The sequence below is a fragment of the Candoia aspera genome, chromosome 2, assembly GCF_035149785.1.
Source record: "Candoia aspera isolate rCanAsp1 chromosome 2, rCanAsp1.hap2, whole genome shotgun sequence".
Lineage (NCBI taxonomy): Eukaryota > Metazoa > Chordata > Lepidosauria > Squamata > Boidae > Candoia > Candoia aspera.
The window spans coordinates 205,907,783-205,979,871 of NC_086154.1; the positions used below are offsets into that span (position 1 = coordinate 205,907,783).

The 72,089-nt window shown below is 40.2% G+C and overlaps 1 protein-coding gene across 3 annotated transcripts; it reads left to right on the forward strand.

The window, feature by feature from the left end:
- The first annotated feature begins 3,401 nt into the window (after window positions 1-3,401).
- LOC134491460 (kelch domain-containing protein 3-like) lies at window positions 3,402-60,109 on the forward strand. Of its 3 annotated transcripts, none has more exons than XM_063295232.1 (17): window positions 3,402-3,764; window positions 4,122-4,164; window positions 5,257-5,335; window positions 8,439-8,527; window positions 14,432-14,578; window positions 15,090-15,141; window positions 27,848-27,948; window positions 29,985-30,070; window positions 32,257-32,338; window positions 34,989-35,074; window positions 36,330-36,414; window positions 45,266-45,311; window positions 48,240-48,330; window positions 50,969-51,069; window positions 52,500-52,584; window positions 54,119-54,265; window positions 59,839-60,109. In XM_063295232.1, the coding sequence occupies exons 1-17, from the start codon at window positions 3,711-3,713 to the stop codon at window positions 59,863-59,865; spliced, it is 1,401 nt and encodes a 466-aa protein (XP_063151302.1). In that variant the 5' UTR covers window positions 3,402-3,710; the 3' UTR covers window positions 59,866-60,109. The 3 variants fall into 3 exon arrangements, with proteins under 3 accessions (XP_063151302.1, XP_063151301.1, XP_063151303.1); XM_063295231.1 differs by having other exon boundaries at window positions 3,415-3,764; window positions 54,119-54,223; window positions 59,835-60,109; XM_063295233.1 differs by lacking the exons at window positions 8,439-8,527; window positions 14,432-14,578; window positions 15,090-15,141 and having other exon boundaries at window positions 3,424-3,764; window positions 54,119-54,223; window positions 59,835-60,109.
- Window positions 60,110-72,089: the final 11,980 nt, after the last annotated feature.

The window sequence follows — 72,089 nt, forward strand, 5'->3', positions numbered from 1 at the left end:
AAGCTGGCCTTGAGGAATCCAAGGCTGGAGTTAAAATCTCTGGAAGAAACATTAACAATCTCAGATATGCAGATGATACCACTTTGATGGCTGAAAGTGAAGAGGAACTGAGGAGCCTTATGATGAAGGTGAAAGAAGAAAGTGCAAAAGCTGGTTTGCAGCTAAACCTCAAAAAAACCAAGATTATGGCAACCAGCTTGATTGATAACTGGCAAATAGAGGGAGAAAATGTAGAAGCAGTGAAAGACTTTGTATTCCTAGGTGCGAAGATTACTGCAGATGCTGACTGCAGTCAGGAAATCAGAAGACGCTTAATCCTTGGAAGAAGAGCAATGAAAAATCTCGATAAAATAGTTAAGAGCAGAGACATCACACTGACAACAAAGGTCCGCATAGTTAAAGCAATGGTGTTCCCCGTAGTAACATATGGCTGCGAGAGCTGGACCATAAGGAAGGCTGAGCGAAGGAAGATAGATGCTTTTGAACTGTGGTGTTGGAGGAAAATTCTGAGAGTCCCTTGGACTGCCAGAAGATCAAACCAGTCCATCCTCCAGGAAATAAAGCCAGACTGCTCACTTGAGGGAATGATATTAAAGGCAAAACTGAAATACTTTGGCCACATAATGAGAAGACAGGACACCCTGGAGAAGATGCTGATGCTAGGGAGAGTGGAAGGCAAAAGGAAGAGGGGCCGACCAAGGGCAAGGTGGATGGATGATATTCTAGAGGTGACGGAATCGTCCCTGAGGGAGCTGGGGGTGTTGACGACCGACAGGAAGCTCTGGCGTGGACTGGTCCATGAAGTCACGAAGAGTCGGAAGCGACTAAACGAATAAACAACAAAAACAACAAAGGAGCACTAGAACTGCCATTACAAAAATGAATTTTTTCTGCCTTGGTTGATTTAAACCAAGAATGAGAGCCAGATTCTGCCAGTTGTTTGTTGCTGATCCTATGCAAGTGCATTCCAGATTTTCTGCTGCATTTTCCACAAGGGGTTTGCACAGTCATACTTTCTAGTGATCTTTTTTTTACAGTATTACTGGGAGCACCATTTTCCATACTCCTGTGCCATTTTATAAATTCCACCAGCTACTTATGGCTGTTACAGCATTGACATACCCTTGCAGTAGGTACCAATTTAGAATATATGGAAGTTAGAGAGAAATTGACAAGCGATCTTCCCAGTTCCCCTTTGAAACTGAGTGATAGGTCACAGGTGCAGCCAAGTGGAACAGGCTGAATTGGGAGCTGCCGACCACAGCTGCTTGCTACCATTCCTTTGCAGCAATATTGATAGTTTCTTTCCACTTCTCTCTGCACCTAACTGATACATTGCACACACAGCGGAGAGGTACAAGGTGAAGCAAGAAAAAACTCCCTTCCGCTTCAGTGCTCATCCCTTTGCTGTGTGTGAAACTTGCACCTGAGCTATTTTTCTGGATATAGGTTTAGTGCTTTTCCAGAAAAGCACTAGACCTGTGTTTAAACCAACAAGTCCAGCACCTTTTCAGAAGAGTGCTAAATCTGTGTTCAGAAATAGCCCAACTAACAGGTCAGCAATACAGAGACTTCTGTGCCCACAATCTGTTACTCAGGCTTGAAAAGTAGCTAAAGCATTTGTCTGAAGCACTTTTCCAAAGTTGCCCAAACCCACCCCATCACATATTAAGGACAGCAATTGTGGTAGTGTTTCTGACTGACAGGTGACACTGGCTGGGACAAGAATGCAGCCAGAGGCTCTGCCAATTGCTGCCCTTAAATTGCCCCTTGAAACCATGAGATTAGAACCAGCCCCCAGCCTCATCACTGACACAGATTAGAGCTCTACCATCAGAGTGGTGCAAAGTCTGACAGCACACTTCCTGCCAGCTCCCTCTAGGAGAGAGGAATGCATATTAATGGCTGAAAGATCTGATGCGAGGTCATTTAAATTTGGCTGCTTGCCTGAGTAATTAATGCAGTGTTTCTGGTATCCCTAACTTGTGCATTTGTAAATGAATACAGTACTTAAAAGACTGCCAGATTCCACAAGAATCCACCCAGCCTGTAAAGAAAACTGTAGAGGCTTCCAAGTTCTTTCTTTCCCCTATGAAGCCAGACTGATGTCTACACTGATGGGTTCCTTCCTAGTGATCTGGTCCTAACTTTCTCGCTCTGGCTCTGTCCTATTGTAATGATTACCTATTCAAAATCACTATCAGACTCACACAAGGCTTTCATGGATATCTGATTTAATAATGAATAGTATGCAGGATCACAAGCAAAGCTGAGAATAGTAAAAGCGCGGGATGTCTCCCAATTAAAACCCAAACGGCTTCCAGTCCCTCCCCCCAAAGTCAACACAATTCCATGCCCTGAAGGTGCCCCTAACGGTTCCTGCTGGTCTGCGGGAAACGTCCTCGACAAGGCAAGATAACCCAAACATGCATTCCTCATTCTTCACTCCTCGCATCGCAGCCTGGTACAAGGAGCAGGAGCAGCCCCCTCCCGTACAGCAACTCATGTCAGCACCATGGCATGGGAACCCGTTACGATGTTTTCCAGGGACCATGACACCCATGGCTTCTCCTGATGTTGGTTAATTTTCTGACTGGTTCTCACCCTTCTAGGTTGGTATTTTAATATATCCATTGTACTTTTAGATTTTGGTTTCAATCTTGTTTTTGCAGTTTCATAAGTCTCTTGCTCTAGAGTAGCAAACGGGAATTCTGAGTCCTAATTTAACTATTGTTAAATAAAAAATTAACATTAGTTTAAAAATAAAAGTTAATGAATAAATATTACAGAACTCCATATAGTCCCAGTGACCACATTCCAGAAAACCCTAGAAACTAGGTAAGAACTGCAGCTTAGAAACTGATTGGATTATTGTTGTGATTGTTGACACGTGAACAGCATCTTTGTCCCAATTTCCGTAATTTCTGTCCATGCTATATAACTAACCAAGTCCATCTTTTTTAAATGACAAGAACATGGAATTATACTCATTTGATTTGGTAGAGGAAGGTTTTCACATGATGGAGACAAATAAAGAAGAGATGATGATCATGATGATCATGATCAAAAGCAGTATCAATGATGATCTCACTCAAGTATGGAAATGCCATGAATTTGTATCAATAAAATGGCAAACAAAAAATGATTCCACATATCTGCAAAGTTGCTTTCTTTCTTTTTTTAAAGGGTTCTATGAAATGTTCACCTTACCGTGTAGCTCATATCACCTAATTTAGAACATGCTCATTCAAAAGAAAGTCCCACCATATTTACAGGACTTTATTGCCAGGGAAGGGCCCACTGAATTGTGATCATTGCCAATTTCTTTTTCTACTTTGGTTAACAAAAATGGCCAGCAAAAGCATGCTTCTCCGTTGAAGGAAGCTTACTTCCAGCACCCTCAGCTACACATTGTCCTGCTGGTACCCAATAGCACTTTGAGGGAGATGAGAGATGATGGCACTCAAGAAAGAAGTGGGGAAGAAATGTTTGTAGTTATGGCTTTTGTGAATAAGCTTAGACTGTGGCAGTTTGGGGCCATGAGAAACTGAATGCCTTGTTCAGCCCTGTGGGAGGATCTGTACTAGATCAGCGTAACAGTATGGCTGGTCTCTCTTTTCAGTGAAAGTTAGTAGTGTCAATGTTATGAAAGTGTCCCAAAATATTTACTATTGTTTGATTTACTATTTAGACATGGACATGCATTGGTAATGACTGGAAATATAGCATTTATATTTGGGGGCTGCTCCTTTTATAATACTTCTGTAAGTACCAGTTTCCTTTGTTATCTCTTATTAATTTGATCACCATTTGGCATCAGCTCTAATGCTATGAAAAATTGCATGCCTCATCCACTTTTTGCTGTTTGATTAAATCTTCTCTCTTCTTCCACTGGGCATTAATATTTGCTTAAGAATCACAACATTCTGGTCATTGTCTATTAATGGCATCTCATACACATGCCTGCTTCTATCTGGAAAATTGTTTGACTATTATTTCTAACACAACTCACTTGAGAGAGCTAAACTACACTTTAATTTTAAAATCTTTCCTTATCTAGATGACAATATTGATGCCCTTTGAATAAAATAACAACTTTAGTCTCTCTCTTTCTTTCTCAGGATGATCAGCCAACATATTTCAATGACTTCTACATGTTGACAAGTGAGATACTATTAATCTTTTCTAGCAGACAGTATGTTCAGGAGTTTATCTGTCCCTTTGGAGTTGCACATCTTTCACTGTAATAGAGCAGTTATTTGTAATGCAGAAAAAGGGTTATCATTATGAAATAGTGGAGTTTTATTGTAAACAATAAAATAAGGAATGGTTTGAGAGTAGTGTGTTTGTTTCTCCTGTACACGTTCCTAGTATAAAAAGTTGTACAAAAACAAATACATCATTTTGCAGAGTGTATCTTCTGCAGGTTTTCTGGGGAAGGGGGGCTTGATTTGGCACACTAACTTGGTTCATGACTCACATTGTTTTAACCAAGATTTGTTAAATTAGCTTCCAATGCATGGATTAATACATCATGCTCTACCATGAACCATGTTTTATAAATATAATGGCTAGATTCATGCAACATGCTGGGAATCAAGTGATGTACAAATTAAACAAACAAATAAATGCTAAGCTTAAACCAATCAAAATGCATTATGGCTTAGAGCAACTGGATACGTACATTGCGCCAGAGCTGTCTGCAGGAAAGTGAAGAAATCAACGTCACACTGTCATGATAATGTGATGCTGCTTTTATCATTTTGATGAAACGTGGAGTCTGTATTGTGCTAAATATAACTGTGATTTTGTTATTATGAACTGTTTTCTAACCACATTGTCTGGGTTATTATGACACTGTAAACCAAAACCAAAGAAACCACATTCTGACTTAGCTTGATGTGTGAAACTAGCCAGTCATTCTCCAAATATATAGTGAAAATGCTTCCTCTTCTCCCTCTCCCATCTTTTCATGAAGCAGCCATCAGTTTCTTCAAAAATAAGATATTCTCTCTTGTAAACAAGAATATCAGTTTTTATATACCACAGTATAATAATCAAAATGTAGATCTTACAAAGAGACATAGAGACTTGCTTTTCTTGGAGGGAAATAATTGTGTGAACTCACATCACAATAATTTAACTTTGGAAATCTTATTTAGATACCAAGGCTTTATGTTTTTGTGTACACATCACATATACATATAATGATTTATATAATGATAGTGGTAATATCAAATATTTCCTAATTTTCAGTTACTCCTACTGATTTGACTTGGGAAAGACTACCACAGGATGGACACATCCCCTGTCCAAGACAAGGGCACTCACTCTGGTAAGCAAGCAATTCAGAAAAAGAAAACATAACCATCATTTATTGGTTCAGAGATATAAAATGAAACTGAATTATCTCACAAGCCTCGCCCACCCAAAAGAAAGGGAGATTGGCAATGTGTGCCCTTTTTAGGAAGTAAACTGAGTTTCACACATTCTGCATATTTAACTTGTATTATATTCTAATGGCTCAAAAAATCTGAAATCTTTTTTTAAGTTGCTTCTGATTCAATACTTTCCATTTAGATACTGTCCATATGGAGACCATCTTAGCCACACCTGGTTTAAAACACACAGAGCTAGAAAGAAGAAAGTGGCCATTAGCCAGGCTATAGGAGTTGTTCTCCAGCACACTGAGGACACGGAATTGCAGAAGGCTGTTGGGCAGCATTGAGTTCAAGCCATTGAATTCAATCTAAAGAAAGGAAACTTTCTCCAGAAATAATGCTGAAGCTAAGATGTACTTGATTATAGTCCTTATCCTAGCTAAGAATAAATGAATTCCAAAATGTTTCATTGTATTGTCCCATTAATTGGTAGTGCACCAAATAGCTTATCTCAGCCGGGTAGTTCTTGGTAAGGAAGCCATATTTATGATTGTGCATGGATGTCCATTCTTCACTGTCATCCATAAAACCACCATTTTAATATAATTTCCCATATAGGAAAACACTTGTGGATTTCAGCAATGGAAATTGCACCATCTCTGTGCTATAGCTTTGCTCAGCTGGCAAAAACAAAACTGGATTCCAACAGTACCCCTTAGAAGTCCAGAGAGTATCAGATTCCTTCAGCCAAGGAAGCAGCTGCATCAGATCAAATTTGGTGCCAGACTGACTTTAAGTCTCATTATCTTCATGCAGGGGCCACAGTGGCTCAGTGGTTAAGACGCTGAGTCAGAGGACCATTACGGTCGGCAGCTCGGCAGTTTGAAAGCCGAGAGCACGAGCCGTGTGACAGAGTGAGCTCCCGTCAACTTGCTCCAGCTCCTGCTAACCTAGCAGTTCGAAAGCATGTAAATGCAAGTAGATAAATAGGTACCACGTTGGTGGGAAAATAACAGGGACATGAAAGGAGCTGCCTCCAGTGTCCCCTGGGCAACAGTGATGTCACCAGCAAATCCTTTCAATACAGAAGCACCTTGGTAGGTGCTTCTGACACAAAACAACAACAACAACAAATCTTCAGGTAGCATGAAGACTGCTGAAATCTGAAGGCCATTAATCTGATGTTGTCTGCCTCCTTATTTTTTTTCAGCAGTTCAAATATGTAAAAACAAAACCAAAAGACACCAGTTACTGAACTGTCAGAAAACCCACAATCAATTTTGTTCTAAATTATCTTCAGTTGCATTTTGGTGCAGGGAGTCGAAATGGAGTCTATCTGGGCTTTCTCCAGAATAATGCCATTATGATCAATGGGGCTTGTTCTTTTACCAAAGTGTTTTAGATTACAACATAAATAACACTGTGACTAGTTTGCTCTAATTGATTCATGTTACACTGAATATATCACTATTGGCAATGTAGTGAAAATGAACTATTTCTTTTCTCCATGGGAGACTCATGAAGGTTTTTCCTCTTCAGAAGCCCATTATGGGTGAAATGGCTCCACTATATATTATTTTATGTGAGTGTTTGAAAACATATCTTCTTGGCTTAGGAAATGTTTAATGTCTGGATGCTGGCGTCATTATTCTTCACTTTCAAATTTATTAGGGGATATAGATATAGAGTTCCAAACATCAAATGCATTTCTTCGCCAACTCTAGCATGGCAGTAGCAAGAATGTGCAAAGTTCTACAAACTTGTATGAAACGGCTACAAAAGTGATAGGGTGAACTTCATGTCCCACTTCCTCCCCAAATGTGCTCAAAACAGCAGTGGATGTAGATTTGTATTTCTTGATAGAGAAATTTAAAAATACCTAGGAAGGAATTCTTACAAATAATATCCAGGTGCCTTTGGGGCATGTTTCCCTTACTACTTATGGCTGCACAGACTTCTACAAGGAGATCCACATGACAAGTGCCACAAACTGTTCATGTTCAGACGGTTTCTAAGGTGTCCACATCACTACAAGCCTTTCTTGAGCAGATGATTGCAGTGTGGCATAGAGCAAATTGCCTAGAACTGCTACTGCTGAACACAAACTTTCCTGTTAGTGAGGTGCTACACACCAAATGCTTCAACCCACCACAAAAGACCAGAAAGTGATTTTCACATGTAAATCATCCCTGCTCATTGCCTCTAAGTTTATAATTTTGCTTCTATTTGGACCTGTTTCTTTCCATGCACAAGTGTGGCTTTTCAGGGTGAGGGTGAGATAGGATAGAGGTTAATAAATTCATCCACTTTCTCAAGTGATTAATGTTTTACTCCATCTGCAATAACACTACATCAGTTTTCCCACTGCCTTCTTCATGCCATGTGACTCCTTATGGAATCAACCACCTTTTTTCCCTTTAGTTTTTAGCAAAGCATTCCCTTTAGGAACCCATTTCCTGATCTAATTGTGAAAAAAAAATTCTGTTACTCAGTTTGTTTATTTATTGAGTTAGTCACTATTATTGATATGTCCTCATTCTTCTGGAAGTCATCAAGCCAAGGACGGGTGCGTATACACATGAACTATAAAAACACTAGTTGTAGAAATATAAGCTGCACCAAAGTAAAAACCAGTCAGAATGTAGATCACATATGGGCAGCCTATGACCTGCAGATGACCCGTGGCCCTCAGCTGACTTCCATATGGCCTTTGTTCCCTCCCTGCTTCACACCTGATTCTACTGCCCAGCTGATGAACGCTAGAAACAGTGGGGAAGCACACCCACATTGTCATAATCCTCAGCTCTTCCCAACATTCATCAGCTGGCAGTTGTCAGAGTCACATCATGGAATCCTGCCAGCACTTCTGGCTGTTGAGGACTACAAACTTGCCCACTCCCAAATTAGATTATTGATACATTTGTGTGATGAAGAATATTATGGGTCAGTAATACTCTTTGAGGAATCAAGGGTATATTTTTCTACAGAAAATTCTAACCATGGGGTGGAGGGGAGAAGTTTTATTGATGACTTTAACATTTCAACTTTGCTTTATAGTGTGGTAAAAGGCAAGATATATTTATTTGGAGGGTGTTCAAGCAAGAATGCTGAGTATTGCCTTCCAGGAGTCTACATCTTTGATCTTGGTGAGTAAAAACATAAATTTCCCAGGATTTATTGTTCATTTAGTTAATGGCAAGTCAGAAGCATTCTTGCTCATGTTTTGCAAAAAACATTTCTTATTCTAATTCATTATTATTTAGGGTCAGCAATGACAACTCACCATGGTGGCTTCTGATGATCCCATCAATTTTATAAAGTGGCAAGCTAGTATTTGCTACCTATCTATAGCAAGGTGGGGATTCTACTAGCTTTGTTCAATGACCTGAACCTTTTAAAATTAAAACATAAGTTTTAAGCAAAAATCTGATTAAGTATTGGGACCTGGCTCAAAACTTATGGTGTCCCTCTAGTAAGATTATTTATTATTTCTATTCATGGAAAATTGGAGTTCATTCTGCACAGATATATTGGTTGAACAAATGAAAGATGAATGCCCTTTGATTAGATCTATGTCACAAAGCATTGGAGCTTATTTTCCCATGGCACCTAAAGAGCTGAAAGGAATGTATCTCATTTAAAAACAACTCCCTTTTAGATATATCTTTGCTCACTGAAGGTGATTTGGCTCTAAGGTTAGATTCCCTACTGAGAACATTTCAAATCAAATGTTCACTCAGTGCTAAATGTAAGTTCATAATCCACCGTATCTTAGATCCCACTTTAGACTGATTTGTTCCAGAAGAGCAAATGCTTTAATCTTCTATGGGCCTCATACAGGGCAGCATGCCAGCCCTAACTTGGCAATGGTTGTAAGACTTTGCAATGCAAATAAATACTGACTACCTTCTGAGAAGCAAATGTAGATTCTCTCCAATCTATTGCACAATATTATACATGTGGAGGTTTTGAGAGGGCTTTTAGAGTAGCCTCCCCCATCCTAGTGATATTAAGATGTTTTGGAGCTCAACAAATGGATAAATTTCAGTAATAAGGGGCTATGTTTTCAACATCCCTGATTAGCAGCAGTTCTTGATCAGTTAGTAGATGCAGAACAAACATAACCTGGCAAAGTATATTTTTCATCTGTATTCCCAGGATGTTGTCTTCATCTCATCCCAGCCCATGAGTAACACTCATCATAGCTATACCACAGTTAGTGTTTCCCTACTTAAACTGGCAACATCCAGTTGCAGTTGAAAGATGTATAAAATCTGTTATTCTTTACCACTCATTATATGAGAGATGAATCAGATGATCGATAGCAGATAGGAGCAAAGTGACATTGGTCCATTCAAGCTGATGTGGGTATGTCTTCTCCCATCTGATCCCTGATCAGTTTCATCTGCCATCATTCTGCTGTTGTCTCTAAAGTTCAAGACACAGTAATGGGGCTTTAAATATCCTAATAGTGAAATAATGTAACAGTATAATACCATAACAAGCTGAAAGAGCATAATACTGAAATGACAGGACTAATTCTTTTCCACTGTTTCCTCCCAAACAAAATATGGAAGAATCTGGAGGTCATAATATATTGTCTATATTATAAAGGCTAAAGCTGGTTAGGCAAAGACCAGACAAGACAGAATCATTTGTAAACATGGAACAAATGTACTCTACAGTAGACTGATCTTTTGCACATATGTAACTCTTTTCATACCTACAATAAAAGTTACTTGCCAAGTGGTGTCCTTGAAGCTTCTGCAATTAGCTATTGAGTAGAGGTCTAGATTTCTGGACAGAGGAGATTTATTGACAAGTCTGATGCAAACATTAACGTAAGTAAAGAAAGGGGAGAGAAATTGTGTGCTAGTGACTCATCTTACTTCAAAATTCCGATCTATTTTTTAAAAAATTAAACTTGGTTACAACTGAATGGGGTATAACAAGGGGCAGAAGAAGGAGCCTAAAGATGGTGGACATAGTCCCACAGCCATTTCTGCTGCAGTGCTGTAACTGGTGGATGCTTTTTTCCCATAGGCTGGCAATATATGGAAGAGATAGGGAAAGAAAACCAGAGAAATCATCCAACTGCTTTAGTAATCATGTGCTGTGCAAATATAATCAGGGTAGTACCTTTAAGCAAGGAGTCAGAGGCAATAGAGGCAGAATAGGCTTCCACAATGGAGTCAACAGACCTCATGCTGGCAAAGGAGGGGTGGAGAACACTTTCACTCAGCAGTGGGGAGAGGCCCTTTAAAGGGAACAGGTGGATCATGACTTCTACCCTGGAGAGCTCCATCTCCGGAGAGATGGTATGACTCCGCAGTGTCAAAGAAAAGGACAGATGCATGGATGATAGTCCCTGCAGTGAATAGTCCCTGGGAACTACCACAGACTCATTATGAATCATAATGTTGATGAGTGTAGAACCCCAGATTTCCTCCACTGCCTTGTGATAGTTTTCATATTTTGTCTGGTAGGACTGCTTAACGGTACAGCAGATTCTATATTCTATAACAAAGACACTTTTATCATTGCTGCTAATCCATGGTCTACCCTGTACAGTTTTATATTATTGCCCAGAGACTAGCATAATCCTGCAAGAAAAATCCTCAACTAGCCATGACTGGGGAAGCAAACATTTCAAGCAATCCTTACAATTTACTAGGAAGGAAGGAAGATGTTCTAGTGATATAGTACCACCTTTCTTTAAAGGATTGGTACTACTACTGTTCTTGGGCTTCATTTGTAAGTCCAGTGTTTCTGAATTATGCACAGTGGTTTATAAATGATTAACACTGGCTTTTGCACTAAAGAATTTATTGATCCACTTCAGATGCTACACTAAATAATGATTTAGCATTACATCCATGAGCTGTGGCTATGCACACTCTCTTTGCCTTTTTCTCTGGCATAGCTTTGAGGAAAAAATTGGAAGTTTTGCTTCTGCTTTTAATTAAATGTGTTTTTTCATCTTGTCCAAATTCACAGGGGTTGTTAATTTTAAAGTAAAATTAGAGCAGCCTTTCCCAGTCTTGTGGCCTAGTCTACACCACCTTTAATTCCAAGTCAGCCTGATCATTACCCAGTCTGGCTGAGGTTCAGACATAATAATAAGCCCCCGTTAAAAAGGGAAGACAATGTTTCCAAACTTTTTACTGCCCAAAGTTTATCTACATTACAATAGTATTGTATTACATGTGAATGAGGCTGTTTTTGTGCGGGGACAATGACTGAACATAGGTATTAGACACTGTTTTCTCTATATAGTTAGGATCACAATATACATATGCACGGGTGTATATTGTACAATATTGAAAAGCTCATATATAACTTGGGGGATATTATTTTAAAACATGAATGAGAGTCGCAATATAAGAAATCAGGTGAAGATGCTTTTATGAAATGCTCAGTGGTCCCCCCACCCCCAGTTTGTTTTTGCATTGTGCATGATGAATCAAATGCATTGCTTTTACTTAACTTCCATCCCGTGTTACAGTTCAAGAAAACTATAGTCATAGTATGTATATATGTGTATATGTATTTGTATATTTCATTCTAGTATTTTTTTTTCTGGGACATATCCCAAGAATTGTTGTGATTTTCTCCCAGGGAAAGTCACTGATTTAGAGATTATGCCCACTGAATAGTAAAGTCCAGTCCTTAAATGAAGAAAATGGATGTTGCCTAAAGTCTCAGGAATGGATCTGTTGGGTGTGATGAACTTAGTCTATGGCTGGAAATATTGGCTGGGATGGAACTGCTTGTCATTAAAGGTCTAACAAGAAGGAACAACTCTTTCACTAAGCAGTTCAGCAGATAGTGGCAGAATTCACCCTCTTATTTTTAAGCTGCAGGGTGGAATACTGTCCCCCCACCTGGGTCAGGAAGGTGGGGTTCTAGAAGTCTGAGTTCACCCAACACACTAGGCTAAACTGTAGTTGGCTAGTTTGTGACTACTTGGCTGTGATCAAGACACTTACCCATGGATAAATTACCCATTGCTTTCTCAATTAATCCAGTTTTCTGAGTTTGTGCAACACAGTGAACCATAGGTTAGGTAACCACAACATCCCAGAATAAAATGTGGTTGGTGAGTTGGCTCAGTTTGTTGTGGGAATATGTTATGCAAATCCAACCAGTATAATTAATGTAAGGTTTACTGTGTCATACAAACCTAGGCGACTGAACTATGGTTCAGTTAATCACAGGTTAGCATGCTGTATGAACCCAGACCCTGTATTTCGCAGCAAAAATTTCAAGGCAGACTTGTGCTTATTTACAAATAATTCCTGCACTGCTCATATATTGCAGCTCTAAAACACAAGGAAACTTGAAAACAAAAGCAAACTGCAATTTCTTTCTCCCCTCTGTAAGGAAATAGATGGCCACGAAACCCCTAGATGAAACATGATAGATACCTGCTGCTACTGAGGGATAGGCCATTTATGGCCACCAGCTGCATATGTCTGTCAGCTTCTTCTTTTGCAGCCCCTAGAGCCATTTTCAATTATAGTGCCAAATTTCAACAGGATGGTTTTCAGCTGATAATTGGTGGAAAACTGGCATTTAAAATGTGAAAGGCTTGTGTGAATGTTATTTAAGTGATTTTTAAAAATTATAGAGCTAGTTGCTTAGGGTTTTTTTTTCCGGATGATGTAATGATGTGTAGGAATGACCTTGAGAGGCAAGGGGAAGAGATGCTGCCTAGGGAACAATCAGATTAAAGGTGAAGGAGCCTTCAGTTGCATAACAAGCACAGAAAGAAATTTAGAAAGGATCTGCCCTAATTTATCAGGCTGTAAAAAGAGATGGTGGGAGATTTGTACTTTCAGACTTGAAAGCTTCTGTTAATGTAGTGTTACAACAAAGTAGAATTAGCTCATCTGGTCATGTTTCCTGTCTGGTCTACCTGGGTACACTGACAGATGATGACGATGGTGGTGGCTTAAGGCAGGGCTCCCCCCCACCCCCCCGGTTTTGTTCACTAGGCACATTTTGAGAGTGTGTTATGCTATGAATTTCATGGTGGTACCGGGGTGAGCTCCTGTTGCTAGTCCCAGCTCCTGCCAACCTAGCAGTTCGAAAACATACAAATGTGAGTAGATTAATAGGTACCGCTTTGGTGGGCAGATAACGGCATTCCTTTTTAGTCATGCTGGCCACATGACCACGGAAGTGTCTACGGACAAACGCCTGCTCTTCGGCTTAGAGTCAGACACGACTGGACTTAATATCAAAGGAAACCTTTACCTTTACCTTTTACCATAGGTGGTAGAGAGTTTCAGCTTGTCAGTGCACATAGTGACATATTCCATCACAAAACAACACAGTCAAACAGCATGAAATCCCAAAGTTGCTGTGGAGAAGTCCATAGATATAGTGGTGTCCATGAACATTATTTTGAGGATCTGGTCTTTCAGGAATTCCCTCTCTGGCCCACCTATTTGGTTCACTATTCCACATTCAGCAATCCTGACTTCCGTGGCACTTAGCAAAAAAATAATATATAATGTGCCTATCCATAACTTAGACACTCCCCAGACCTCCTCATTTGCACAGCTCACATAATAAATGAAACGACCCTAATTTGCCTTGAAACTCAGAGGAAATGCTATTCAGTCTTACCATTTTTGTCATTCTCACTGACCCCTTGGTACCTTCAAAAGCTGGAAAAGGCTTCAGCACATGCATTTAGGAAGGGGTAAGCACATTCCTTTACAAAGCAGCTTCAAAGGGGTAGCTCAGTCAAAGCATTGTTGAAGTGAAGCAGCTCTTCAACATTTGGCACAGCCCTAATTGGAAGTGCTGAATTAAACAGCAGCTGTTTGCCTAAAAAATACATTGTCAGTGAAAAGGCAGAAAGATCCCGCTTTTAAAACAGTAATTTGCAGAAGACCAATGGAGATCTGAAGAACAGTCTGCTTTGTAGCACATATTTCAGTGATTGTATTCTGTGAAAGAAACAGAATGAGAAAATGGCTTCTGCCCAAGCCAACTTCAAAATAAGAGAGTAATTTATTTATTTTTCCCCTTACCTTAAGATTCTTTAACCTGGCAGAAAATCACAACCAGTGGTCTTGCTCCTCAGACTCTTGAACATAGTTCAGCTGTTGTAGGTGAAAACATCTTTGTGTATGGTGGCATGGAAGATGGTAAAGCAGTGGATGTTCTCTATATGTTCAACACAGGTGGGTACAACCCAATCCTCACAAGACGATTTAGTTTGCTATATGTCATTCACTCCAGAATTATTTAAAAATGCAGCATATGTTCATAAAATGAATGCAAATGTATTAAAACGTTCCCACTTGTTTTCTTATTTCTGTCAACCTGCAATATAGTTTTGTGCAGACTCTGTTATTACTTGTAATTCTTTATAAATTGGCGTGAGGGCTATTCCTACTTAGAGCAAATGCACTGACCAACTGAATTAAGCTCTACTGTAAGCATGCCTAAATGTAGGCCTAGCCATATATACCTGTATATGTCATCAGCGAACCATGTTAAAAGTGTTCTACAACTATTTATAGAAAAATACCAGGGAAATCTCTGTGAGAAGTAGCTTTGTATGGCTCTTGCTCCCTGTGTCATGTTTTCAAATGTTTTCAAATGTTTTATTTACTATATCCCAGCACTCCTGTACATTCTTGCTCATATCAAAGTATTCTTACTGTTCTAATATTTCACATTGGCATTCAGTGTCTCACTGTTGGACCCCAGTGAAAACCTCTGGTTCAAACCCTGGTGCCAGGTCAGTGACTGATTATCTTTATTCTTCTTTTAGCCTTTTTGTGTTAAACAAAAGAGAGCTTTTGTGTTTCTTTTCCTTTGTTGTCAGAGAAATTGTAAATGAACATTTAAGTCTCTAAAGCAGAGGTGGGCAATGTTCTATGGCCATGGACCACACTTAATGTTTGGAGGTTACTATGAGCAGGGATCTGATTCAAAGAGAGAGGGCAGCCCATGGGTACATCCATGGGCAGCAGCATAGTTTTCTTTTTTTTCTTTTCCCTGGGTTTGCAGTGTGTAATTGTGATTTGTATCTGTCTTTAAGACTGTGTTAAATCTGTTTAAGGTTTACACTAAAGGTTTAAAGCTCTCATACAATTTTGGCAATTACACAATTTTAAAAAAGGGTCTAAAGCCTCATTCATGGATCAAATCACACACCACAAGGCAACTACTTATTTATCCACTAAATCATTATTTTTTTTTTATTTAAATGATTTATATGGCCACCCATCTTAAGCAACTCTGGGTGGTTCACAACCTATTAACAAATAAAGTGGGGCATCTGGGGTATCTTAGGGCAGATGCACACTGCACAGTTACTCCATGACCAGAATGGGCCAGCAACACATTTCTGGAGGGCAGGAACTGGTGACTTCACTCTCTACTCACTCCCTTCCCACAACAAATGCAACCTCCAGGTGTGATTTCCTGGTGTGGTTTTTAAGTACTCTTTTCTCTCTCACATCTTCTTGAGCATTCCTATCCATTTGGGCTTTACTTTATTACAAGTTAACTTCAGCAGTTTACTGATTACTTCACAGGAGGAGGAATACCCCCTCAACTGAATCAATGGGTACCATTGTCTTGAATGCCTTCTAGAGCTGTCTTTTCCAATAATGCTACAATAGCACAATGGTTATAACACTTGTCTTGTAAATAGAAGGTTGCTGGCTTGAAACCCAGCAGAAGCATGCTTATTTTTTAAATTATTATTTTTCCCAAAGGTATCTAGTTGTCCCCAGCCTTTTAAAAAAACAAAAAGTCCAATGGTGCACCATTTCATTATTTCTCAGGTCACTTGAATCTCCAGTCACTTGAGATATAAGGATTTCATCTCCTCTGTGTTTTACCCCTCTGTAAACTATTAATTTAATCCTCTTTCCTTCCAGCCCACATCTAAATCTAACAGCCAAAACTCAACAGGATTTTCCCCACAATAAAAGCCTACCTTGAAAGAAGTGACAAATTTCACAGTTGGCAATCAGTTGCTTGACTGATTCCTTGAAGTTAGTCCTCTGATGCATCACAATCTAGCATATGTAGTTGTCCAAGTCTGAGCTGTTCTCAATTTAAACAAAAGGTGGAGTACCCATTTTATAGCTCCCTATATCATTAGGCTAATTACAATTTGTATGCATGTTTTGTTGGTGGGGAAGTTGTCTGGTTTCGGGGAAATAAATAGTTTACATTGAGCAAGGAGGCAGTTCAATCATTTGGATTCCAACATATTTGTCAAGCAAAGAGGATGCAGTAACTGTAGCCACTTTGCCTGGCAAATATGATGGGAATTAAAATGATTGTATTGCCTCCTTGCTCAGTGTGAACTATTTATTTCCAACAACACTTGCAGCTTCTTTCGCCAAAACTAGTATAGGAACCATTGCTGTAGGTATTTTCGGTCCTACCTGCCAGTCCATTGTTTGGACTAATTGGTCCATCAGGGTCACAATTTGGTTCTGATACTGGAGCAAGACATTCACAACTTCATTGTTGGTTAGCAGAGTTGGAAGAGTGTTTATACCTATTGTTTAATCCTTAGTCTTTAGGCACAATCTTCTCCAGTAGTGATGGTTGTAGGCAAATCTAGCTGTTCAGATTTCACACCAGCATGGCTATAACCTTAAATCTTAGCTCTCCAGACACTTTAACCCCTGGTCAGTTTTAGACCTGGTTTACTCAGCAAAAGACTCACAGACATGATTTGGTAAGATTTGTCTCTTTACCACAGATAAGAGTAAAGCCATATACACACAAAAGATTTGTAGATTGCAGTACACAGAAATCAAAGCCTATATATAGGTCAGGCTCCAGGTTCAAATTTTAGTCTATTTTTTCCAACTTTCTAAGAAAATAGATACCTGACCATTTCTTTGATGGTCTTGGAATACACCTGATCTATGTTAACGTAATGGTTCTCTCAAGTCTGGGAAATGCTAGTTTATGCCTCACCCACTTCAGTCCTTATGAAAGGGTTTTTGTTGTTTATTCGTTTAGTCGCTTCCGACTCCTCGTGACTTCATGAACCAGCCCACGCCAGAGCTTCCTGTCGGTCGTCAACACCCCCAGCTCCTCCAAGGATGAGTCCATCACCTCTAGAATATAATCTATCCATCTTGCCCTTGGTCAGCCCCTCTTCCCTTTGCCTTCCACTTTCTCTAGCATCAGCATCTTCTCCAGGGTGTCCTGTCTTCTCATTATGTGGCCAAAGTATTTCAGTTTTGCCTTTAATATCATTCCCTCAAGTGAGCAGTCTGGCTTTATTTCCTGGAGGATGGACTGGTTTGATCTTCTTGCAGTCCAAGGGACACTCAGAATTTTCCTCCAGCACCACAGTTCCAAAGCATCTATCTTCCTTCTCTCAGCCTTCATTATGGTCCAGCTCTCGCAGCCATATGTTACTATGGGGAACACCATTGCTTTAACTATGCGGACCTTTGTTGTCAGTGTGATGTCTCTGCTCTTAACTATTTTATCAAGATTTGTCATTGCTCTTCTCCCAAGGATTAAGCGTCTTCTGATTTCCTGACTGCAGTCAGCATCTGCAGTAATCTTCGCACCTAGAAATACAAAGTCTTTCATTGCCTCTACGTTTTCTCCCTCTATTTGCCAGTTATCAATCAAGCTGGTTGCCATAATCTTGGTTTTTTTGAGGTTTAGCTGCAAACCAGCTTTTGCACTTTCTTCTTTCACCTTCATCATAAGGCTCCTCAGTTCCTCTTCACTTTCAGCCATCAAAGTGGTATCATCTGCATATCTAAGATTCTTAATGTTTCTTCCAGCGATTCTAACCCCAGCCTTGGATTCCTCAAGCCCAGCACGTTGCATGATGTGTTCTGCGTACAAGTTGAATAGGTAGGGTGAGAGTATACAGCCCTGCCATACTCCTTTCCCAATCTTAAACCAGTCCGCTGTTCCGTGGTCTGTTCTTACTGTTGCTACTTGGTTGTTATACAGATTCTTCAGGAGGCATACAAGATGACTTGGTATCCCCATACCACTAAGAACTTGCCATAGTTTGTTATGGTCCACACAGTCAAAGGCTTTAGAATAGTCAATAAAACAGAAATAGATGTTTTTCTGAAACTCCCTGGCTTTTTCCATTATCCAGCGGATATTGGCAATTTGGTCCCTAGTTCCTCTGCCTTTTCTAAATCTATTCTTCACCTCCACTGCATATTCCTTAGGAATATTAGTGAGCTCATATCTAGCTGATCTGTGGGTCTTCCCTAATCTCTTTAGTCTGATCCTAAATTGTTCAATAAGAAGTTCATGATCTGAACTACAGTCGGCTCCAGGTCTTGTTTTTACCGACTGTATAGATGTCTGCCACCTTTGGCTGCAAAGGATGTAGTCAATCTGGTTTCGGTGTTGTCCATCTGGTGAAGTCCATGTATAAAGCCGTCTGTTAGGTTGTTGGAAGAGAGTGTTTGTTATACACATTGAGTTGTCTTGGCAAAATTCTATCAGCCTATGTCCTGCTTCGTTTTGTTCTCCCAAGCCATGCTTACCTGTAATTCCAGGTGTCATTTGACTGCCCACCTTAGCATTCCAGTCTCCTGTGATGAAAATAACATCTCTCTTAGGTGTATTGTCCAGTAGGTGCTGCAGATCCTCATAGAACTGCTCTACTTCAGCTTCTTCAGCATCTGTGGTTGGGGCATATATTTGGATCACTGTGATGTTAGATGGCTTGCCCTGAATTCAAACTGAGATCATTCTATCATTTTTTGGATTGTACCCAAGCACTGCTTTAGCCACTTTACTATTAATTATGAAGGCTACTCCATTTCTTCTGTGGTCCTCTTGTCCACAGTAGTAGATCTGGTGGTCATTTGATGTGAAGTGGCCCATTCCAGTCCATTTCAATTCACTGACGCCCAAAATGTCTATCTTTAATCTTGACATCTTACCAATAACCACATCCAATTTGCCCTGGCTCATACATCCAGGTTCCAATGGTGCGTTGATCCTTAGATCATCGAATTCGCTGTTCACCACCAGCACCGTCAGCCGCTAGCCATCCTTTTGGCTTTGAGCTAGCTGCGTCATCACATCTGGGACTAGTTGAACTCATCCTCTGTTCCTCCCCGGTAACATTTTGACCATCTTCTGACCTGGGAGTCTCATCTTCTGATGGTATACCGACATATCTCTGGTTGTACTGATCCATTTAATTTTCACGGCAAGAGTACTGGGGTGGGTTGCCATTACCTTCCCCAGGGATCACATTTAGTCTGACCTCTCTGTCATGACCTTCCCATCTTGGGTGGCCCTTCACAGTTTAGCTCATGGCATCATTGAGGTGCTCAAGCTCCAGAACCACAACAAGGTAATGACCCTTTGCTGAAGTATGAAAGGGTAGAAATAGGATATTTGGCCCCCTGATGTATTCAATTATTTCTTTTTGGGCCATTTTTATTACAGGCAGTGCTGAAAAAGTCATTTGAAATTATCAGCTGTGTTGTCATAGGAGATTTTTCATTTTATTATTTTTTTTTAAATTCAATATTTATTTCATTTACAGCTTGCCCTTCCTCTAGCAGGTCAACACAGGGTCCATAACACTCCTCCAATTTTATCCTCACAAATATTCTGTGACTCAAGATAACCTGAGACATAATGATTGGCCAAAAGTTACCTAATGAACTTGGTATCAGTATGAGGATTTGAATCTGAGTCTCCACAATCCTAGTTTGACATTCTAATTCCTAGGCAAATAATCATGATCAAGATGATGGGGATGATATAGTAGTATGTCCTAACATGTCAAGCACTAAGCTGATTACTGGTACAAGTAAGCATCTCGTGCCCAGCAGGGTATGTAGAGAGTAAGGAGGATGAGCTTAGCAGAGATATGTAGGTTCTGTTGCCTGGGCAAAAGGGCTGAAGTATTTCTTAAGTCCAGAACAAGATAAAATTCAGAAGCGGCTCTGGCAGACACCTCCCTAATTCATTGAATTCATTGTGCAGCACAATGAGACTAACAAGATTTTATTATTATAGCCAATCTCAATAAAAATGGTTATAACCTTCCTGTAGAGTTAATTTCATGGTCTGGCCTACATAGTGGGTCTGACAGGTGGTAGCATTTAGCCAGACTAAGGGGAAACACTATCTCAGTGTTCAGGTACATGAAACGTAACCATAGTCAGGAACTATTTTCTAGTCCATAGAAACAGGTTGAGAAATAACAGGTGTAAGTTGCAGTAACCGAGATTTTGTTTCAATAAAACTTCCCTGACAGTAAGTTCTGTATAACAGTGGAACAGTCTACCTATAGAAGTTGTGGGTTCTCCTCTGAAGGTTTCTGAGAAGGGGCTGCACAGCCACCTCTCATAGATAGTTTAATTGGTTTTCCTGCACATTGCAGAGGGTTGGACTACTGTAGATGATTCTTGTGATCCCTTCCAACTCCATAATTCTGTGATTCTATTAACTTATTCAAATAGCTAAGGAGGGTCAGATTTGATTAGTACTTGGATGGAAGACCACCAGAAAATGCCAGGGTTGCTGGTTAAACTGGGAAGTTGACCACACATTCCAGAAGAATGCAATGGTAAACCACATTATTGACAAAAAAACTTCCTACATGGAAGTGTCCAAGAAGTTACATGAATAAGCCTTGACTTTTCTTACAGTATCTAGCAGCTATGCCTGCACTAAGACAGTTTTTGATAAGAATATAAACTGCACTTTTAAAATTCAACTTTATTTTATAAAAAGTTTCTCTGCTTTTTATTTTATAAAAAGTTTCTCTGCTTTCTTCTGCAATAAAACCATAAAATGTTACCAACGTTTCCCACAACTAGGATGTTATCAGCCAGGCCCCTATTCCCAAAAATTTTATTTCATTAGGTGTTATCCATAAATCAAGATACTACCCAAGAAACATAAATGAATTCGATTTCATTATTAAGCTCTATGTGCCATTGCCACAGCCCTGCATTAGTTTGGTGCTCAAGTGTTCACCCAGGAACAATTATCATGTACCTCAGGGACTTAACAGAACCATGTAAAAAGGTTCCTATGTATAATTTAAATAATTTTTCATCTGACCCATTGCTTTCAACAATGCTGCTATAGCTGAGATAGCTAAGATCAGCTTATAACCATTTCCAGAAACATTCCATGTACTTTCCAAGTATGAAGAGGAACACGGTTTATTAATATTTTGGCATATGCACAAAAACCACAACATGACAAATGGCAGCCAGCCTAAAATCATTAGAGAATACAATGCACCAGTGCAAAACTGCAAGCATGACAAATTAGGAGCAATTTTCTTCATCCTCAAAGAAAGTGGAAGCACAAGCCCAGACAAGTAAAGGAGACTTTTAGCAGGGTGACATGTTCAGGATATGCCACCCCTGTAAGCACTAGAAAGGTAACAGTGGGCATTTGGCCAACAACCTCTGTGCATGTTGCTTGGTAAACAAATGTTTTAAAATAATCCATCAGGAATCCATTAGGTACAGTAAAAGGCATCTTAAGATTGATTCACTAGCTCATCACATGAAATGTCTGTCTGCATTTCATTAACCCTTTTTGATGGTCATGGCATGGAGCTGACAAGGTTCTTCTTGTTACGTCTGACATTTCTCTTAGCTGAACTGAATGCAGTTTAACTTAAATTTAGGGCTACAAATACAGATATGACCCATGCTAGATTTCAGCATAATGAAAGTGCTCAACCGCTTCATAAATCTGGAGCACGATCTGAGCCACAACCAATTACAAAATTAGAGTATCAACACCTGAAAGGAAATGTGGGCCGTATGAATCATTCTAGCACTGAAATGTTTGTTACTGGAATGCTTCACAGCAGAAATCTTTGGGCTATGTTTATAAATTGCAGTTAAGTAGCTTGGAATGAAATTTTGCATTGGCATAAGTACGCATACAAAATCATTATTATGCCTTGCATTTGCCAAGATTGATATTGAACTTTTTAGGACTATAAACTAGTGTAATAAACATAGCAGGTTTTAAGAACTGACAAATGTCATTCTCAGGGGGGTGGGGGTTAAGCTGTATATCTGAACATATTACAAGGAAGAGAATAATTTGATCATTTAAAAATTACTTGCATCCTAGTGTATCTTCTATTCATGCAAAATATCCCACTCAGTTCTATGCTATCTCAGAAAGATCTTCTGATCTCCAAAAAGGAGCTTTTGGAGTGCAGGGGATCAAGTTGAAGAAGAGGAATATATTGAATAATCCTGTTTTGCTCATTTGTATTATGATCCAAGCCATTATCATTCATTCTTTAATCCCTGTACATTTTATTACAACAATAAAGGAACTGGTAAATATATATTTTGTTACTATTTAAAAAGACAAACAGTAACACTTAAAATAAAATTTCTGCAAAAATAAACTTCCATGGGAAAATCCAACCTGTGGCAATGGAACTATGAAGTGTAGATGCTACCAGAGCCTCAAGCTTTTGTTTAACTGGTGTATCCATATAATGAGTTTCCTGCATTTAATATAGTTAGAGATACTGTATAATGTCATATAAGCAGTTGTTTCATTTGTTCTTTACAGCACTCTCAAGGGACAGGGACTCAGGTAGCTGGATGTAGCCTTTTCATAGATGATAGTTTTAGAGCCAGGCTGAAAAATCCTCTTGAATTTTTTTTTTACTATTCATACAGCATGAGGAAAGATAATTTTTGAAATTGTTTCAAAGCTGGAGTATGGTGTTCTCCTGCTGGCTAAGGTGCAAGGCATGCACGTGTGTGTATATGTGTGAATATCCTGTTCTTCATTATATACTCATATTTCTAGTAACCTGCCACCATCACCCCCACCCCCGGCATCCCACTCTCCAATTAAACCCCATGGGAAAACTTTACAAGGCGGCTCCTCCCCATGGACTTTTTAGTAGCCATGCTACTGTTACCACTAAAGGGAAGATCTGCCACTGAGAACTTTCTAGATAATTTATTCGAGACATCAGTCACCCAATTTCCCTGCCACAAATTTTGTGGAGAATTTTGAGAGATCATCTGTGCTCACTTCTAGTTAGTGCTAACCAAGCAGAATTAGTAAAATTGGAAGAGCAATTAAAAGTTTGGAAGTGTAGCTGGTAGGCTGAGAGTAAGGGAGGCCATGAATGAGAGTACAGTTCATGGCATGCATGTACAGAATCTCAGTTGGGAGATGGGGACATTGGAACAGCAGAAGTTTTGGGAGGAATGGACTTAACATATACATTAAGGAAGGGGCAATTAAGGAATCTGGGATAGGATGGCTTCTAGTGCTCTGGGCCCATAAACTTTTCTAAGTAGTTTAGGAGATATTTTATACTGTTCTTGTACATCTAAAAATACCAAGAGTTAATTCAAAGGTTTTTTTCGGCAAAGAGTCAAAGGCAATAGTGCATGCAGAAGAAAGAATTCTTGACTCCTATGGAGCTGTTGTGAGGTTTTCTAGCTGCTTTTGTGTAAAAATTAGACTTGCTGTTGCTGTACAGATGTCACATTCATGTCTTCGTTGAGAGTTAGGGCAGCATTTGTGGCCAAGGGATTGAGCTATAAATCCATAAATACTTGGTTTGAATCTTGACTTTAGTCTGGATTCATTATGTGGCTTTAAGCAAGCCACTTCCTCAGCCTCAGTCTCCCCATCTGTAATCTGGATTATAACATTATTCATCTGCCTGATTGTTGTTAAGTGCAACTGGATAATGCATATCAAATAGTCTGAATGCTTAAATGCACTAGATAAATTGTATTAAGGATTCTTATTTCTTATAGATCTAGGTGAGTAATGACTTTCCATTCCTGGAGAATCTTTTCTTAGTGAAAGCCTGTTAGCAAATACTGAACCTCCTCAAATTCTATAGTTCAGTCTTCTCCAATTCAGTGTCTCACAGTTACGAACTTCAGCCTCCAGCCAATATCCTCAATTCCTATTCCAGTTGGGGATGATCAGTGTTACAGTCTAACATATTTGAACTGTAACACCAGATTGGGAAGGGGTGTTCTACTCTATCCATCTGCTTGGAGTGTTTTAATCCATTCTGCCAAATATTCTTCCTTTCAACCCAGTTCTTCGAAGTAAGATAATCAATGGGGAAGTGAAACAAATTGTTTCATTTGTGCAAAGCTCAGATAACTCAGCATTTCACAACCCCAAGAAAATGGTAACAGTACCAGTAGAAATTATGCAACCATGCAATCCTAAGCATGAAGGTTTTACTGTAATGACTAAGTCTCTGAATAATACAATAAATTTACAATTTTTTAAATATGCTTATTTTGGAAAAGAGAAAATTAGAAGAAAATATGAAAATAATAATTGTGCAGACACACAGACACAATTCCTGATAAAATCAATTAAGTTGATCTGATTTAGCAATTCTCATTTTTCCTTGAACAGACTTAGTTTTCTAAGCAGGAAAACAGATCATACAAGAAGCATGATCTAAAAGGATGACATATTTGGCATCTTAATTAGACATTGTTAGGATGGCTGAGACTAAAGGCATAGTTACATTGTTATGGAAATCTGAGTTCAGGGAAAACCAGTCTCTAAGCAATCACATTTTGCCCATTCATGTGATTATCTATTTTGCATCTGGATCCACCTTTTCAATAAATATACATTAAACAAGTCAATTAGTTCCAGCTAAAAAGTAACATAAATACGAGCTTAGCATGTGAAAATATTTAATAGAAAATAGAAAGGATGATTTAATCCATTCAGCCTCCTCAGCCTGGTGACAATTTGTCAGGGAGCCAGAAGAAGATCAGAATGTAAGAATGTTTTGTTAGGGGGAAGGATCATTACAAGGAAACTTTATGAGAATGTGTTGCTCCAGCAATGTGTGGGTAATAGGATCATGGACACAAAGGCAATGAACACACAAGTGAGGTAAAACCTGAATGGGAGTACTGAACAAAGCAAAGCAGAAGAATAACTTTAACTGCAAAATATGATATCGACAGGAAATATCTCCAGGGAAGTCAAGAAACAAGAAATTTTAACATCTGATAGGGGAAGGTAAATACAGCATAGTACAGTGTTTCTCAACCTTGGCAACTTTAAGATGGGTGGACTTCAACTCCCAGCCTTGCTGGCTGGGGAATTCTGGGGGTTGAAGTCCACCCATCTTAAAGTTGCCACGGTTGAGAAACACTGTCATAGAAGATCATGTTCCTTCTGCTGTTGGGAGCCCCATTCTTGTCAGAGATAACAATAAACGTTCTCCAGCATGGGCATCTGTACGCTCCTGCTACTTCCGTCAAAATGAAAACTTTTGCTGCAAGCTGTACCCCTTTTGGGCATGACTGCAATCTCACAATGCATTACAAAAGGTCAGGGCTTGCACTGTGATGGCACATGATACTACTTTTGTCAGATTGACCCACTACAGAGGCCCATATTATACCTGCTAGCACTCCACATCTTTCCCAAGATTCAGATCTATGTTGAAGCTCAAGAGATAACACTCTTGAATCAGGCTGTATCAGAAGATGAAAAAACATCTAAATATCTAACTACAAGAAACAGTTTGGGGTGAGGGGAGAAGGGGGAAGCTGAGCCTGCTTTTAAAATGTTGGGCATTATCAAACCATGCTATGTATTTTTTTTTTAATCTGTTCAGTCGTGTCTGTTTCTCAGAGACTACCTGGACAAGCCCCTGCAGTTTTCTTGACAAGGTTTTTCAGAAGTGTTTTGCCATTGCTTCTTCCTGGGGCTGAGAGTGACTGGCCCAAGGTCACCCAGCTGGCTTCATGCAAGGCAGGACCGGAACTCACAGTTTCCTGGTTTCTAGCCTGATGCCTTAACTACTAGGCCAAGTTGGCTCTCTATGCTATGTATAAGAATACATAAGAGACACCTTTTATACAGGAAAGCACAGAAGAAAATGACGCACATCTATTCCTCTTCATTACAATAATCTTCTACAATAGTGCTGGAAAGAGTACTCACAAATAGAGGGTTAAGCAAAGACTATGGCTGTATACTTCGGTAGAATTAAATCCCATTGGATTGACTTTTGCAAAAGCTTATGTAGGATTGCTCTCCATATCAATATACCACTTATAAACCATGCTGGGCCAGCACTTATCTCTGCTAAGTCCAAATGACAGGTTGTAGCTTTCAAGATTGCATGGAATATACATCCCCTCAAAAGTGATCTCAGTGTAACAGTCCTACAATTATTTGCTTCTGATTCTTGTGCCATGGTAAGATATTAAATCAAGCCTTGGAAAAAGCTGTTCAGTAGAATATTCTTCATTGCATTCTTCTCCCCTAGAGATGGAGGAAGAGGACATTCTGGTTCTGATTTTGGGAACAGCATTTCCAGAGGCTTCATGGTGTTTATTGCAAAATGTTCCTCCCCTTTTGTCCAGTGTGAGACTTCTTAAAGCACATAGTTATCTGATTTAGTCAAAGGTTGCTTCAAAGGCATTTACCTCAAACTCCCTGATGCAGGAAAAGACTGCAAAGCTGAACAATGTACAGAAGAAGCAGTCATGGGGGAGAAAAACATCCAAGAGCAGAGAGTGATTTTGTTTAGGATATTCCCCTAAATGACAGCCTGGGGCAGATCTGGTAAATGGAATAAGTCCTGCCAGTCCTTCCCAAAATAATAGGAAACAAACCTTTCTGGATGTTCTGTTCTTCTGAAGAAAACATTAGCATGCTTGTGGTTTAGAAAGGCATAACAGTGTAGTCCAATAGTCTCAAACCTTATGCATATCCACTGGGGCTAGTGGGAGGAGGCATCTTTCAGTCAAAATAATTAGAACCTAAGGATAGCAAGTGCCCTTTTTTCAACCTGTGTTATTAGCAATATTGAAGTTAATTTCATTTATTTCATGCAGTTCTAGATTTCCAGATGCACAAGTTGGTTTCTAGCAGACTTCCTCAATGTGGTCCCTTTCTAGATGTGTAGACTTCTACTCCCAAAATTCACAGCAGCATGACCATTCTGAGAATTCTGGAGGTTTAACTCCAATATCTGAGGAGTCTCCAGATCAGGATAGGCTTGTGTATAGATTCAACATATTCCAAAATTAGGGAAATCTCCTCCCACAATTGCCTACAAGATAAAACCTGGATGGGAGTCCACCAAGAAATACCAGGACAATAAGCTAGACTGGGAGGTTGAGAAAACATCCTAGAAGAAGGCAAGACATCTATATGAGTTTATCTGTGAAGTGACTAAGAGTTGAGCTTGATTTGAGGAAAACATTATCTTTTACCTCCAACAATAACAGTCTCAAGGCTCCAGAAGTCCCCTTTTTAAAACCAGATGGTAGAAATTGCCTGAATCGAGAAGAAAGAATCTTCATTGATGAGTGAGCCCAATTAATACTTTCCAGTATTGAGCACATTCCTACTGATATCCTTTTACTTTGATAAATGTTTCTTTTTTAATTGGGAGATACAGCATTCAATTCACACGGCATTGCATTTTTCAGGTCAGGCCATGCTTTTGCAGCCATTGGAGAAATCATCTATATGTTTGGCGGCCGTTCCAATGAGAATGAATACTATACTGATGTGCTTGCACTGGACACAGGTGTCTTTCATTATACATAATCATTTTGTTTGACTTATGAAATGCTGTTGTAAGTTAGCAAAGTAATGATTCAATGAAGAGATGAAAATAAATGTGACAATCCCAGACCATTTATGGACGTCTTTCAAGCCGTTTCAGGATCCAAAGAATTCTACTATGAAAGAGTTCAGAAGGTTACTTACTGTATGTGCCAAAAAGGAAGATGAGGATTTCCCATTCCTAATTACCTGTAAATGGGGGCAGAGTCATCTTTCATTTGCTGAGAATATGGTATTATTAAAGGATGCTTACACTGCCTTCTAGGAAGAAAGGCCTGTCCCTTTGTTGTAAAGGGAAAAGAAAAACAGTTTAGTGTCCAGTGATCTATTCCCCTGTTTCTACAAAACTTACATGGAGTAAATTGAGCTAAATAGATCCATCCCCAGCACAGCATTAGCCTACACTTGTTAATGTGGGAGAGAAAGCCACTGAACTCATTGGAATTTATTACCGATGGGATTCTTTTTAGGTGAAGGTGGATCATCCTTCTTTTCAGATAAATATGGTACTCATGAAAATACAACATTATTCTGAATTCTCTGTAATCTGGCAAATAAAATACAGTAATATAAAAGGAGGAAACACAGGATAGTATAAAAAGTTAATCATGTAACATAAATTCCACTGATTTCAGTGGAATTTAAATTCAGCTAACTATGCAACTATGGCATAGTGCAGAATAGGCAATTTTGGGTGGCTGGGACGTATCTAGAATTTTGAGAACATGTGTTAGGTGCATTTACAAAATGACCATCAGGGTAGGCATGGTCAGTCACAAAACAGAAATGAAACTCTCTACGATTTGATAGGACCTTTGTAGGATCCAAAGGCATTCCTGCAGTCAGTATAATACTAGAGGCAGATGATTTCCTTTACAGCATTCCAGCTTCCATTTTAGTGTTGTCATTAAAGGAATATTTTCTTAAAGTCACATGGGTTAGGAGTCAGTAGACACCACAGGCAGTGTCTGGGGACACCTTGATGCCTACCTACCCCTAGCTTAGCTTGCTATCCAAAGCTAGATTGCTCCCTGTTTGTTTTCCACTCCATGTGGATGCTTCTTTTTTAAAAACAAAGGGAGAAAATTCACTCCATACCCATTTGGACCACTGTCATTTTTTTTAGTTTTTGTTTCACAAAATAAGAGCCCTGTCTAACACAAAACTTATTAGCTATAGAGTCCGCAAGGATGACAAAAAAGTGAAGATGGCAGATAAAGCTCTGTCATTTGTTATGTGTGTACAATAGTAAAGCATCTATAAAAAGGACAGGGCTTCAATTTCAGTGACACAACTGCCATCTTGATTTTTTTTAATCTCACCCCACCAACCCCCACAGATGCCATTGGTTGCTGAGATTCTAGCAAAGAGAGGAACCGGCAAACTATCTGACTGCATGTTGCCATGATGTTTAGGATACATTCTCTGGTTAAAGGCCTAAATGCTACATCCTACTTGCCATATCATGTGAACATGGCTACTGCATCACTGGCCATATCCGGGGATTTAGGAATGTGCTTCCATAGAAGTTCACTCTAGGAGGGATGTGAAATCTTCATCAGCATATTGATATTCTGGCTTTGGCAATGCTTCAGTTTTTAAAAATTGCACTGCATTTATGAGAGATACTATGACTCCTGTCTAAATTTGTCTAAATATGGCTATGCAAATGGGCTCCCTTAATAATGTCTGTACTGACGGGGCTGTTGGTTGCTTCTCTTGCAATTTTCCACAAATCCTCACCCATACTCTAATACTGCAGAGGCTGTAGGTGTAAAGTTAAAGATAGTGCAGCATAAGTACTGTGAGGAAAAACCTGGAATCACATCAAAGAATCCAGTCTTTAGGCAGCCTGCTGAATTAATGTGCTTTTATAAGAAAAAATAGATGTAAATGTCAAAGGCTTGGAATAGTGCTATTTTCACATACTACAGAACAAAAACAACAAATGAAAGATGTTTGTGTGTCATTTTCTATCCTCCCATTCCTCTCCCCAAGTATCTTTAATGTGGCAAAGGTGTGAAGTCAAGGGAGAAAAGCCTATCGGAAGATCACATCATACATTTACAGCACATAGTGATAAGGTAAACAAGTGAATATTTTACTCTCCAGTTACAAATTAAGGAGCTTTCAGTTCCATTGCACTGTATTTGAGAATGGAAAATCTTGATTGCAAAGACTTAGGGCAGATCCACACTTTCTACTTGGCCTATTGCCAGTATAGCCCACTCACTACTTCCTGGGTGCAGGAATGGATGACATCCTCCTCCCCTCACTCCCAGTCACTGCAGATGCACCCCACACCCCTGTTTTCCAGCTTTGGTTCAGAACTGCTGTTTTCCAAACCGAGCCATCTTAAACACTTCAGAATAGATGGTCTCCAGTGCTGTAGTCCATTCTAATAGCCCCAGCTCTGATTGGCTGTGGTACCTGGCATGCCCCCTCCCCTCCAGCAGCTGGTCACTACCTTGGGTAATCCTTTTGTCCTGGGCTGGGTGAAACATGATCCCTTTTATTTCCTACCCCTTGCCCACAGGACTGCAAAGTCCTTCCTTCCGTTGCAAGAAAAGAACATTACTACTTTTTTCTGTTAATCTCAATTATTAGATCTTCCTTGCTACACAATTTCCATAGACCTACAGAGGAACATAGGAGCAAAAGAACAGCCTGTTTCCTATTACTCTGATTATTGTAGCATTAGAACCAGGATGGAATCATAAGGGGCTAGAGTCAAAGGAAATAATGTGCAAAGGAAAGGCGATGGCATCCATGTGTGCAAATATCTGGGAAAACAGAGGAAAGCAACAGGGACTAGCGAGGAGGGAAAAATTCCAAGAAGGAAAAGGCAGACAGTGGTAGACAGTCCACACAGGAGCCATCCAGTGAAGCTTGCCTTCCCTACATGGATGGGAAAGGCAAGAATCTGGGGAACAACCAAGTTTTGTGGTGGCCACAGTCCAAACTGAGCACAAACCCAGCCCAACTGCCAACCCAGTGCAACATGGAGTTATCATTTGAGCTGGATAATTGCTTTGATAGACTTTCAAGATTCTATTACAATACTCTACCAGCAACAAAGATTTTTCCAGAAATCCAGATGGTGGTTGTTTGCTGAATCTACCTGCCTTGAAAGGGTTGACAGAAATACTGGGAGAGAAAGACAGAACCTATGCACTTTTTCCCCCCACCAATCACTGACATCCACTATCAGTGATGTTTTCCACTAAAACATCACTGACATAGTTTTCGAAATTGTCTGCTGAATACTTTTTGTAGCATTCTCTACAAATGAGAGAATATCAAGAGAAACATTGCAAGATCTTGCTTGCTCCACAAGGTGGGGAACCCTGCAGAGCTTCTATCTGACAGGCAGAAGTGGAAAGAATATAATCACCTGGTATTCAGCTGAATATTCCCTTCTGAATATTAGGCTCAGGAAGCTGGCAGGGATCCAGATTCTGCCCTCATGGCTTGGTCCAGGGGTCATTCTCCTAGGAAGTCCCTTGGCTTGAAATGACACTTAAGGAATGATGGGAAGACTGCAGTAGAAGAATGCAGTTGCTTCCAGTCCATTCTTTTCTCAACCTCTTCCACCTCACCATCTATGGCATGCTGATGTGCTTAGAGTTTCACAATGTGTTATTCAACCATGTTATTGAGACTTAAATGAAGCCTCTGTGGTTTAGCAGACCACACCTATCATTTGGAGTCCTTTGAAATGTGAGGTGGAGAGATAAGCAGGGAAGTTGGCTGCATTCCAATCCAGCTTGTTTTAAACAGATTGCTAATTAGCAGGCATTGGCCATTTCCAAGGCAACCAGCAATAATAGTCCACATGTATCCCCAGAGGTTCAGTGAGGTGTGCAGGGCAAGACAAAGGCTTACAGCAGACTTCCAGACATCAACAATTGGAAGCAATCTTAGTATCCCTTGAGCAATGTGTTTGTAGTTTAGGACAATCACTCCTTTATATTAGCAGAGGAACCCAGATTAGGAGATAACTCCTTTGAGAAGCAAAATGGAGAACTAAAGTCCCCATAATGCTGAGATATTTATTCTCAACATTTTCAAATATGAAAAGAAAGAGTTTTATGTTACAGATGTTTGGCATATCACAAAATGCCCGTTAATGAAGGGATCAATTAATGGAAGTATCTTTTTAAAAATCATTATTGTGATGGATTCGTTAAAGAAGAATAGCAGTGAAGAACAAAATGCTGAGTGCTAAATAAATTAGCATAGTGATATTTGCCTTTGTTCTTCTTTTCAGGACATTTATCTGTTTGGAGGAACTTTTGAGTTCAAAGATGGGAAAACCATTCCAAAGAATGATATTATGAAATTGAGTTTAGGTGAGTAGGGGAGATGAATGAATGAATGAATGAATGAATGAATGAATGAATGAATGAATGAATGGGAAAGTTTGAAATTTGCTTTGGGAAATTGTTATTTTGAAATATATTTTTGAACAAAAATTTTCTGCGCTTTAAGGTCATATTAAATATAACTTAATTTCTGCTCAATTCTAAATGGCTATCCTTTGTAATGAGGTTTTCCATCTGAATGTTCCATATTTTGTTCACATTTTTTTAAGGGCAAAAACAAGTCAAAACTGCCCCCTCTCCCCAAAAGAATGTCTACCAAAAAAGTCTGATATTGTCCCCCTAACTTCACAGGAATATTTATTTTGTTTTTAATGTTTCATATAAAAATAAGGTTTGCAATTGCTAATTCTTTATTATTCAGCAACACACAAATACATATATCACTGGCTATTTTTGCTTCTAATCAACATTCCATGTAAAGACATAACAAAGATCGCCAGAAATATTTCCAGACCATACCGCCTTTGCCCAATTTGTAGCCTGGGATGTTGAAAGGTGAAAGGTCCCCTGTGCAAGCACCAAGTCAAGTCTGACCCTTTGGGGGGACACCACTTTCACGACATTTTCTTGGCAGACTATAGAGCGGGGTGGTTTGCCATTGCCTTTCTCAGTCGTCACCTTCCCCAGCAAACTGGGTACTCATTTTACCAATCTCGGAAGGATGGAAGGCTGAGTCGACCTGAGCTGGCTACCCGAGACTCCAGCTTCCGCTGGGATCGAACTCGGGTTGTGGGGAGAGTTTCGGTTGCAGTGCTGCCCCTACCACTCTACACCACATGAGGCTCAGCCTGGGATTGTAGAGAGCTATTGTCAGAATGGAGCATCCTGCCAGTGTATCTGATGGGTTTTGTAGGTTTTGTTTTTAGTATTGTATTAGCATGCTTGCTTGTAGTGGCAGCTTAGGGATGTTGATTGGAATTGCTGAGATGGCCGGGATAGCTCCAAGGTCAGCTAGCTGGTGTTATCAGTGCTTGTTAGAGTGAATTGTAGCTAGGAGTGAGAAAGGATGGAAGAGAGAAGTCAGCAATTAAGAAGGGGCTGGTATGGAGGGGGCAGTGCTGGAATTTTTGTAACAAGCAATTGTGTGGGCTTTTCCTCAGTCTGATCTTTAACTTGGACTGATCATCTGTATTAATAAAGATCTCTTCTACCTCATCTGATGGTGTGTGATTAAGAGACTCTGAATTAATAACTGGGAACCAGTTCATCACAGCTATTCCCTATCTCTCTGGAAATGTATTGGAGAATAATGTCCAGTCTTTAAATAAACTGACTGGAAATTAAGAAAATTGTAATTCAGAATATGTGAGGGGACTTGAACTGGGGGAAGGTAGATTTAGATACCTGAAACATGAGACCTCTTCAAATGTATAGGAAGATCAGGTTACTTTTATTTACATTAATAATATGAATGTATGACTTCTCAATGCAAAATTTTCAACGCAGTTTGCAACCATTATAAAAACAATCTTATATACTCAAAATGATCCACTAAAAAGACAGATATTGATAGATGTCAGTATTTGGGGAAGGTCAACATAAAATACTGTATTTTTAAAAGATGCTTAAAAGATGTTCTCTGAGACTTTTTCTTAGCAAAAAGCCATTAAAACTCTCCAACTAATGCAAAGGTTTTTAAACAGGTAATAAACTTTTAGGAGTTACAGAATGGGGAGGGGGGAGCATTTTCACCAAGCTGTTCAGCTAATTCATGAGAAAACAAAGGACACACCACAATAAGGACTTAAAATGAAAGCAAGATGCCAGTGGAGAAGGTCTGGCTCAAATTTAGTGTGAATCTTGTGCATTCTTCATATAGAGAAAGTTCCCAAAATAAAGGGAAAAATTCCATGCATAGGCAATGGGAATCATGAATCCATGGAATAAACCCTACACTATGATGCCTAAAGACCTGGCAATCCATCTCAAAGATCAATCAGATTTGGATTAAATACATCAGGAAGACAGTTTTAGTAGACTGCACAGTCAAGATTAGATGCCACTTAGTGATTCCTGTTCAAAAGCTTAGATACAGCATTTTGAAAAAAATGACAACTGTATTGTCATTTGTATTGGTTTCAGGTTTATTGTACTGATCTTCTGTGACAGAATCAAAGTCATTTGCTTGCATTGTCTGATCCTGACCCCTTATTCTTTTCCTCCTTGTTTCACATTAATCTATCTGACTCCAATATTCCAAAAGAGTCCCTCCTTTGGGGGAGATGTGAGGTAACAAAATTTGAATAATAAAAATAAATAAATAAATATTGTCACAGTATATCTTTGATTTGAGATAGTAGATTGGTTTTAGTAATTTTGAATTAACAAACCCCAACAATCTCTTTAAAAGAATGTATTTTTATTTGCCTTTGTTCTTGCTAGTCAGTGGAATGATTAGCTTAGTATTTTTTATATAGTTGTTTCAGAGCTTTTTTAATTAGAGCTCTTTCTGTGATATATCTTGCTATTATATAAAAAGCCTTAAATATTCAGTCATTTTTCACATTTAGAATATTGATTGTAACTGTAATCTTCTGCAAAAGCTTTTTTTTCAGTATTGCCAATGAATTTGCATTAATATTATTAGCATTTAAAATATTTATGATATGTTATATAGCTTGGATGAAATGGAAGAAGCCACTTTACATAGGGATCCCCCCAACTTGCAGAGGGAATCATGTTGCATTTATACTCCATAATCAAGTAAGTAAAAATAATTTTAAAGTGAGAAGCTGCCATCCTTGGTCTGTTTGAACTTGTCCCAGTCCAGTATCTGTCATAGAGTATCTCTCTGGCCTGTACTTCCAATACATGTTGAATTTAAATTCATAGCATTCTTAAACAACATGGCTTTTAGGCAAAAAAAAACCTGGTTGGGGAAGCTGTCCTGTCTCCTTAATTTTAAAAGAGTAGTAAGCATAGGCCAATAGATCACAATGAATATACTAAGCTTGTAAAGAGATTAGGGGTGACTAGATCATTTTCAACATTAACCCAAAGAGCATCTCCTATGTCATCCAACGACTGCTCAGGAGTGAGCTTTGTCCACTCTAGACTGTCCTCCCCCAGTGGGATCCCCCAGCAAAGGCTTATTCTCCTAAAACTTTAAACATCTTAATAGTTTAGCAATTTCCATCTGTGTAATGAACCCCTTTAACTTACTTTAATCCTGCTGTTGTTTAACGTTTACTGATTAGAAATCATGATTGTTTGTACAACTGTATTTTTAGATTATGCTTTGAGATTGGATTTTGAACTTTTGTAAGCCAAACTGAAGGGCAGTCTAGACAATTTTAAAATATATAAACCAGTATTTTTTTAAGACAGGAGAAACCTGGTCTATTCAGATTTCCTGGCATGGAGCCAATTTACCATTTAAAATATAAAGACCTGCATGAGCTCCTTAGTTTTCTAGTGTCAGCTTCAAAAGGGAAGCCTTAAACAAGGCCTCATCATTTTCACTGAAAGTTGTGAAAAAAGAAGATAAACAGGTCAAATTTGCTTTGGAGCCAAAAAACTGGAACATTAACTGCTCTCAGGATTCTCCAGAGTGAGTGTGTGATCTCCACACATGTCTAATATTTAACAAGAATCTGGCCACCTTGAAAGGAACACCTGATAAAAATATTTGACCCATGATGGCCCAATTTCATTCCAAACCATGGATCCTTCCTTCATTCTTCCCTTCCTCCCTCCTTTCCTTCCTTCCTTCCTTCCTTCCTTCCTTCCTTCCTGTTTCTGATTTCAAAAGAGTAGAAACTGCACAATTTGTCCTGTAGATATACAATCTCTCTAAGAAATACACATTAGGAAAGGAGTGTCCAAAATCTTTTTTAAAAAGGAAAAGAAAGGAAATTCTATGATACAAATATTTCCCTAAATGTGATTTGTGTTCATTGCTTTTTAATGCACTTTAAGTGAACTATTTATTAGGATTCTTACATGATTGCATTTGTAGCTCTATATTTTCGGTGGAATTAATGGAAAAGAATTCAATGACCTTATGGGAATGAAACTGATAAATCCTTCAGACAGACAACCTTGTAAGTTTATTTAAAAGATATTCATTAATTGTATTTATTATTATTTAGAGCTCAAATACTTTAGTCCAGATTTCTGTGAATTATCTGCATTTATCTTTACATTTTAGTTCAATTATTATTAAAAGTGAATTGCTGGTTTAGCCTCTAAAAATAGTTTATCTAATATTAAAACAATAGGCATTTCCAAGGCTGCCATTGCATCTGATCCAAACTGGGAACAAAATAAATGATTTAATTGAATATTGTCTTTCAGCAGTTTTAAGCAGGTTGCATTATTTTTGAAATCTGTCAGACGTCTTAACTATACAATGAGTTATAAGCTGATCTAAGACATTCTCAGCCCATTTATATATGCATATATACACACACACATACTGTGTATAGACACACACACACACGTACATATGCCCCCACCCTTAAATAAGAATTGTTCTAGAAATCAATTTTCATGAAACAGAATTAAATTTTAATTTCTTTTTCAGTAGCATCCAAATAGGTCTCACTGTCTTTAATGATGAAAATTAAACTAAATTCCAAGTTCCTTGCCAAGATTTCAAGGTCCTTATCATCATAACTTCTTTGTGAGAAGCTTAGATTGAGAGATAGCAATCAAGTCTGGATAGTAATCAATCCTAGCCCAATACTGTAAGCATTTTACCACATACCCTTATAATTTTAACTATGCCACTTTGGTAATGCATCCATACGCTGCTATATCCAACTGGGTAAATTACCAATAGGGCCCACCAGGTATTCTAGATTTCTACACTTATAATAAGCACAGTCCTATTCAGTATATTTCTGATTGGATTCTATGGAATTGTATTTATATGAGTGTAGAAACCTAGAATTAAGTCTTATTTAATTAAATGGAACTTAATTCCAGTTTAATGTGTGTTTAATAGTCTTCCTCATCCTTCTCCATCCTTCAGATATGTTCATCTACAAACACCATTACTCCTAGTAGGACTATGACTGTTTTTAAGATGATTGGAAGGGGTGCTTCAGAATGTGCCAGAGGCCAACCCAGCAGCTTTTCGAAGCTGCTGTACCATTTTTTAGGCTTGTGTGAAAACCTGAAATTGTTGTTGTTATTTATACTTTTATAATATAGTGGGGAAATTATACAGGTTCTTCTCTTTTCTAGAATGACAGGAAGAATTGGCTTCATCTTTGCTTCTAACTAAGGACACTGGAAATAATTCAGTGGGGGGACAGATGGCTCTTTTCCAATCTTTCATGGACATATTTTCCAATAGACATAGATGGGAAGGAAGACTTTGCATCCTCCAGACTCTTCTACACTTTCCACTCACTTCTGACTTACCACATTTAATTTACTGGCCTAAACTGGTGCCCAGTGCTTGTGTAAGTGTGAGTTGCTGCTGCCAGTTAGAGTGTTAGTGAGAATTGGCTGGACCCACCACAAAAATAAAAGCTAACAACAGCTACACAATTAACAATGGCAAAGGCTAGGCTGAAAATAGTTATAAATGGTAAAGTAGAAGACCTTCCCTCTGAGTCTGAAGATCAGGCCCAGTTCTGATTGCAGACTGACTTGGATCCCAGAAGCCTGCCAAAGAGCTTGAGCAATTGGGGGGCAAGTCTGCATAGCCTAGAGAGACTGCAACAGGGTGTGGGATGGGGGATGGAGGCAGCCACCATGTGCCAATGGTAGTGACAGTGGCAAAGCTGGGTGAGACTGGTCAGGTCCTAAAGAGGTTTCCACTGGGTAAATCCAGTATATGGTTGGTGGCATGGGTAGTTTGAAAAGATAAGATGGCCATTGTGTGGCTGGAATTGGGAAAAGAAGGGTTGTTATTTATTGAGTTGAGTAGTGTGACCAACAGCTGTCTGAGATAGTGGGGAAAAAATTAATTTGGAGGGGATAAAAATGGAGGGCAGAATAACAGTAGTGATTGGCAAAGGAAAATATGACAAGATGGGGGGCGGGGGGGAGCTGTTCCAAGGAAGAGGAATTAAAACACTGGTTCTAATCTCAATTTCTGCCTGCCTGCCTCCTCCACCCTGTCTCAACTTGGAAGTCAGGCGACCAGATTGCTGAGTGCTCTGGGCCCAGGGTGATGCTACTGAATGCCAGATGTCTATAATAAAACCAGCTCATCCATGATTTAATTGTAGACAAAAGGATGAATCTGGCATGTATCACTCAGAATGGCTGGCTGAAAGGGTTATGTTCTCCTTGCAGATATCTGTCCAGCCAGGTTTCATGCTTTGACTCAGGGCTGACCCCAGGGCAGGGCAGAGCAGATTCTGGGGCAATTGTTTACCAGGAGACTCTAGCTATTGCTAAGAATGCTGTTCTGTAAGTGTCCAGATATGAGGACTTGTCCAAAGGTACAAGTCGAGGGTGCTGCTACTGTACCGTCCTCTCAGCTATGTGGCAGCACCCCTCACCCAGCTGTTCCATCTTACTGAAGGGATGGTTGTAGATTTGCCCAGTCTGCTAATGCCAGGTGATTTCAAACCCCATCCTTGGGAATGGCCTTGAAGAAGGAAGGAAGAGCTGCTCCCAAGGCAACAGTCAGATAAGTGGAATTGAGCCCATTCCAAGAAACTGACTTGAGAAAACACCTCAGACAGGCTCCTCCCTAGGTCACACAAAGTTAAAGGGAGGGTGTGGGAAGCACATGCAGACTTGCAAGATTCTGTTACTATACCTGTTACAATAAAAGTAGTCCTGGAGATACTTTTTTTTAGCCTGGTGTACCTTATAGGGCTGATGCCTCCCTGGGATCTGAGGTGGCTTGGGAATTCATGGCCGCCATGGCAACCATGGGCTTGTCCCAGGTCATCACCAATCTGATTCACATAACTGTCCACATGTTGGATTTGGCATTACTTCAGAGCAAATATGTAATGATACAGATCTGGATTGTTTTTCTGTGAGTCCATGGTCACAGACAGATCACTTCCTTGTGATGATGGGATTAACTCCAGCTACCAACCTCTGCAGGGAGGAGGAGTCCATTAAGGTAGGCTACACCAGGACACCAATGGATTCAGCAGGCTTCCTGATGGCACTTGGGGAGTTTGCCAGTGATATGGACAGCAATTCTGATGGGCACCTTGCTGACCTCTGGAATACAGAGGCAACCAGGGCACCCAACAGGATTGCTCCTAAGCAGCCTCTCTTCATTTGCTTATCCCACACAGCTCCTTGATTTACTGAGGAACTCTAGGAAATGAAGCAGTTTTAAAGGCACCTAGAGTGGCACTGACAAAAAACAAGATGTGAATGTGACCAGATGTAAACCTCCTCTGTGGGAATAAAGGTGGTGAAACATACTTCTCCACTCTTATTGCATTTGCAGAATATCAGACAACTGCACTGTTCAAAGTGTCCTGGATCTTTAAGGGGAAAGATGGACTAGAAGATCCAATCACTGTAAGTTGTGATCATCTGGTCAAACATTTCACAAAATTGCTCACATTCACTCTGAGTTGGAAGCCAGATGGGCAGACTGTATTCAGATTACAGAAGTGGTATCTTTGGTGTAACCAGGGAGGCTTTTGAGTCTATGGATCCAAAGGAAGTGGACAGAGTCCTCTGCAATCTTGGCTCCACCACTTGTGGACTGGACCCCTGACCCATCTTGCAAATAAAAGTAGCCAGAAAGGGGACTAACAGCTGGATTCAAACTGTAAAAAAATGCCTCTTTGAGGGAAGTGAAGATGCCAGAGGCCCTTAAAAAGGCACTGGTTTACCCATTCCACAAAAGACCAGGTATGAATCCAACAAAACTACAGTCCTAGGTTATGGAGAAACTGGTGGAACTGCATTTGCAGAAGACTAGACGATATGGATTATCTGGATATTTGGCAGTCTAGATTCAGATCTGGGCATGGGATGAAACCACATTGGTCACTCTCATGGATGACCTATGGTGAGGCTTGGATGGAAGTAGTTTGACCATCCTTGCCCCCCTAGATTTCTCAGTAGTTTACAATACAGTCAGCCACAGTACCCTTCTGGACCACCTGTAAAAATTGGGAACTGGGAGCATGGTATAGCAATGGTTCTACTCCCACCTGAGCTGGTAGTTGTGGGGGGATGTGGGAATGACCTTGGGAGACAGGGAGAAGAGCCACAGCCAGAGAAACAGTCAGATAAAAGGCAGCTTAGCCTGCAAAAAGAATGTGGGCATGGCAAACATTGCCTTGTGGCAATAAGAAGGCACAGGCTTCAAAACCAGTTATTATTATAGACAGAAAAGTCCTCAAAGAGAGAAGGCATTGGTTTTTCTAGAACTGTATAGCCTTCTCCAATCTGTTAATCTCCAGATCTGTTGGAGAATAACTCTCCAAGCTTGCCAATGTAGAAGACTGTTCTAAAACAACATTGTCACACTCAGGTCTAATATGTGTATTGTTTTCTAAAGAAACAGATAACAACTGGTGAAGGAGAACAGTTAGAATGAGGATCACATGGGCAGAAGAATGGAAATTAACCCTTTTTCTCTGTGGCAGTCTCTGTTGTCATCTGCGGGGGAGAAAAAAAGATTTGCAAAGATACTTTGAAAATGTATTTCCACTCCCCACATCTGTCACCATTTAAATATTATGACTTGAGTTTAAATGTTACACATATGGTAGAAAGATAAGATTGAATATATCACTATTATGTAGCATAAGCATATTTTACTACCTTTCTTACATGTACAACTGTACAAATTCCATTGTTGACTAAACTTTGTAGTTGCAAATAGCAGCAGCCAAATCTCTTCTCAAGACCCCAAATTCAAAAGTTCTATAGCCTGAGTCTTGACCTCCATCCATCTTGAGTCTGCACAGTATTGTTTGATACCCAGCTGTGTTGTGTTTTGGGACCAATTTAGGTACAGGATCAATTTAATTCTTCCATGATAATTTGTTCATGTCATGAAAGCATTGTCAGATCATCTCCAGTATCTTTAGTATCAGAGTGAGGGAGGGACACAAATTACTGTTCATTGGGCAACTCTTTGCTTCTGTATAAATGAAGAATAATAAATTATCACAGAAAATTTTGCCGAAATGTGATGAATACAGTAATTTTAGAAAAGCACTTTGACCAGGAAAAATGCTATAGAAATGATTAATAATAGATGGAGATGAGTTTTAAAATCTATTATAGAGTCTTTGATCATTTTAGTCAGTAGGATTTTATACAATAGAAGCTCAAAAAGTTACCCATTTTATTGTACTAAGAATATTGGAAGATATTTCATACTAAATTAGGAAAAATTTGTGCACTGTGATGTTATCATTATATATAAATATGCAAATAATCTACACTCATTTGAGCTTTTCCTCAAGGCATAAGTTTTAATTTACAGCAGTCCTGAAAGCCGATAATACTACTCAAAATATACTTTCTTAAAGAAGACATTTCACTTCTATAGAGTAGTGAATAAATTAGCGCATAGGGTACAGAATACTTTTAGTTCAACCTTTTCAGACTTAAGAAACTGTCTTGATTATAGATAGGTTGTTAAATGTTAAAATATGTGTGTTTTGCACATATTCAGAGGTTGCCCAATTATGTTTTAGAGGTTATGAAGGAATTCTCACCGTTCTCTATTATATGTGGTTTGTGGGTCTTGTTTGTAAAATTGCCTTGAAGAATTTGCCCAATGAGCATCTTTCCCTAGCAGTATCTGCTTGCAAGTTATTACACACTGCTCTAATCTGCTTTAACATTTTAAAGAAGCTACTCCTCTCTAGTGATATTACTTCTCTGAACCTCCTCCTTTTAAGAAAAGCCCATAGCTTACTCTAAGAAAGTGTTGTCAAGTATTCTTAATTTTTATTTTTTAAAGTCTCATGTTCTGAAGTCAATCTATGAAACAATTTTGCTTAATATAACATCTGGCTCACCTACATTCTATATGACACACCAGCCTGCAGTATTCCTATCACTTCTGCTTCGTTATTCCAGTGTTTTGGATACTTAATTAATGATGTCATCTTTGTTTGTTTATTACGGCCAAAGTGAAAATAATCTCATCCCACAGACCAGATTTCATAGCATTCCTTTCTCTCCTTCACATTTCTCCTCCACGCAGAGGGATCCAGCCCTTTAACAGGATATTTATCAGATGCAAACCTTCATAACTGTGCTGTTAAGTACAATTGCTGTAACAATGTGATGTAACAAGTGAAACAGAGTTAAGTAACTATTTCTTCTTCCCCCTTCTTCCAATCCTCCTTTGAAGAATATAAACTCTGGAATTTTTCCGTAAGCCTTCTTAATTACCTGTCCTCCTCCTTCCTTCTCTCTTTCATTCATATCCACTTAGAATCAACTAGGAAACAGAGCTGGCAGCTGAAAACATGTCTACTGTCCCCACATCCCGCTGTCTGCAAAGTTATTTATAACCAGAGAGCAATAAAGAGGGAAGACACAGACCTGGAATATAGCAGCAGAACAATGTGTTTTTTATTCTTTCCATTTATAAACCACCAAAATCATGGTATTTTACTTTAATAAAAATATTAAAAATGGAAACAGTTACAAAGACAGCCTTATCCAAAAGCAAGAATCAAAATTATATAAAATATCAACAACAACAACACATGATGGCACCAACCCAACACTGGGGAGCCTCAACATCCAAGGCCATGCAAAATTATTCTTCTTGATGTCTTTTGGAAAAGATGCCTGAGTTGTCACCAACAATCTCCAGTTGGAGATTATTCCACAAAGAAAATCACTGCTCTTAAATCCCCACTAAATTCATCTCTTGTGGATCACACAACTTCAAAATTTCTAATCAGGAAAAATGAACTAGAGAGGTTGGTTGAATCTGGAGGAGGTGGTTCTATAAGTACCTAGAGGTCAAATCAACTTTTCTGTTGATTTGAAATACTGGGGAAAAGGGAGCATATGGTGGTCTTTAAAAAAAGAAGAGGAGAGAGTATCTTATTAAAAGGCAGAGATGAATAGCTTTTCTTGTTCTCATGATTTAGAAAAGAAGAATAAAATGTCTACTGTTTCACAAATTCTTTATTACAGGTCAGCGACCCAGATGAAATAAAACTTTATAAACATACAGAGTAGAGCTACAAAACAACATATAAAATAAAATAAGGCATACAAGACAAAAAATATACAAACATGCTTACTATTTTACTATCAGCAATATATGAGTTTTACAAGCTACAAAAACAAACTTTGCAATGGCAGGAATTACCTGAGGTCCTTATCTGCTAGTAAAAATTGCACATAAAAGTCTTCAGTCCATCCCAGAAATGGAGTTAGAAGAGGCATTAAGATCATATGTCTTGATAGAAATTACAATATAACAGAATATGACTTTCTGTTTCAGTATTACCATCTTTACAAGGGCAGAGTTTTATGAAATTTTCCCTCCAGCTCTACTGATGGTATAATATTGAACTATAGTAAAATAAATGCTCAAGAGCCAGTTTGGTGTAGTGGTTAAGGCACCAGGCTAGAAACCAGGAGACTGTGAGTTCTAGTCCTGCCTTAGGCATGAAAGCCAGCTGGGTGACCTTGGGCCAGCCACCCTCTCTCAGCCCTAGGAAGGAGCAACTGCAAACCACTTCTGAAAAACCCTGCCAAGAAAACTGCAGGGACTTGTCCAGCAGTCTCTGAGAATTGGACATGATTGAATGGAGATATCTAAGATAGATAGATAGATAGATAGATAGATAGATAGATAGATAGATAGATAGATAGATAGATAGATAGATAGATAGATGCTCACCAACATTTATGGTTTGTAAATTGGTCTAAGTACAATGCTGTGTGGAAATGTGCATTGCTATGGCCTAATTGTACCCCAAGTGAGAGTTTACTATATTCTGACTGCAATTCTATATCAAGGATCCTTAGCTTAAGGACCTCCATTGCCTGATCTTGTCTAATGTTTCTTTGCAACTAGAGAGAAGAAAAAGAGGAAAGGAAGAGAGGGGTTAACTTTATATTTTAAAAAAAGATGGCTTAGAGAAAGTTTTCCTAAGATTATTAAGAGAGTAAAATCTACCCACATAATAATTATTCAGGAAAGCATCCACAGCAAGCTGAAGTTTTAGTCAAGACGACAAAACCCGCATCATGAAGTTACAACAAAAACTCTGTTCCTTATCAATATGTGTGCAGTCATGACTCATGAATAAAAGGGGCAGAGATTGCGACATGATATTGTGATGCACGTTTTGTTTTTTGTCCCCTTGCATCCCCTCCCCCCACAGATGCTCCCACTGGCTGTCAATCTTCCATACATATGCATTTACCTGAAAGAAGGGCTTTATTTTTCCTTCTCCTAAACAAATGCACAGAAACTTCTTACTGCTTCCCACTTCTCTTATTTCTACAGCACTATATGGAATAGTATTACTGAAACCATGAGATGCTGCAAAATATTAATGAATATTATTTTATTTCTTTAAAGATTTGTATGCCATCCTTCAAAAGCAAGTTTTCCCAAAGCATCTGTGAATTCACTCATTCATTCCAGTGTTGCCACATTCAACATTTGAAACAAATGCCAACAGGGCAGTGCCTCTAGAGCAAACTCTTCCTCAAAGAAATATTTGGGCAGAGTGGAAAAATGTTCAACATTCTTTAATCTTACCATTTAATGAAAGTTAGAACCCTACTTAAAGGACAAGTTTGGTGTTTCAAACACAGACACACCTCCAAATGAAGACCTTAAATAAAATCATATTTGAGCCACTCAATATAGCTTATGTATGTGTGGTATCCATTTTTCATCACCCTTACAGTATACCTTAAAGACTCCAACAGACCTTAATAATTTCTGTTTTAACTAAATCATATTCATTAGCTAAAATATATTTCTATTCTTTTTTAAAATTCTAGTTATGAAAGAGATTTTTTCAGAACTGGGAATCCAAGGAATAAACAGGTATTTTTTTTCTGACATCCTTTTTTTACTTCCTACTGTTTCTCAGAGAGAAAGAAATAAAATGGAAAGGCTATTTTTTTCTTTTAGCACCAACTGATGGGTAATATGCATGTGTATGCAATTCTCAGAAAATCTCTGCAGTATGCTAACAATAAAATATTTTGAGTTTATTCTTAACAAGCTTCTTCCTTCCCATGCTTTAGGATGTAATTCTCTGCACATTCGTCTATTAGTAAGTGCCACTGAACTTAGCGTTGGTTACTTCTACGTAGATACGTGTGAGCTAGTGCTGCATTTTTTTATACCATGCTTCAAAGTAGGATATCCGAGGCATTTCAGGCTGAACTGCTTTGCAATTTGAAACATCCTCTTTTGATCTCAAAACAACCCATTTCCAGTTCAAATACAGCTGATTCTAGTCCAGAACAGCTATTTCATACTGGAAATTGGCTGTTTCATAACAGGTGTTTCAAATTCAAGATGGCCTGGATCCAAATGAATTAATTACCCACCACTACTTCATATTCCTACAACTGTTTATTCATTTTACAGTTATTTAGCCCATCCTTCAAAGCTATTGATGATAATGACAGTTTACTGCATAGCATATCTAAAAATCAGGGAAAATCCCTGAAAATAATAATAAAATGGTTGGAGAAAGCAAATTTGTGTTCATGAGTATTCCTGGCAGCCCAAATCTAGCCTGAGCATGGATTAGTGATGCAGATTTAATAGGAAAGAAAGTTTATTTAAGGCAATACATGGAGAGGGATGGACACAGCTTAGCACCTTGCTAGCTGCATCCTATTACGCAAAGTATCAGCAAGCAAAATACTGTGTTGGAACAATGTCAGAAGGAAGAAGAACAGGGCAGGCAGAGTGAAAGACAGAGGCGCTGTGGTCAGTAGGCTGTGAGGTGCTGAAGCATCAGTGCTACTGAACTCACCCTTCAAAAAAGCAAAAAGACAGATAGTAAAGTAAAATATCACACAACATCTATACAATAATTTTAAAAATAAATCTGGAACATCCAGTACTGTCAAGATAGAATTCACAAGCAAACTATAATTTATAAACTAAGCACTGCCTTAACAGAGTACCATAATTTTGGTAGATTCATAGACTATTTTTAATTGATGCTCTTAATAAGGATTATTGTTACAGAATATACTTCCAAAGAACTGTGTTCATACAGCAGACAACTCAGGCTCACGTGACATTAGCAAATTTGGCACCTCTTGTGATGGGGGTTATAGGGGTAATAATCAAATTAAATATATGAAACAAAGTTAATGACCAGGTTTACCTAAACTTAGTTCATAAGTGGAGTAGCCCAAAGGGAGCAGCCTTAGAATGAAGGTCTTGCTCATGTGAAACCATGAAATAACCAATTCATGCCTCTTGAGAATTGGAGCAAACACTATCTGTGATTATGCTTGAAAAGTGTCAGGAAGTTACAACCAGTGCAATATGCAACAGCTGCTGCTAATGGATGTAAATGTAGGTTTCACATAATGCCTATCCTGAAAGATCTGCACTGGTTGAAAGTTGGTCATGGGGCACAATTTTATTATTAACCTATAAAGCTGTTGTGAACGTAGCATCCTTGCCAGCTAGCAGGCTTAGAAAAAATGTGTATTTCCTCTCCAGACTGCAGAAATTCACAGTAGGTATTCCTATAAGAGAGAGATGCTCTTCATCACCTACACAAAAGGTATATACCCCTAGCTTCTCCCTCTGCTGAAGATAGACAAAGTTAGGTCCCTTTCAGACTGGAGGCAGAACTCAAGAAGAGAAGCTAAGGACTGAGGTTAGGAAAGAGTGGATTTTATCATTCCTCAATGAGAGAAAGTGCCAGCGTAGTTGTGTGGTTAAGATGTTGGAACAGGAGTAGGGAAACCAAGTTCTAGTCCACCCTTTGGCACAGAAGTCAGCTTGGTGACTTTGGATTAGTCCCTCTCTCAACCCAAGACTGGAAAGTTGAAAAATATCTACCTACCATTCCAGTATGTGTGTATTGTGTGTGTGTGTGTGTGTGTATTGTGTGTGTGTGTGTGTATTGTGTGTGTGTGTATTGTGTGTGTATATGTCATGAGTAAGGATGGCGAGCAGGGGGCTCCCATCCAGACTGTCAAGCGCATGCGTAGCACTGAGGAATTGGTCAGCCATTCAAAGAGACACAGATCTTTTGGGGTTTATATGTCTGGGTTTTCCCACGCTTCTTCAGTTTGTTAGGATTCCTGTTATGTACTAGCAATAAACATTAGAGACCCGTTCCTTGTCTCAGCGTGTTTCCTGGCTGTTAGGACAGTATATGTATGTATGTATGTATGTATGTGTGTGTATGTGTATGTATGTATGTATATATGTATATGTGTATGTATGTGTGTGTGTGTGTGTGTGTGTGTGTATGTGTGTGTGTGTATGTATGTATGTATGTATGTATGTATATATATATATATATATATATATATTGAAAATATGGATTACTTCTCAGTTCTTCAGCTAGATAGCAGCCTCCAGCCAATCCTGGCTTACTTTGAAAAGCTATGCAAGTTGTACCTATTTAGTACTTAGATGAAAGACTACCAGGAAATTTGCAGACTAAATTGGAGAATCCCCCAAAAACTTCCTGGAAAAAGTTTTTTTGCTTAAGCATATCCATTTTGTTGTCAAGAAAATTACATACATTCATCAGTTACTAGGAGTTGAGTGCAATTCAAAGGAGTTTTTGCCTGTATACAGACAGCACATGCACTACAGTTTACTATTCTCTCAAACAGTTACATTTCCAAAATCCAACACTAAGTTATATACTGTGCATATGGTTAGTAAAATGGGGAACATATAATTCTCTAATGAACATCTACTGTGACTCATGTAAGTTTAACTTAAATTTGCTTTTAATATGCTATGCTTGACGTACAGGTTCACACCCACCAAAATTCCTAGGGTGAAATATGAATTGACAGAATATTCTTTGCTGCCTGCATCAGTTTCTGCACCACCTTCAGCTCCAGTAAGTGGCTTCCTTCAGTTACCTAGCTCACATGTTTTATTAGAACATTGCAGTTACTAGACAGAATAATAAAAAGAAGAAGAACCCAAACAAGGTTGTTAATCTCTCAGTTAAACTCTTACAGAGTGGCAGGATACGTTTTATGCCCCAAAGGTATGCCTTGGGTGTATCTGAATACTGTAAACCCAGCAAAATATACACATTTGTCCAGAATTTCTCCTGTATTGGTTTTCCAAGGTTTGTTTGTTTGTTTTTTGCCACAAGAAATCCCTCCTTGCTAAGGACTTTTTTTTGTTTGTTTGTTTGTTTTCCTCTGCACAGATCCATGCTCAGGAATATAGGTTCTTGCCTAATACTGGTTTTGGACCATTGATTCACCTCGATCAATATTGTTGACACTGCCTGGTGGGAATTTTTCTAGCACTGATTAGCAAGGCCAAGATTAAAGCTGGAAACATTTGCTCTACACTGAGCTACAACTCTGACATAAAAAACATCACTCCCGCTCCAGCAATTCTCCCGTGGTTACTCAGTTCTGGGGTATAGAAAGATAATCTAACTCAGGTGACAGATTAATGGAACCATGGACATTTATGGTACTTTTGCCACCTCAGAAGGTTTGATTTCTGCCTTTGGGACCAAAATGGGAAAGGTTATATTTGTTTGTTTTGTTTTCCCATTCCCTGGGCTTACCTACACAGGAGAATGTATTAAATAACCACAAGGGCAAGTGTTTTCAAAATGCCCCTTTGGTAAATCTGTACGTTACTCTTCTATTTTGTGAAGCATTAAGGTAGTGGAAACTGTGCCATGAAGAAGCGAAAGGAGGCAGTCTGCCTGAGTATTTTATCCTATCATTGTGGTATCTGCCTGACTCATGATTCCTAAGATCCACACCCAAACTTGTCCTTTTCCCGCCTTATTCCAGATGTTGTTCTTCTGACTGCTTTTAAAACTTTGGAAAGATGGGCAGTTGCTGTGGTTACAAGTGCTGCAGAATTTAATGCAGGTTGTGGTCAGTACAGTTGTAACGGGAATCCCTGGGGAAAAGGCAAGTTATTAGCTTCAGTATATTCTAGATGAGATGGGGAAAAATGGGGAAGAGAGAAGAAGTAGCATAGACTAATGGCAATCTTAAATCTGCCCTGAAGGTGGAGGAAAGGAATTGATTCTCTGGCCAAAAGCATTTTTTGTGTCTTTCTCTAGGAAAAGAGGCACTTCCAGCTGTAGCCCCTATATTTTCCATTACTCTCCATCAATACAAACAGCAAAATACTGATCATTTGCTCATCATGTTGTTGGGGGAGAGGGATATTTGGAGCCTTCGTAGGCTGAAAAATATGGGTCATCTGCCTAACATCTTGGACATCCAGATTTGTACAATTCCTATTCGTGTACACCTTCTGCTCCCTGCTTAAACACAGTGGATAGTATATTACATTCACTGCATTTGCTTACAGAGCAACACTTGAATTTCCAAGAAATCCATACCCTGGTGCCTCACATCAGCAATGGTAGCTCCTGTAAAACTCGTTTTTCCTTCTATAACTTTCCCCTGCTAACTTTCCAGTTGATATGGCCTCTAAAAGTTAAGTTAGTACAAAAACGTTGTATTATTCTAAGTAGCCTTGTAATCAGTTTGGATGAAAAGGAATATGCAGTTATTTTTAATAGATAAATAAATCCAAGGGTTGCGTAGAGGGACTTTCATTAGACTCTGCTGATTTTTCTTGCATACGCCCTGTGATAGAGGTCCAAACATTGGTTTGGGGGGATGAATGTTGCCTATGTGCCTAACTAGAGATAATGGATCAGTGTGAAGGGTAATAAACAAATAAAATGTTAAATGTTGTGAATTATTTTGAATGCAGCTGCAGCTGAACTGCTTGATGAATAGTGCAAGGTCTGTTTTATGTATTTCTTTTTGCCTATCTAGCATTTGACCTACATACATGGTCTCCTGCAGATGCTGCCTGAAAACATTGCAAGTCATTTCAGAGTAAACTGTTTGCTGGGGGGACCCATTTAAATGTTCTTTAAATCATTTGCTTATAAAGATTTCCCAGATTACCTCAGTATCATCTTTACTTAGCAGATTAATTACTCTGTAGTTAGCTATTAAACTAGCAATTACATATTTGTCTTCATGATATACTCCTTGGCAAATGAATTAATTAGCACTGAATGTTGAGAAACGGCTGTTAAACAGCAGGCATTATACTGTAAAAGAATAAAGTAATTACATTTCATTATGACTATTATTAATAATTTTATTAACCAAATAAATGTAAAGTATTTCCTCAACTCCTACTCCAAGCTGTATCATACTATTTGAGAACCAGATACAAAAGTAAGATGCCTTTATCAGTACAATTGCTAATTTATCATGTCTGGAGTTAATGAAAAAGCAAGATTATGGAACACTTTAGTTCCAAATTGAAATTGTAACAATTCTATCATCACCGTCATCCCACCCACCCGCCACTACCAGGCCAAGTAGTAAAATATGCTATGAAAAAAACTTGACTAATTTTTAAAAGACACTATATGTCAGTAATGGATATGTTAATTATTATAAATATTTTCTTTTATCTTTGATAGAAGTTCAAGCACTGTTCACTAATGATTTTCTATGTAGATAGAACAGCTCCAGGATTTCCATTCAATGTGTAGCCAAGCAATGAACATGATTACAAAGGCCTTTGGTTTATTGAATTCTGAATTTCAAAAACTTAACATGTAAGTATTTTTCGATCTTCAGTTTACTCAACCAAACAGAATCATTTCCTCAAATATCAGAAGGTTGTACTTATCCCTGTAAAAATTCATAAGCATAGTTCTTACTATTTCAAAACATACTACAATCTGACTGCAAATAAAATTGTTTCATCTTCATATTAACTATGACTTTCAGTGTCCCAGAATCAAAAATGAAGCATAAAATACTGATGATTCTTATTGACATAATTTTTTTATGGCGGATTTGATTTGTACAGAAACAACCCCTCAAGCAAAACAGGAAAACCATCAGCTCCCCTAGGGGAGAAGAGGAGTATTCTCCACTAGAGGCTTCTTTGGATTAAAGCCCCATATATACAATATCGTTATTTATTGACAGTAAAAAAGGTAAAAGTCACTTGCATGCACAGGGGTGGAGGCAGTGTCAAAAAAGTCAACATAATTACCTTAGTTGCACAGTCAAATGCCCCTCCCTTTTTATGTGCGTTGCAAAAAAGAGGGCACATGTAAAAAGGGACAGGGCTTCAATTGTGCGGTCTTGGCCACCCTCTTGACTTTTTTTGACACCCCCCCCATCACCCACCCTACTGGAAATGGAGAGCCCTGGTCAAGGTAAACTTTCCTTCAAAACATTCTCAACTCCTGGTAATTATATGGACAGATCCGTGTTCTTTTCTGGAGAACAATATCAAAACAGTTTGTCATTGTCTTCTCCAGGATATATTTCCCAATCCAGACCAGATTTTGAAGTTATTTTAGATTTTAATTAGACTGGTGAAAAAAAGAAGTTAAAATAATGTTCCAGTAAATTGCTGTATGCCTCCCAGAGTCACTTTTATGTGAGATGGGCAGCTATATAAATATGATAAATCAATAAATCAATAAGAGCCAGTTTGGTGTAGTGGTTAAGGCACTGAGTTAGAAACCGGGAGAATGGGAGTTCTAGTCCTGCCTGAGTCACAAAGCCAGCTGAGTGACCTTGGGCCAGTCACTCTCTCTCAGCCCTAGGAAGAAGGCAATGGCAAACCCCTTCTGAAAAATCTTGCCAAGAAAACTGCAGGGACTTGTCCAGGAAGTCTCTGAGACTCAGACACGATTGAATGGAGAGGGGGGGAAGAGAGGGGGAGGGAGAGAGAGAGAAAGAATGAGAATTCCCTTCTTAATTATCTATAGGCTGTATCTCTGATGTTCTTGCTGGAGATTTTTTTTCCCAACAATGGGAAAGTGTATGTGTTTGTGTGTGTCTGTTTAATCACCTCAAACCATAGCAATATAGTTTCATGGTGCTTTTTTTTCAATTACTTATGTGTGTGAATGTATGTATTTAGCTATTTCTATTTATCTATTCTGGTCATATATTTGTTTAGGTTTGCTTGTTTTGTTTTCTTTAAAAAAGTTCAATCCTTATTTTCTTGGATGTATCACTTCAGGGTAAAAGCTGAACTGGCTCAGGCAACGAAGGCTTTTCAGCATGAAAAAGATCATTATGAAGAAAACCTGAAAAACCAGCAGAAGGTAGGGTTGGGTTCTTTCCAGTAATACTTGTGTTGCAAACTGGGGCCTTCTTCATTGCCAGTCATCTCAAGACCTTAAACAAGCTAATGCCTTCTGAGAGCCCCAAAATAAAACTATACTTAATAACCAATCAATGCAATGTATTGCATCATTTTTGGAGTTAATAGCATTCAAGGCAAACAAATAATCACTTGACATTTAATAATTACAATTAGCAGTCATACAGAAGTCTTAAGCAATTAATAATCCATGGGGAATCTGATACACTCAGTTCAGTGAGAGTAAGACGTACAGCAAGCTCAAAGAAAGGTATGGAGTCTGCAGAGTATTCAGCTCTAAGCAGGTAAATAGAAGGAAAAAAGATGCAAAAGCTTCTTGCCACATCAAAGAGCTGGAAAAAAGTTTAAGGTTTCTTGTAACAGCAAAGAAGGCGGGAAATTTACAACACGCAGCATTCATAAAAACATACCTACTCTGTGAGTGAGCACCTTTTGCACAGATCCCACTTCACTTGGGAATGGAGAATAAAGTAGAAAGAAGATGTTCCTGTGGGAGAAAGGGAAAAATGAGGATTTCTCAACAGAAGAGGGAAAGAGCCAGGAAAAAGGGGAAAGAGTCATGTTTCCTTTGCAGAGCTGGGCTGCTTAAGTTGTCCTACATGTACTGGAAGGTGATGTAAGAAGAGGGTTATTGGTTGCCATGTTCTCCCCTGGCGGGAAAGGGAAAGGGAAGTTTGAGTCCGTCCATACAGCCTCCTTGTCCCAGCACAAAGATGTTCCACTTATCATTTGACATGGATACATCCTCCCATTGCCTTTATCTCATCATCAGTCACTGAATTCCTAATTCTTTAAGTTCAAGCACCTCTTGTTGCAAGGAAGGAAGAGAAGGAAGATTTTAAAGGCCGATAGAAAGCAAACCCAAGAGACCTCAGATAGAAAACACCAGAAAGATAGAGAAAAGCTGAATTTACAAATATTTTAATATGAAATTAAAATTACAAAAACACATATTAATAAAGGAAAACATAAACTTTAAAAGGTCATATTATAGATAATGGAAGGACCAGAATTCAGTGTCTGAACTGGGGAATGGCTATTGCTAGGCAATATTGATCCTTAAGTGTCAAAGAATCTGCTAGACATATCAAACACAAATACACTTTTTCTATATCTGCCATTGTCTTGCTACAATCCAATAATCAGTCATGCAAATGGGGAGACAAGAGGATGTTTTAACAGTCTTGGGTCACAGCTGCTTGGATAGGTCACTCTTGGGTCTTTTGTAAGATCTTGGGCCTCCTGCCTTTGACCAGAGCAAAACTCTGAGACAAATTAATGGTGCCAGTTAGGGAAGGGGAAGCAACCGGATAGCGCTTGCTTAGCACTACTTACATCTGCATCTTCTTAGGTAGCTTACACTTGTTATAATTGCTTGGGAGCTGATGTGAATTAGATGGTATATTTATGTAGTTGATAGATGGTGGTAAACATTCTTAACTTTCTTATAAAGATTTTTTTTTCCTTTAAATCAGGAGCTACAAGTGATGCTAGAAAAACACAAAATCCAAAATGAAGCATGGCTCAAAGCCAGAGCAGAGGAGAATGACAAGGAGAGGAAGGAGCTCTTCAAAATGAGAGTAAATATTTACAAAATTCAGGAGAAGGGTAGAGCCTGGCAAGTTTCCCAACATTTCGTTATCCCTTTCCCACTAAGCTGCCTTTTGATATTCTACATAAAATAACTCCTAGGAACAATACCCTCTAGGAAAGATATAGCAGTACCACTGTTTGAAAACCAAAACTGGTAAAGCTATTGCATTTGCTGGAGCTTGGGGAAGTTAAGATAATCTATCTTTCCAGAACTCATAATTTCCTTCTATTCAATGACTATCGAATGAGTACCTTCTAGGTTAAATAATTTTGGCCTAACTCCAATGTATCCCTGAAGAGTCTATTAAGAAAACACTCAGAAAGTCTCTGTTCCTATGGAAGTTCTAGTGTGCACTCCTACGTTAAAAAGAGCTTTGTTTCAGTATGAACCACAGATTCTGGTGGGAATTGGAGAGAGACAGAGATATTAATAGTATTTTCTGAGTAATGTATTCATGAATAATATTGTTTTTATCACTTTTATGGTTTCACTCTTGTAAAATAGCCTTGCAATCCAGCCAGACTAATCCAGTTATTGGACAGCTAAAAATATAATAGATAAATATTCTAAATGCAATTTGAATCTGTGGGAATATTATATTACGTATTTGTTCCATTTGTGTACTGAGTTGAGTTTGGGGGATCTATTTTGGATACCAGACTGCAGCGCCTGGAAGAGTGGAGCAAAATATTCCAGCCTTTTTTAATTATATAGGCTTCAAGTAGTTTTCGCCTGTTGGGTTCCAGAGGTGGGCCATGAGGTGGGCAGGGAGAAAAGATCTTAAAACCATACCATGCCCTATGGAAAGCTTCAGGTGAGGCTATGAAGGTAGATCTCAGTGCTAGTTTATAAGTGAAAAGATTTTAAAAGTTAATACACATCCAGTAGCCCCACACATCTAGTGTGACCCCTAACTCTGTTTTCCACTTTTGCTGCTCCAGTACTTAAACACATTATCAGTTATTCATCTGAACAATATAAATGTATCACAAACAGTTATTACATTTTAGAGTAAAGATGAGCTACCCACAGCCGTAAGCCTTAATATAACTTAATATAACTCTCAAATCTCATTTTCCCCTTCTCCAGAGCCCCCTCTAGCTACACCACCATATTTCAATACCAAGCAAATCAGCAACAAAGTTTTCTGCCACTCTAAATTAGCCTCGATGCTCTTCATTAAAAAAAAGAAAGAAAGAAACAACCACCACCACTTTAAAAAATGGAACCCTTGGGCCACCCATGTAGGTGTGCTGTGGCCTTGAATACTTTGTGTCATCAACCCACCCACTGTGGGCCTGTTTCCCTTCTTCCCAAAAGCACATGACCTTTTTAGTACCCTCTATCTTTCCCAGAGGTGTGATACTTTGTTTTGGCGTGGACTTCATGTCCAAGTATTAAAAACAGCAGATATTGTGTTGTACTTTCTTACCATGTAGCTACTGAGCAGCTATTGCATCTCAGAAAAATACAGCTTCCATGGTGCTGTCACACAAAAGGACTCAAATCATCAGAATAGACCTTGTGAGTGTCACCCCTCCTGCTTTTCCTCTTCCCATTCTAGTAGTTTTATTGTCCACAGAGTTCCATCACACAAGGACATCATTAATCTCTACATTAATCATTTTCCTGGTGTTTGGGTGCATTCTTGTGTTAGTGAAGTTCCAGTCTGGGACACTGCAATTGAGGTCAGCAGCAATAATTTTTCATTAAAATTTTAATCTCATTTGGTTAAAAAACATTCACTTGTTGATGATACTGTCAGAAACACTTGTTGTATAACTTATGACATCGTTTTTTTTCAAGACAACTATTGCCAAGATAAAATAACAACAAACCTAAGTAAGCTTAAAGAGGGGTAGAGAATGGGATTCAATTTAAGATTCAAATAAGGATTCAAAAATCCTTATTTTGGTTTGTTTGTTTTGTCCCCACATTAGGAAGTGACCCAAAGAAAAATGCAGTGATGATTCTCACATCACTAGATCTAATTCACAGCATTAAATTGTTTTCAGAGTATAATTTGCTATAACCTCCAGTCTTGAATATGCATGTCTGTGTGTTATGTGCACATGCATTTTTTTTCTGTGAAATATCTCAAGTAAACAATTGATTTTCATTGGAGCAATAAACAGCATTTATTTCTCCACAGATCCATTTTTATCACCAATTTTTAGTTCTAAAAATTCCCATGGTGAGCATTTATTTCTGGAAAATCATATGCAAAGCAAACAAAACCTCTTGTGCCATCCACTGCCTCAACTAACTAAATGAAACAGTAGATAGGGCAAAGTATTTTGTTTGGCTAACGCTGTATATGTGCATACTACACTGAGGACCTTACATCTGTGGTGCCTATTAAACTAATTCCATAGTTTAACATTACAGAAAAATCTATCACCATTTGTAAATCGGTTTTCTCTTTGTTATTACAAATCCTTATCCATCAAAATGCTGAAGGCAATCCAGTGCTGGTTGACTTAAAATAAATATATCCTAAACAAAGTGGGATTTCTAGTCAGGGTGCAGGTTATGCTATAGCACAGTAGCATAATCTGGCTAAATTAAGTCTCTTTGGAATGCAGCCAGGAAACACTTCTTGCCAAGATGAGTAATAACCTAACTTGCAACAGGATCCTACCATGAGTAGGCAACTTGGTTTCCTCTAGAACTTTTGAACTTCAGTTCCCATCAACTCTAGCAAGTTGAACCAGCGACAAGGGATTGTGAAAACTCTAGTCTAAATCTTCTGGAACACCTCCAAATTGTCTATTCCGAGTCCTATATTGCTTAATCTTACCTAGGCCTGCAATCCTCAGGACACATACTTGCAGGGCAGGGGAAACACTGTATCCAGTGGGACATACCCTCACATATTTTCACATAGAATTAGGCTGGTAAGCAGGAAAAATTGTATCTATCTTGGTCTTTTGCAGAGAGCAAATTATCTCTGTGTAGAATCTTCTGATGGAATAACATCCAGAAGTCATGTATTCTAGCCCCTCTATGGAGAGCAGATGTCTAGGTAGAATCTTTCCTCCTGCACTGCAGTGAATGGGAAGGACGGACGGAAGGAAGGAAGGAAGGAAGGAAGGAAGGAAGGAAGGAAGGAAGGAAGGAAGGAAGGAAGGAAATCTTTGGCTGGTTGGGATTGGAAGGGTGTGGCCCTGAATCCTGCAGTGGGCCAATTGGAGCCCTGAAGGTCACTGATCTTCCTTAGGCTCCTCCTCCAGGCAAATCAGAATGTTCACATGGGGTGGGGGGCTTGTTTCATTGAGAAACCCACTTTCCTGCCAGATCCCCTAGATCCATCTTCAGCTGTCCCAGAAGCAGAGTGGCCCTGAGACGGAAGGTCCATTGTGGGGATACATCCTCCACAAATGATAGGCAGGCCATTTTAGCACCAGGACAAGAAGGGTGTGTAGATAAGCTCTTTGGAAAAGACTGAAGGCAGAACTCCTGGGGAAAAAAGCAGTAGCAAATTGCCGGAGGGTTTGGGTACCAGCAGACTTAACCATCTCCCTTCAGTTTCAGATTTAAACTTGGAATTTCCAGAAAACCAAAACACAAGTACAGGGAAAACTGAATCAGAAAGTAACTTCTAATGCAAGGAGTGTTTACTTTGGCAGGCATAAATAAATGTCTAGTTAGCATTCTGCTAAGATTATTCTTTTGTTCTCTGTGTATTTAAGGTTTGTTTCTTGTCTTTGACAATGCATGCCTTCTATCCTACATGCCCAGATCTTGTGTAATTGGTGAAAAAGGCACTTCTTTACAGCAGAGTGCAAGCCAGTATCTTCTTAAGATTTGCTAAGGGAGATCTTTTCAGAACTGCTATTTGCAGTATGGAACATTTTTATAGTTTTATCTCCCTCACCAATTTCTTTTGCATGGGATTAACATTAAAAAGGAAGTTTGACATTTAAAAAAAAAATTTCTTATTTTAAATTATACTTTGTGCCCCTGATCTAACTTTCCAAAAAGGGGAGCTGCTTCTTCCATCTGCATGCCTCAAAGCTATAAGGGCCAGAAGGTATTTATTTATTTGTTTGTTTATTTTCTATCCTGCCTTTATTATTTTTATAAATAACTCAAGGCAGCGAACATGCCTATTACTCCTTCCTCCTATTTTCCCCACAACAACCCTTTGAGGTGAGTTGGGCTGAGAGAGAGGGACTGCCCCAAGGTCACCCAGCCGGCTTTCATGCCTCAGGCAGGACTTCTTTCTGTTTTTACTCACTAGTAAGGCCATAAGCTGTGGGGCTCTGCTCTCATTTGCTCACTGATATTGAGGACACCAGATAAAGGCATCCCCCAAGAAGATAGGCGGGGGCTGTAGTAACTATCAAGAAGATATGCCAAGGCAGGAAGGGGAACCAGGATGTGTGAAAGCCAGAGGATTGGGGGTTGAGTCCTCCCACCTTTCATCCTATGGGCTCAGTGTTGTACTGCATGCAGTTTGTCCCTGGTTAAGCCACAGACGATTAGCAAATACTGTAAGGAGTACCTCATCAATTTTTTTTCTTTTCTTTTCTTTCTTTTCTTTTTTTTGTCCCTTTGAGTCAGTGTTGATTCCTGGCAACTGCCTGGACAAGTCCCTGCAATTTTCTTGGCAAGATTTCAGAAGGGTTTTGCCACTGCCTGCTTCCTAGGGCTGAGAGAGAGGGACTGGCCCAAAGTCACCCAGCTGGCTTTGTGCCTAAGGCAGGACTAGAACTCACAGTCTCCCACTTTCTAGCCTGGTGCCTTAACTACTACACCAGACTGGCCCTATACCTCCTCAATATGTGATAGATTCAATGTGCCTCAGCACTTGATTTATTTCTTGGTGTTGTGGCACTGAATCATGCTTTGGATTTCTCAGGAAAACTGATACCTGTCAATTCATGGTTTGTTTAATCATGCTTTATCGAATAAAATTAGCTACATTTGTATAATATTAACTATATAATTAATAATAATTAATTAATTGATAATTAACGGCTTAATGTAGGAAATAGGCAATCTTTTGGTATCCAGAGTCTGTACTAGAGTTGGGAGTGGAGGGTGAGGATGGAACACTGATGCAAATGGAGAAAGCTGTGGCAAACATATGGCAGATCTGTGAATTTTTTCCCATAGTTTTTTTTTCCCCGGGTACTTAAATTGTTAAGCCTACTTCATGGCATCAAAAGTACAATTTTCATGCATTTTGTTTTCCTACTAGCACAAAATAAAGGCAGTAGTCCAAAGAAGGTCACAGAAAAGGAGTTTGGAAGTTGCCCATCACCATGTGTCAAATAAATTATAGTTTATGTAACAAATCATGGTTAAATGAGTCATAGCTTAACACAATGCAGTCATTTTTTTCCAAAGAAAGTCTTCATGTGATTCTATTTCCCTCTGGACAGGGTGATTAGAGATTTTAAAGTGTGTACTTTACTTACCCAAAACAGTAATTTGCTCATGAAGATTGTGTAACTCCTGCTCAAATTCTGGAAACAAAGGACTTTATGGAAAGGGTCTGGAAGAAATGGATGGTTATTTTAATGCTTTGCAGTTTATTTCTTTGGTTCAGAATTTTAATCTAAGTATGTTTTCTGATTTTTCTCCCACAGGAAGCAATTCTTCAAGATCAGGAAAGGCTGAGAGATGAACAGCAAACTGTTCAACAGTGCAATCAGCAGTTATTTTCTGTAATGCAGCAATTCAAAGGAATGTGAACCATTTGCTGAATAAAACCTGATCACACAACACAGCACTGCTCAAACAGATGAGCTCTTCTGTATCCTGGAACAAGGATCCTGCTACACTACCCATTAAAGCTCGATCTTGCTGAGGTTCATTCAACCCTAGAATGCTGGTTCAATTAAATTCCCACTTGCTTTAAATACATTTTTGATGCCATTTTTAAGAAACAGATATGTAGAAGAGAGTGCCTGAGGTATTAAATAATGAGTAGAATAAATATACTGAAATGCCGCTTACGTATTCTGTAAAAGTTTGGGTCATGTGTTCCTGTTCACAAGGCCAGAGGCATGTGTGGCACACTTAAAAGGGGGTGGGACTTCAATAGTTCAGTCATGGTTTCCACCTTGGCTCCCCTGATTCTTTTAAACATGTTTAATGAATATATTATTATTATTTAATAACCACATTTCTGATGATCAAAGTAATGATAACCAACCTTTTGCCACAAGGTAAAAGAAATGGGCATTGGGGTTGAGTCTTAATAGTGTGTTACAATCGTCTCCCCCGCACCCCCCTTATAACTATTCAGTGTCAATTTATTTGAGATATCTCCAGTGCTGCAGAATTAGTACACATATCCTTATGGATAGGATAGGATAGGATAGGATACTTTATTGGCCAAGTATGATTAGACATACAAGGAATTTGACTTCAATGGAAGAGCTCTCAATATATTTACATAACATCAAAAATATAATTTTATCATCAAATTAGTCAACTGTGGAAAAGAAAATGATTGCTTTTGCTATTTTGCAGTTGAAAGTTGAAAATGAAGAGCTAATGTTTTGACAAAATCCACCCTGTAAACAAGTGGCTAAATATGGACTTCAAGCTAGGTCACCTTGACTCACCTGCATCTTGCTGTCCTGGCACTGAACCCAGGGTAGTTTTTACTCCAGCCTCAAAAGGCAAGTGTCTGAATCCAATGCCTTTCACTGGGTATAGAAGTTTGAATCCAAGGAACAAGATTGTTATCCTTGGCCATTTATCAGGGAGGAAGCCTTTTGAAGTCAGTGGGACTTTTGAGACTCTGGTAGAAAATTACACTGTAAAAAATCTCAGTGTTGTATCATCAGCCTCATTTCTGAGAAATAAGTCCAGGGTCCATTAGGAAAAGAGAGGATAAGAGAAACCAGAAATGTACATTTCTCAGGAACAACCTTGTTGTAGAACCTGAGCTGAACAAACATCATTTGTTCTAGGCCTCAAATAATCCTGGAATCACAGTAATCCCTATATCATTTTGTCATCTTCAGAACAGCAAACTAGTGTTAGCTTCTTGTCATCCCACAAGCAGAAAAGCAACTCAAAATATTTCTTTTTTAGTTCATACATCACCATACAACCGTAATCTGATGTATGTGGCCTGCCTTAGCAATGATAAGTGAACCTAATCATTGTGGTTTATTAGTCCTGGCTTATAGCTTAGTGTTATATGTGAGCTAGGCCAATATAGCCATGAAAACATGATTTAATGTGCTGGTAACTCTGCTCTCTTTTGACCAAAACTAAGCAAGGTAGGTGGTTGTTACTTAGGATGTTCTCAAAACAAAATCTGCACTCTTGAAGTAGTTTCTCCAAAGTTACCTTATTGACAATTTCTGTAGAACAATTCTGAATAGTGTAAAAGATGGTGTTGTGGGTGGGTCGGTGAGCGGGCTAGGGAGTACTTCAAATTTTATCTCCAAAAAGTACTTTAGAAGATAAACAAGCATGAATGAATGACCTGTCTGCAACACCTTAAAGCTGCAGTTTTAGCACTGCACAGCCCTACTATAGTGTTCAAATTGCTAAGAGGGGGGGAAAAGGTCTATTTTGGAATAGATGTCTCCCTTGCCCTTTGAAGAATTAAAACACAAAAGTTCCCCCCACCAAAGTATTTGAATCTCTTCTTCCCCCTCCCCCTCCCCCTCCCCCTCCCCCTCCCCTTTCTTCTTCTTCTTCTTCTTCTTCTTCTTCTTCTTCTTCTTCTTCTTCCAGAAAACCAGAATCAATTTGATTAATTGATTGATTTACCCCAAACCTCAACAGAAAGATTTCCAAAAAATTAGAATGCCATTTCATCACTATTCTATACTGAGCCCTAAAAAGCTATAGCTAGAAGGACTTTCCTTGGATATGTATGAATATACCAAATTCCAGCTAGCATGAAAAATGGTTGCCATAGCACTTAGTCCCCTCCTTCTCTCCCAGTCAAACAGACCTCTATTCAGTCTTGGTTAGCATCATGCTGCTCAAATCCTGGGAAATCTCAAAATAAAATTGGCCAAGAAAATAGATATTTATTGACACCTTTTTCAAAAAGGGGGCACTTAGGGTCTGAAGCACCCCAACACATGCGTTGGCAAAAGCTGTGTCAAAATCTGGGTCTTGTCTTCATCTGTTACTGAACTTCTCCCATATTTTCAAGGGCTGTTAGTTAATGAAACTGAATTTATTGTATTCTTGAGTGGTAAGCCAGTTCTTTATTTCTCTCTTTTATGCTTAGCACTACAAAGGATAGATTAGGAGTTGACCCCATTAGCTCATTCAGAACCTAACCGGGCTATTTGACCTGAGTATAGAGTATTGTGCAGTATGTTGCATAGTCATGTTTGAGAGATTTCTACCAAGAAGTTTTATATGCTTTCAATCTTGAACAGGAGCTATATGCCTTTAGCTTAATTGTCCCTAGTAATATGGTATTACATTGCAGCATTGAATACCACCATTCACATGTTCTGTCTCAAATGATAGAAAGCAGTCAGCGCTTGTCATGTGTTTCTTTCTTTCTGGTTGGCCACCGTCAGCATAACTATAAGGGGCTGTTGATTTAGCATGACAAAGGAGCTCACGTACATCCAGCATGCTCACAAGACATTCTGAGCCAGGTCTAGTGCTAACCATGATTGAACCACTTACCCACTGGTATAGCACCAACAAGTGGCAACTTGCAAGGAGCCACAGTGTGTTGATTCATCTCCCATTTATGCTGGCTGGCTTATGCATTGGCCAACTGGCCAACACCTCCTATTTAAAGCAACAACTATTCTTTAAAAACAAGCAAACAAAAAGGACAGTCACCCAACTGAAGTTGGATCCATGTGGGCAAAGTGGAGCTGGGGGACAAAGTTCCCCAATTCTCCTTTGTATCTCCTACATACCCACAGTATAGAAAAAGAGATGGGTGTAGTAGAGATACTGTAACTGGACTGGCCTCACTCACTGGGTGCTCTTTCTTGCTATCTCTATGTTCATAAACCAGAAGAAGGAATTAATCCCAGCTTAACCATATGAGAGCCAGTTTGGTGTAGTGATTAAGGTACCCGGCTAGTAACTAGGAGACTGTGAGTTCTAGTCCTACCTTAGGCACAAAGCCAGCTGGGTAGCCTTGGGCCAGTCACTCTCTCTCAGCCCTAGGGAGGAGGCAATGGCAAACCACTTCTGAAATCTTGCCAAGAAAACTGCAGGGACGTGTCCAGGCAGTCTCCAAGAATCGGACATGATTGAACAGAAAAAAAACATACATATATTGTACATTCTTGGTTCAAATTATATGCTAGGGCTGGTCCATAGTTTAGAAATGTAAGCCATTTCCAGTTTTGGTTAACACAGTTGCTTTTAACCATAATTTAACTCAGGTATATTCATAACATGGCCTGATATAAAGTACCAATGTGGTCATTGGTGTCAGAACCAAGCTTGCCTCTGACTTGGAAAGTGAAACTATTTCCAAGTCAGAGGAGGAATTGGAAACTTACTGTGCTGAAATCAGAGAAACAAAACTCCAGGCTGACTCAGCAGAGCAGAAAAAACTTACAACACTGATTAGGTGAGATCTGGAGGAAGATTTGAATACGCCAATCAGCGCGCACCAGAGATGGGCTGAAAAGCACGTGAAGGAGAAGGCAGCTTGATTGGCTGCAGGAGACTCCAAGCACGCCAAAACTTGGGATAAAAGTCAGCTGCGCAGACAGCGAGCTACCGGAGACAACCAATCTCTAACCCTGCAGCTTTGGGAGAAGAGTCCTTACCAGTATCAGAGTCAGCATCTGTGGTTGAAGAGGAACCAGCACTCAAGCTCCATTCCGAAGATGGATTGAATCCTGCTTCTGCTGCCAGCGAGGAATCAGCGTCAGCCATGCCCAGCAGACTTTGCCTTGCTTCCAGCCGTGAATCTCCACAATACCCTCAGCAGTGTGAGTCGGCTTCAGCTTTCCACTGCTTGTCCACAGTTCTACATGACTGTGCTTTGCAGACTCCAGCGTGTTCAGAAGTTTCACACCTATCCTGTTCGGGATCTGGTTTTGTGGACCATGAGGTCCTTCCAGCCAAGTCCAGCCTAGTTCCAAGACTTGCTCCAGATCTCCAGTTCAGAGAATCAAGTCTAGTCCGGGGCTTCCAGCCAAGTCCAACCTAGTTCCAGGTCTTGCTCCAGATCTCCAGTTCAGAGAATCAAGTCTAGTCTGGGGCTTCCAGCCAAGTCCAACCTAGTTCCGAGTTCCAAGCCTTGCTCCACATCTCCAGTCCAGAGAATCCAGCCTAGCCTGCGGCTTCCAGCTGAGTCCAGCCTAGTTCCAAGTTCCAAGCTTTGCTCCAGTTTGAGGCCTTGTCTTCAAGTCTTCAGTCCAGAGCACCCAGCCTAGTCTAGAATCCCCAGCCGAGTCTAACCTTGCTCTGAGTTTGAGTCCTGCTCCAAGTCTTCAGTTCATCCCTGTCTGTTGTTCATAGTCCTGATCCCACATCCAGTGAGTCGGAGATTCAGCGTGCCATTCCAGTACTGTTCCAGTTCAAGAACTGTTGCCTCCAGCCTTCATGTTCCAGTCAGATCCAATCGGCCTAGTTGGGTTTGCTTAACCCAGTCTTGCATATCAAGGACTTACTTATTGTAAATAGTTATTAATAAAGAATATTCTTTGAGATCCCGTCTGGTGCTTAGTCTGAACAGGACAATTGGCTTAACAAATATGGTAAATAAATAAATAGGTTCATTGTGCTTTGGATTAGGATATACTATCAGCCTAGCCAGTTGAGGGTTATTCAATAAACAATGGTTAAGAAAACCATGGTTTAGCAAGTTTGAACCATGTAATATTGTTCAGTTACTCTCACTTGGTTTCTCCAAACCAACACAACTGTTGCTTGCTGTGTTCAGGGCAAGCTGAGATTCTTGGTTGGTTCCTTTTCTAACAAGCCAAAGCCATTCTATTCCATTCCTCAGGGGCCTTGGTTCTTCTACAGAATTCCATTTAGTAAATCACTTAATCTTGTCTTGGGCCTTCATTACTGCATCCTCCCATTTACAATATCCAAGTAGCATCTCATTTACAACGTTCATTTATCTATGCATTGCTTAGAAAATGCAAGCACAAAGATATTGTTTTAATCTTCCACCAGAATTGAGTCCACACCCCTAGATGCATGCTGCAGATATAATCACCCTTGCAGACCTTAAATCAGGAAGAGTCTGGTAGCACATTTTCAAAGTGACACATTTTATTAAAAGGCATAACCCTTCCTGAGCTACAGTTCATTTCATCAGATGCATACAGACTTTGTAACCTTGTAAATTTCTCAGATGCCTCTACCAGTCTGGCTGAGTGTTGCTTTTGAGATGATCCAGTTGTCTGGCACAAGCCTGCTGGAGCATCAGTGTTGGTAAGTTAGTATTGTTTAAAGAAGTTTAAGTTTCCCCACTGCCTGATGAAAATTACTATGCAAAGCAGCTGCCAGCAGAAAATAGAAGCTTGGAAGTAAGGTGGAATGGAAAACAATGACTGTAGGACAGGATTCCTAGCGAAGGAGCATAGGAAATAGTTAACTTTCCTCCTCGATTGCAGTTTCAGTCAGATCAGGTGAAAAATAGAGAGAGAGAGAGAGACATTCCAGGAACAGGATATAAAGGGATGTTTAGTGTCATGGATGTATATATGTATGTATTTATACAATTTATGGATTGCCTGACTTCCAACAACTTTAAAGGTCATAAGTGGTATAACTGAGAAACACATAATCTCAATACATTCAATAAGATGAACCTGTTTAATTAAAAGCAAGTATATAGTTATTTATTACTGATTGCCCAGCATGTTTTCAAATTTCTGCTTAGAAATAGCCATCCTGTCATGTGCGCCGTTTCAATGTATTTGATGCATCGTAACGTTTCGCATGTCATTAATTAGATGCGTGTTTCATTTGTCTAGGGAGGATGGGAACGCTTATATTTTGGCTTTGCTTTGGAATGTGTTTGTGTTATCTACTGCGCTCAAGGTTACTTTCCCAGGCTAGCAACTCTGACGATTGCTAGCACCTGTGCCGGGCGGGGCTGTTATGAGGGAGGCGGGATACGTTTGAAGCAAGGGTTTAAGTTTGTATTTGGCGCGCTTTTGCTCATTCTCAGCTTTCTCTGTATTTGCTTTTAGTACTCTAATAAATCAGATTTCATTTAGCATCCTCTTGTGAGTCTGAGTATTTGGGGCTGGGGCAATCATTACATAAAGCTGAGAATCTCAGTTCCTAACTCCGCTGGCCCCTGTCCAAGGAAGACAAGCGTCTAACTTGTGAGGGAGAGAGCCCGCGATGACCGAGCCCGAAATCGTGATGATGGAGGAAGGGGAACCGGACTCGACCGTGAGGCCGTCCGGCCGACCGTCCCAAGGAGGGGAGCTGTCCGCCATCAGAGAGGAGGCGAGCTCCGGGTCGGAGAGCGAAGCCGGGGGGCTGAAAACGGCCCCGGAGACCACCGTGAATTCTCCGGGTGAGCTGCTCACCTGGGATGAGACCCGAGGAGATGCCACAGCAGCGGGGGGCCCATCCTGGAGGCAGAGATACCCTTTATCCCCCAACGTGGTGCAGGTGCAGCCAACGGAGGGCTCACCCACTCCGGATCGAATCAGAGTGCTGGAGTCGAAAATGGATTCGTTGGAGGCTATTCTGAAACAGCTGAGCTTGGATGTAACCTCGATGCGAGAGCTCCGGGAAGAATCCAGCCAGAGGCATTCAACCCCTTCCTCCCAGGGGCTGACCCCGGAACGGCGACGGGTGGTGCGGAGGCGCGAAGGGGACCAGTCGGTCCAGATGGAAATCGCAGCAGCGCCCGGGCGATCGCCCCGGGGCCCCGTGCCGCTCCGAGTCAGGGAAGCACCAGCCGCAGCAGCCCCGGTGGTGGGGCGCAGCCCGGCGGGAGGCGGTATGCGAGACTTCCCTGTCAAGTTTGATGGGGACCCGACCAAACTCTCGTTCTTCCTGACTAATGCGAAAGCTTATATGGAAGAATGGGGGGCGGTTTTCCAATCGGAGAAGGCAAGAATCATCACCATTGCCACCAAACTGAAGGGGAGGGCGGCAGACTGGTATGTCCAGATGTGCCAGTCGGAAGCGCCTGAACTGGAAAATCTCGAGGAGTTCCTCTGGGCGTTGAAGCAACACTTCGAGGACCCCTTAGCAAAGGAGAGAGCAAAGCGAGCCCTGAAGGAACTCAAGCAGGGGTTCCGATCAGTGGCCGATTATGCTTTGGAGTTTAAAGCGCTAGCTGGGAAGGTGGATGACTGGTCCCAAGCAACCATTATCGAGCTCTTCAAAGATGGCTTGAATACCGAGGTGCTGCGCTGGTCCCTGGGGAGGGACGACCCATACACGCTGTATGAGTGGATCCTGCTAGCAGGAAGGGCTGAGCATGCCCAAGAGGTCTTTGCCCAGCGGAAGACTGTCAAGTCGGGGCGGGAGATGAAGCCCAGCCGCCCATCGACCACCGGGGGAAAACCGGGACAGCGACCCTGGGACGAGGAGCGTGAGAAGCGGTATGCCAAAGGATTGTGCCTGAGATGCGGTAAGGAGGGGCATCGAGTGGCAGCATGCCCGAAGGCAAAGGTGGAGGAACGGCCCGGAAAACCGCCGGCGAAGTCCCCTGCGTTGCCGAGGAAACAGAAAGCTGCGGTGGCTGAGACCGAGGGAGACGATGTGATGTTCTACGAAATTGAAGGGGAGACCGAAATCCCGCAACCGGCGGGAAACGCCAGCCACCTGCTCTAAAGGGCGCCGCTGGGCAGGTGGTAGAAGACGGGCGCGAGCCTCCAGCGGTGAGTGGCACTTACCGCATACTCATGGTGAAATTGAAATTGGGTTCACAAGTCAAGACGGTGGAAGTATGGGCCATGATTGATTCGGGGTGTTCCCGGTGTCTGATGCACCCCGACGTGGTGGCGGCTTTGGAGCTCCCCACTTTTCCCCTACAAAGACCCATCGCATTTACTCAATTGGATGGGTCCATGGCAGGGGGCAAACCGGTCACCCATTTTACAGGGCGGGTAGCCTTGCAACTGGGCAGTCACCAGGAAGGGTTGTCTTTTGTCGTGGCTCCCGTAGGGGGCCCATTGGTGGTGTTGGGGGTACCATGGTTGGTGCAGCAAAACCCCCAAATAAACTGGGTCTACCGGACCATCACATTTAGGGATGGGTTTTATCAAGCGGCAGAGGGGAAGGGTGCCCCAGAGGAGATGGTGGGGGTTGCGGCAGCTGCGACTCCGCCTTACCCGGCCTCTCCTCTGGAGGGCTTGCCGGCCGAGTACAGGATGTTTGCTGATGTATTCGGTGAAAAGGAAGCTGACCAGTTGCCCCCCCATCGAAAGACGGACTGTGCCATAGAACTGTTGCCCAACACTCAATTGCCTAAACCTAAAATTTATTCCATGACGCAAAAGGAACTGACTTTGTTGAGGGAATTTGTGGACAAAAATTTGGCGCGCGGCTTCATTGAGCCGGCGAATTCACCCGTGGGGGCGCCGGTTCTTTTCCGCCCAAAAAAGGATGGGACATTGAGACTTTGTACGGATTTCCGCGGATTAAATGCCGTCTCAATTTCCAACAAATATCCCTTGCCATTGATAAAGGACATGTTGTCACATCTGGCCAAAGGCAAGATCTTCTCTAAACTGGATTTAAGAGAAGCCTACTATCATGTACGAATCAAGGAGGGTGATGAGTGGAAAACTGCATTCAATTGCCCGTTGGGAGCCTTCCAGTATAAGGTGTTGCCGTTTGGGTTGGCTGGGGCCCCTGGGGTATTTATGCAATTAATCAATGAAGTTTTGCATGAACATCTGTTTAAAGGTGTACTGGTGTATTTGGATGATGTATTGATTTATACGGAAACCATGAAAGAGCATGTAGCTCTGGTAAAGAAAGTCTTGTGTAAACTCAGATCTGCTGAATTGTATGCAAAGCTATCCAAATGTGCCTTTCATCAGACCCAAATTGACTACTTGGGGTATAGAATTTCTGATAAAGGTATAGAAATGGACCCTGCCAAGGTGCAGGCTATCATGGACTGGGAGAGTCCCCGTACCCGCAGGCAACTTCAAAGTTTCTTGGGGTTCAGCAACTATTACAGATTATTCATAAGGGGGTTCGCTGAGATTGCCTTGCCCCTAACGGACCTGCTTCGAACGAAAGGGGTGGGAGATACTAGACGAGTCAAGAATCCCGGAGCGTTGTTGAGGTGGACGCCTGCTTGTCAAATGGCGTTTGAGCGGCTGAAAGCAGCTTTCGTCAAAGAGCCCATTTTACAACACCCTGATCCCTCAAAGCCTTTTGTTGTACAGGCTGATGCCTCCGATTATTCTATTGGCGCATTGTTGATGCAAAAAGACGAGGCAGGATGCCTCAAGCCCTGTGCATATTTATCCCGCAAGTTCTCCGAAACTGAGAGGCGTTGGCATGTTTGGGAAAAGGAGGCATTTGCAGTGAAAGCTGCATTAGAAGCTTGGCGGCATCTGTTGGAAGGGGCTAATCACCCCTTTGAGGTATGGACTGATCATAAAAACTTGGAGGCACTTAGTACCCCTCGAAAACTGAGCCCTAAACAGGTTCGTTGGGCTCAATTTTTCAATCGATTCAATTTTCAGTTCAAGTTTATTCCAGGGAAAAAGAACTTCTTGGCTGATGCCTTGTCAAGGCAACCTCAAGACTCTGGGGCGGCGCCAGATGTGGTGAGCACCCTATGGTCGGCGCCCCAATTGGGCATGCAAGCTGTGACGCGTAGCCAAACGCGCGCGCAACAACCGCCTACCACAAGCGCTGCTCAGCCAAGCACTTTGTCAATTCCCTCCCAATTGCAACAAAAGTTTTTAAAAGAATTAAAAACGGATACTTGGTTGCTTGCGAATAAAGACAATGTTACTTTTGACAGAGGCTTCGCTTGGAAGTCCGACCGCCTCTACGTTCCTGAAAGCCTCCGAAAAGACGTGTTAACACGTTCACACGATGACAAACTCGCAGGTCACTTCGGGTTTGTAAAAACATTGCACCTCGTTCGGAGGCAATTCTGGTGGCCCACATTACGTAAAGATGTCAAAGACTACATTGCTTCCTGCACTGTTTGTGCAATGTCCAAGCGCAAGGTGGGCAAGCCCCAGGGGCTGCTGCAGCCAGTAGCAGCCCCCTCTTCCCCTTGGGAAGAAATCTCCATGGATTTTATTGTAGAGCTACCTCCCAGCCAACGCAAAACGGTCATTTGGGTGGTCAAAGATTATTTCTCCAAACAAGCCCACTTTATTCCCTGCGTGTCCATTCCGTCAGCGCGTCAATTAGCCCGCCTATTCCTTGTACACGTGTACAGGCTACACGGATGTCCCTCCCGCTTGATTTCAGACAGGGGTACACAATTTACCTCTCAATTTTGGCGGGCGTTTCTCAAGCTGTTAGGCACGAAGCAAGCCCTCTCCACGGCTTGGCATCCTCAAACGGACGGGGCCACTGAGGCGGTTAACTCCACTCTAGAACAGTACCTGCGCGCTTTTGTGAATTATCAGCAGGACAATTGGGTAGACCTTCTACCATTTGCTGAAGTGGCTTACAACAATGCAGTGCATCAAAGCACTGGACAGACCCCGTTTCGGGTGGCTCTGGGTAAAGACTTTGTTCCTATCACTGATCTCCCACAACCTCCTGCAGGTGCGGTCAATACAGATGATTGGTCAACACAACTGGCTGACTCTTGGCCAATGATTCAAAATGCATTGGCTGATGCTCAAGCGGATTATAAATTGTATGCTGATCGAAAGCGGGCCCCCCAACCTGCATTCCAAGTTGGGGACTCAGTGTACCTTTCTACCAAGTTTATCAAGTCATCACAACCTTCAAAGAAACTTGCACCTAAGTTTGTGGGTCCTTTCCCAATTGTCGCTCAGATCAACCCTGTAACTTTTAAACTTGATTTGCCTCATAACCTGAAACGCTTACACCCTGTTTTTCATTGCAGCTTACTCAAACCGACTATTCCTTCTGATCGCTGGCATCGGCAACCTCCACCTCCCACCCCCATCATGATTGATGGTCAGCAACACTTTGAAGTTAAAGAAATTTTGGACTCTAGACGCCTTCGCAATACTTTGCAATATTTAGTTCGTTGGAAGCATTTCCCTCATCCTGAGTGGGTCGCCGCATCAGATGTGGCTTCCCCAGTTCTAGTGGCCCGTTTTCACTCCGCTTATCCCTCGAAACCAGGTCCCTAGGGGTATTTTTGGAGGGCGGTATGTCATGTGCGCCGTTTCAATGTATTTGATGCATCGTAACGTTTCGCATGTCATTAATTAGATGCGTGTTTCATTTGTCTAGGGAGGATGGGAACGCTTATATTTTGGCTTTGCTTTGGAATGTGTTTGTGTTATCTACTGCGCTCAAGGTTACTTTCCCAGGCTAGCAACTCTGACGATTGCTAGCACCTGTGCCGGGCGGGGCTGTTATGAGGGAGGCGGGATACGTTTGAAGCAAGGGTTTAAGTTTGTATTTGGCGCGCTTTTGCTCATTCTCAGCTTTCTCTGTATTTGCTTTTAGTACTCTAATAAATCAGATTTCATTTAGCATCCTCTTGTGAGTCTGAGTATTTGGGGCTGGGGCAATCATTACATCCTAACAGAAGTTATAGGGACTGCATATGGTGTAAACAAGGTAGCCATTCTCTGTTGATGTATATCCCACTGTTCCGCACAGCAGTGAAGATAGTACCCCCTCTTCCAAGTCTTTCCTTGCAACCACCTGTGACTTAGGTTGGCTAAGAGAGAGCGGCAGGCCCAAAATTATCCCAGCAAGCTTCCATGACGGAAGATGGACTTGAATCTTGGACACTGCCCATTTGTCCCACTTCC

What these genes read in the sequence shown, in the direction of transcription:
- LOC134491460 (XM_063295231.1), top strand. Translation starts at nt 3,711, where the DNA reads ATGACTGGAAATATAGCATTTATATTTGGGGGCTGCTCCTTTTATAAT. An exon ending in GCTCCTTTTATAATACTTCT is followed by an intron (nt 3,765 to 4,121) that starts GTAAGTACCAGT and finishes TTTCTTTCTCAG; the next exon opens with GATGATCAGCCAACATATTT. An exon ending in AGGAGCTCTTCAAAATGAGA is followed by an intron (nt 54,224 to 59,834) that starts GTAAATATTTAC and finishes TTTCTCCCACAG; the next exon opens with GAAGCAATTCTTCAAGATCA.